Genomic DNA, 72,089 nt, shown 5'->3' with positions numbered 1-72,089 from the left:
GACCAAACAACTCCAGGCTTCTGCCATTGTCCCCTACAGAGGTTGTATTGTCAGTTGTGCTATTTCTTTGAGAATTGTACACTGATAAGATATCAATACTGTAAATTTTCCTCACCTCAGTATAAGATGAGCTCTCTTGTTTAAAAATAAATGTTAACTACAATTGTGTTTTGATTTTAAACTAAACAGTACAGGGGAAAAAAAAACAGACAAAATCACTGTTCAACACCAATCTGGAAAGTATCTGACTTATACTGGTAAACAATCACACTATGAATGAATGAGAATGAATAAAGATATATGCGTATATCCATTAGAGATGGGTTGGAGGCTTTGGAATAAGGCTGGGGAGAACAAAAGGTGCCTGATCCTAGATAAGAGCAGTGGATGGAAATGCATAGTGAAGGGCATCTTAACTCTCTTTCAGGTAAGCAGATTTATAACTACCTTCACCAGCAAGGAAGGCACACATTGTGCTCCCATTTAAGAAAAAGGGAAGAAGACCAGTGAGGGGAGCATAGAAGAAAGAAAGAGGAGGAGGAGAAGGAAGAGGAAGAAGAAGGAAAAGGAGGATGAGAAGAAGGAAGAGGAGGAGGAGGAGGAGGAGGAGGAGGAGGAGGAGGAGGAGGAGAAGAAGAAGAAGAAGAAGAAGAAGAAGAAGAAGAAGAAGAAGAAGAAGAAGAAGAAGAAGAAAGAATGATGTCTATACATACACTCTCACATACCTGTACTCATAATGTTATGAATGTTTAGTGACATGTGCTGATAATATACTTTAATCAATGATGCCTGAACAAAAACACTGCTCTGTAAACATTAGATGTAAACACACAGACACACACACAGACACACATTTTTACAAGGGAAAAAGACAATCAAAATAAATGTGCACAAATTCGCATAAGGGTAGAAGTGTTCATTTTCTGTTTTTAATTTTCAATTAGGTAATAATATGTTTAATGTTGGAAATACAATGGGGCAGAAACAATAGTGTGAAGGAACATGACTTAAACACTTCTTTGCTATTTTCTCTGAACTTTCTATTTTATGTATATACATGCATACACTCATGGAAAGAAACTATGATTTTTTTGAAACTTAAGGCTAAATTTGTACAAGTATGCTACATTTCTAGATTATAAACTGAGTTGGATAAATATCCCATGCTCTGTTCTGCTGTGAATTCCATTATCACACCTCTTCTCATAATATATGAGACTCGTGTGATTATTTAAAAGTTATTTCTATATCACCAATTAACCATATTTATAAACCATCTATGTATTAATTTATTTTCTGTCATCTATGTATGTGTGTCAATCATCTATTTACCAACACTGAAAAATCCATTAATAAACAGTTAATATAACCAATATACATTGAGAGGTGTTTTAGTTTTTAAATGGAAGTCATGTTAATGACTCAATGATCTTCTGTTATGGATTTTAAAAAGATGGGAAGTGCTCTGACAGTTTGTCAACAAAACATCAAGTACAGCAAGAAAGAAATTATGAATTAGCAATGCAGTGTCATTGAGTGTTAAGGATGAAGAGGTGTCAGAGATGTTCCGGTTAGAAGTGATGGGACTGAAGTCTGGGATGATTAGGTAGTTTGTTCAAGGTCACAGGACAAGTAAAATTTGGTATCTTCCCTTCCAGCTCCAGTTGCTTGTAGCAGTAGCATGGCTTTGCCAGATGCAGATAGTTTCGGCAATTGTGTGACGTTTGGAATTCTGGGGACTTTTCGGAGGTTATATAAATGCTAGGGTGGAAGGGTGGGTCGTTGATTCGTTGTTGGTTGGTGTTGGTCAAAATTTGTTAAGTAGTCATGCTCAAAGGAAAAAACAAGAGACAGAAATTAGATATTCTGAAGGTGAAGATCAAAATTGCTCCAAGGAACTTGATGGCCCTAACCAGAAGGAAATAGTCTAACAATAATGCTGTTCCCTTTCTGACCCCTGACTTTTATTTAGGGATCTTTTTCTTTTTCTCTATTATTTTCTCAATTTTTTCTTCTCTCATATATGGTGTTAGGAGTTAGAAACAGCTTGGAGAAGGGTGGAAGAAAGAAGACCCCACAATGTAGCAAAGGCTGGCTAGTCTTTGACAGATCACAGCGCTCTTCCGTGCATTAATTCTTTGAATATTTTCAGCACAGCAACAGATGGCCAAAACAAAACCAACTCAAATTTTGTTGCTGTTGTTGTTGCTGTGTCTTTTTTTTTTCCTCCGCGTGCTTTATCAGGGCATTTTGTTGGTTTATTTATTTATTTATTAATTATTTATTTTTATCCTATACCATACAGATCTTCAGCTCTATTGCTTACATATTACGGTTTAAAATTTTTTATGGGTTTTATGTGTTTGTAAATGTATTTGAATGTGTTTCTTGTGCTTTTTCTACAGCATTTTTTTCCTGTTTGTTCTGTCTTATTCTGGTTTGTTTGTTTTTGTTTATCTAAGATGATAATGATGATCTTAGATGCCTGTTTGTCTTCTAATCAGAGAGAGAGAGAGAGAGAGGGAGAGAGAGAGAGAGAGAGAGAGAGAGAGAGAGAGAGAGAGAGAGAGAGAGAGAGAGAGAGAGAAAGGCCATGGATTTAGTAGGTGAAAAAGTAGGGATAATCTGGAGGAACTAGGGAGGGGAAACTATAATCAGAATATACTATGTGGAAAAAAAATCAATAAAGACAAAACAAAAACAAAAATGTTCATTTTATAGAAGAGATAGTATATTTGAGTTATGGCTCTCAAAGATATGGGCTTCTAAAATTGGGTCTTTCTCTTTCAATATGCACATACATTATGAACTATGGCTATTTAACAGATATTTAAGGAAAAATAAGATCCATTTAAAGTATACTAAAATATTCTAGAGTTAGTAATAATATAAAATATGGTATTAGTTTATATCTAACTCCCAGTCATTATAAGGCATATTTAGTACCAAAAATATCCAACCTCAGCTCACTGTAGTCATACTCATGTATAGTGTCGACACTTGGCAACAGGAGGATTGTACATGAAAAGGCAGCCTGGACCACTGAGTGGAACCTCATCTCAACAAAACAGCAGAGAAAATTCAGAGATTTTGTATTTTAAAAAGTTATACTTTATTAATCTGAGAAATCAATTTTATTTTTCATTTACATTTCTATACACTTATTTTGGTTGAGAAGTAAAATGGCTGTTTATTTTACCATGTAAGAAGGTAATTTTTGTTACATATCAGATGTAGCAATCAAAATGGCTAATTTAAGGTAATCAGCAGATTTAAATTTATTGCCTTGGTAATTTTGAAAAATATTGTTTATAACTCTGGTCACTATGATAAAAATTAAATTTTGTGAGTTTGTTTACTTGATGCCTAGCTGAAGTACCGCATTCTTTAATCAATAGCTCCCCCTGCTCTTTCCCTTCATGTTTTGGTCACCAGATCTGAACTGTTTGTCTCAATGATTTTGACCTTTGGTCTGTATGGACATGCCCTATTTATCTTCCTGTTTCTGGATTATTTCACTTAGCATAATGTCCTCTAAGCTCACATCATTGCTTAAAATGAGAGGGTTTCTTTCTTTTTAGATTCTGAACTGTATCCCATTATTTTATGTACTATATTTTGTACGGCATATCTTTTATTGATGACACTTTGTTGGCTTATGTCTTTTGGCTATTGTTAATAATTCTATTGAGAGCAAGGAATGGAAATTGTAGTTGATACCATCCATGTGAATACATATCCAGTAGGGTGTTACTGAATCATAGGATAATGGTATTATTTGTTTTGGGGAAACTAAAATAAATATCTAAGAACTCATTTCTAGCATTTCTGTTGAGAGAATATTTCAGCTTATAATTTTGAGCATATCTGTCATTGACTTAGATCAGACTTCAACTGGATCCCATCACCTTCAAGCTCTTTAAGCTTATTTTTTAAAAATTGTTGTTTGTTTAACTAAGGAGTTAGCTGGTACCAAGTCTTACAATGGAAACAACCCCGGTATTTGTGCAAATCTTAAACCAGGCATGAGAAGAGATGGGCTCCACTATTGGCTTCTCCAGTAGTTCACAATGGAACTTTAGGCATGTGATTTATACCCAGGGATGCTACTATAAGTTCACAAAAGACATAATTACTTAATGGGAAATTGACTTGGTCAAGCACATAATTCAAATGGTAACATATTTTGGTTGAGGTATAGAGACTAAAATTAAGACTGTAAGTTAAAGTCTTGACTTTATCATACCACATTAACATTTACTACTCAGCTGAATGGCCTACTAAAAACACAGCAACTGGATTGGTAAACCTGTAATTCCTTAGCAATCCCGTACATATCATATAAATTACATATGTGATGCTAAGAACCATCAAGAGCCCATTAGATAACGTATTCATGTTTCAATGTTAATGCATTGCATACATTTTAAACTACCAAAATATGTTAGGTTCTTTTTCTTTTTTGGGGTGTGTGTGTGTGTGTGTGCATGTGTGATTCTGAGAACTGAGCACAGGGGCCTCACACATGCTAGCTGTCTACTTTACCACTGAGCTATATTCCCAGCCGTGATTTTCAATTTTAAAGGTCAATATGTGCAGCACACTTTTCTTATATCAAAAATGTTGAATAATTTCATATATTTTTCCTCTACTCAGTCATTTAAAATCTTTAGCAACAAGTTAACACAGAGACACATTTAATACATTGTAAAAAAAAAAAAACTTCTGGGGGCAGAGTGGCTGCTAAGTTTAAAGCAGAAAAATACAAAATGTTAATGGCATCTTATCTGCACATACTTTCTCAGAATCTATTTGTACCATGGAGAGCCAGCCGGGCTTCTTACTCAATGCTATCTAGTGCTTTCTCAGAAAAAGATGCCCAGCCAGTAGGTGCTGCTACAGCGACACTACAGTTCTTCAGTAGGCTGGGAATCCATTGTCAACTTTGTCTAAGAGCACTGAAAGAAATTGTAAACTTCAGAGGCTAGAAAGTGAAATCAGTTTCCCTGGCTGCAAAATAAAAAATTTAGCAGGGTTCTATCTTCTCTGCAGCGCCTTGAAGACCTCGTCCCTTTCCTTGGGTCCCCCAGCTTTCTGGTGGCTGCCAGCATTTCTTGCAACAATATTGTTTGAGTCTCTGATTCATTGTCACCTTGCCTCCTTACTCCTTTGTTTTATTTATCTTTATGCTTCTCCCTCATCAATGTAGTTATTTTTGGCATTCAGTGCCAACCTGGAGAGTCAAGGTTAGTCACTTCAACTCAAAACCCTTAACTTAGTTGCAAGTATAAAAATGAGCCAGTGTCATTCACAGGTGCCAGGAGGCAAGAGGGAGAGCTCTCCCGAAGATCCACTGTCCATCAGCTATTTCATTCTTCAGCACTTGAAGACTTAGTGTTGAATACGTTCTTAAACCACACACTGAGTAGAGAGACTTTACCATTACTTAATGGTCCATAAGCTGCTGTACCAAATTCAAACTTACATCCAACATCTGAATAGTGTACAGATAGGAGATAAGAGCTAAAGCACAGTTAACGTTTAAGACCATCAATTTAGCATAAAAAAATATAGAGCAGCTCAACCATTTTTAAAAACCAAATACTAAACACAATCTCCCTGGATCTAGCTGTGGCTTCTGCATGCTTTTACTCTTGCTGTCTCCAAGCCTTAGTGATACATTTATTTTTACACCTTTCGCCTTCTATGTTCCACCTCAAGTGCTACAGTAGGATAAAAAAAAGAAAGAATGAAAGAAAGAAAATACGAAGAAACAGAAAGAGGCTATAACTGTTAGACCTGTGTTTTTTGAATTGTCAAAACTAGAGGTTCAGCTTATTGCTTCCTCATCAAGCACCTTCAAAGTTTAGATGTTTTCTAGTCAGTTCCAATGTTAGAAGTGTGATCAGCATATGAGATTTCAAAGATCATTGGTGAGAAAAATAGAGCCAGTGAGATTAAAGATTATATCTTTTGGTGTTGCTTTAGAACTGTTCTGTAAATATGATTAACATCTACATTTGTTTGGCTTATTTGAGTAGAAGTACTTGCCCTTTGTGATGTGGGTGTTCTTTATTCCACCAGGCCAGCACTGTGAGAGCAAAACAGGAGACATGTTGAAAATGAAAAATATTCTTTCTCAAGAGTACTGCAAGATGCCCAAGGGGGTGACTCACACCTGTAAACTCAGAATGTGGGAGGCTGCGATTAGATTGCCACAAAACCAAGTTAGCCTGGGATGCAAAAAAGACCTTGTCTTTAAATAAAAACAAACAAACAAAACAAAACAAAACAAAACCAACACCCAACAAAGCAAAAAACACCCCCCAAGCATGAAAACAATGATAAAAACAAAACACTAAACAGAACAAAAGCTACAATGCAAAACACAGCTGTATAAATTATCAGCAAAATATTTCTTTCTCTCTCCACCATTCCCACCTCTTTTTTTCTCCATTTCCTTCTTGCTCCATCCCTAGTATCTTTCTGGTGGACTTAGGATTCATCTTTCCTCTTAGACTTAAGTCAGGGCAGGGTTGACATAACTCTGGTTGGCTTTGACAGTACAATCATTTCACCTCAGCTTCGTGTTGTTGTCACAGTCTTTAGACACCCTGACATCTGGTCTCTCATCATTTCAGCCTGTTTTGATTTCACAGTGACCAGATTCATCTCCTATAACCATTTTATTGGACTTCTCTTTTAAGTGAAATACTCAATATGTCTATTGATTATTTGAAAACAGTACCAATCGACAGCATACCACTCCCGGTGTCTTACCACCTGTCACCTCACCTTTCTCTAACGAGGACCACACCTTTATTTGCCCTTCTAATTGCCATTCAATCTCCAGGCATGTCCAGGTGGGGTCTAAGGCCGACTCTACACGATGACTCCCTTCTGTATCTCAGTGCTGCCAGGCAAACCTTGTTCCTGCGCAAGGCAGGTCTCCTTCCTCCTACATATCCACCGTTTCTATGTTACCCAGAAATTGCTACTAAACTTTGATATTAAAGCAGCTTGATTCGCATTTGCTTGTTCTTAACAATTACTGATAATTGATACTATATAAAAGTATACTATAGGAAGCACTCTATACAGTACCCTGAAGTTGATGACTTGGGCAATTGTGAACCTACAACTAGATGTAAACTTTAACAGCCTTCTACCCGTAGAGATTACACAGTCACCTCTCATTGCCGGTAATCCATTAAGATACTTTCAGCTGCCCTTTGGCTCTTTGTGCCACATAGATTTCCTTTTTTCACAGCCATTTTTAATTATTTTCTATCCCCCCTTCAAAGCCTATAAAATAATAATATGTCACATTTTAATAGTGCCGCAGAGGAAATGATTTTTAACATGTGAACATTTAACAAAATCAGACTTCCATGAATGTGTCTGACAGCAGAGGATGTTGTTAGCACTATTCTTTGAAGAACGTTCTTATTCCTTAAGAATATTCATTCCCAATCAGGTTACTCCTCAACTTTAATTTACCTTCATAGATTAATATTTTCAGATATCCATAGACTGTTCAGATTCTTAATCCCACAAAAAAAAAAAGCTACTTTAAGGGGGAGAAAAGCGTAACCTCCTGAGGCATCCAAGCTACAACATTTTTTTGTCAATCTAATATTTTGATTGATTATTTGGGAGTTTCACATCATTCACCCCATCACACACATCCTCCAGTCCTCCCAGATCCACTTTCCTCAACTCTTGGGATCTCCACCCACCCCAAAAGAAAATAAATAAACAAAGTCAAATTTGTGCTGCCTATATATTCACTGGAGCACGCTCAAACTCCCTGTAGCCATCAGCTTAAGGAGAACAGAGTCCTTTCCCTCCCCTATCAGAAGCCATCAACTGTGGACAGCTACATTTCAACATCCCTACCACAGTTGTTAAGAGCTTTCTTCAATGGCTTCCTGTCTAGCCTGTTTCTTTTTGGGAGTGTGGGAGAAGGCTGTCACAGAAGCCTTCTCGCTTTTTCATTCTCAACTCCAAGTCTGCAGTTATTAATACCGATGAAAAGAAGCTTCCCTGCCTTTGCAGTCAGTAACAGCATGGATCACGGACTTCAGCATGGTTTCTGGTGGCTTCATGGACCACTGATGTCCACATGGCCTCCCGTGGCAGCACAGACCACTGACCTCAGTATGATACAGACCATGGACATCAACATGGTCCTCAGCTGCAGCACAGACTGGAACCACCACGGTCCTTGTTAGAAGCACAGACCACATACATGAGTACCCCCAGCAGCCTTAGAAACAACCACAGACAACCAGAGGCATCCACATGGTCTTTGGTGGTAACCCTGATCACTATGGGGACACCAACATTGCCTACTGTTGATGTGACATCCACACTTATATCATAGCTCTTAAGGGTTGCTATGGAGAAACTGAGAGAAACAAAACAAGAACATTCCATGCTATCACTAGTTCATGAACACTGCACATTCCTGTGTCTGCTCTGCCATCCATCTGGAACTAAGAAGATGCCTGTTTGTGTAGTTACAATGTTAACACACAGACCAGCAAGGCTGGTATTGGTGTCTTCAATTTGCTTCTGATTTAGTTAGGGGCAGTACAGTTCAATACCTATGAAAATTCTTCATCATCAGAGTAAATGTTTTGCTTACTGAAAAATAATCAGGCATTTGGTCATGTAGAATCATTTTTGGATGTAAATAACTTTTACATATGCTTTATTACTAGTTCCTATAAAAATAAAATCATACATATTGCTAGGAATTTAATTGTAATTGTTCAAGTCTATTACCAGCTATCTCAAAACAGAAATATACCTATAGTATAAGAAGAAGGAGAAAAACAAAGCTATGATTTATGTAGATAGTGCAGTCTTCTACTTTTTTTTTTTCTTGAAAATTTTGGATGAGTAAATTTGGGTAGCTGCAGGAAGAAAGTTATGCTATATTAATAATATGAATAAGCATATACTATGTTTAACTATTTGCTATGCTAAATTGAATAATGAATAATATTTTTATTTTCATTTTTTTCCAAAAATTTGTTTCTTAAATTGCAAAATTGTGGTGTTGGAATCCACACTCCTACACTTTTTATGTGCCTTCCCTTTTAGTCTTTGTAACTTCCACATAGAGATAGATTTAGAATACTGTGATTGAATTCCTAGAGGGGATTTTTGTGAGACATAACAGTAGAATGTAGTTGACACTCGTTCAGTGTTTCCCTAGGGCTACAGTTTTGATCACAGGCTGAGTGGCTTCATTCCTGTCAGCAGAGTAAATTTTATACTCATGTCAGAGTTAAATTTTACATTTCCTTTGCCTTTTTCAAGTACAAGTAAAAGAAGAATAAATTCAACAGTGAAGCATTTCAACTACCGTACAAAGAAAATAATTGCAACAAGTAGAAACACAAGTCAAACCTGAACTGTTCAAGTCTAGCTACATGATTGTATATATTTAATATTTTATAATACTATCCTTGATATAGATCCAGGAATTCATCTTATTGAAAATACTACATTTTCATTAATTGAAAATCTGAACAAATGAGTTCTATAGTTGTCAACTCTTCTATAATATTGGTAAGAAGTGGGTTTTTTTTCTTAACTGTATAAATGCTGCAAGTCATTTTTTATCATCTTTTAACTTTAGAACACTTTAAATTCATGTTTCCTTTTACCCGGATATTAGGTGCCAGTGACAGTTGCTTTGAATTTCTTTAAAAAGTACATTCTTATTATAGGTTCCAACGAAGGTTAAATATAAATTAATCATAAAGCTAGTAAAAAAATAGGAAATGATTAGGCTGTGTGGTTATTTCTAAATTTACTGTGTTTTAACACTACTAGTGTTTAATTAGGGAGAAAGGGAGTCAATTTTATTTTATGTAATTATTTAAGACCTCAAAAATTAATGTTCTGCTCCCTCTGTAATGCTGTGGTTCTAAAGCAGTGCTGAGGACAACAAAGTCCTATTTGATAGTCCAGCCTTTCAGCCAAGAGCTCTTCTTCCTGGCTTTGATGTCGGAATGGTTTATTTAATCAATTATTAATCAAAGTTATGGCATTCTTCTTATATATTTAGGTAAAACTAAAAGATGACTTTCTCATGCTTTATTGCTTAAATAAAAGTTTAAATAGACGGAAAACATTCGACTTTGACATGGCAGTTACAGGGGTGATTTAAGTTTTAGAGAGCAACTGGTCTCAACTGGATACTTAGATGAAAAGGTGTGTGTGTGTGTGTGTGTGTGTGTGTGTGTGTGTGTGTGTGTGTGTATGTGTGTATGTGTAATGTGACTTTCCAGCAGTAGATGAGGACTCTGAACCAAAGTCCAGGACACTTTTGATAACCTTCCTTCTGATAACAAAAGCCACTACAGATAATTTGATTAGTATTTTCTTTGCACAGGTGTTAAAGTTGACAGGCAACAGCTGAAACACAAGCGCACAGTAGTGTAAGCTGGGCAGCTGGACACTTTGTGCATAGAGAATCTTGAGCAGTTGGTAACATTTGGCAGCTTTACATAGAAAAAAATGACTGCTAGCAAAAATCTCAACTGCTGCTAATTAGCAGCAATGAACTGTGGGTAGGACAGTGCGTTTTAATGTGAGATTTTTACACTAACCACCGTACTAAGGAGGAGAAATAGAATGAAATGCTCCCTAGCTGACCCTCGTGGCAATCCAAGCTGCATATTGCAATAATCCTGTAAATTACTATGCTTTCTTATACAGGAACTTGGAGTTAATTAGTAATTTAACATTCTTCTACACTATTAAATGTCTTTCTTGCGTTATATTATGTTGTTTCATGGGCTTACCTTAAACACTAATGGGGTTTTGTTATATTTTCTCAAAACACTAACAGTAAAATAAAACTGAGCTAGAAAATTAATTAGTTATCTTTTTACCTTTGATTTACCTGTTATTAACAACTAAGTGGGGGTACACATTTTTAAAGTGGTTTTCGACGCTATGTAGTGATGAGTAGACTTCCAGAATGTACTAGTGAGCAAATGTGAATAAAAATGAGTTAGTGGACATGCTTCAAGCCACTATGCCAGGGATGCAGAATGCAAAACAGACACAGTTCATGGCTCTGATCTAAGAGAGCAGAGGAACCATTGTCAGGAGACAGAGAAAAAAGAAAAGTAACCTATTTACTTGGGTCCCTCTAATTTCCACAGACTTTTAGAAAGAAAGCGTGTAATGTCATTTTTAGACATATGCCATAAAAATTTAACTTATTAGTCTGAGATTTTACGTGGAACCATATAGAGAAAAATGCGCATTTTTTTAGCTTTTTAGTTTGGAAGTAGCTGAGGGTTCTGCAGAGAGAGCGATAATCATAATTTTAGGTAATGTCAATTCATTTATGCTATAAATTTCTATGAAAATCCGACATGAGCAAGTATAGCAATGAAATTATTCTAGCGAATTAAAAGCAACAAAGGGGTTAAATTTATTAGCTTCGGCTTCCTTAACTAGCCACCTATGCTTTGAGTGAGCAGGCCAATTAAGCAATGCCAACTGCATGCACTTTAAAAAAATTGTTCCTATGCTGTGACATATTCCACGTATTAAAGATGAAAGAAATATTTTTATTTGTCATCTCAAGATCAGTGTGAACTTAAGAGTGGAACAATTTAGCAAAAGCATAGCTTCAGAAGAAAAGCTATGATGGCTGTTAGACAGGGTCTGCATTCACACAAACGTGTCCTAAAGATTCTGTCTCTTGGGGCTCCCTCTAATAGTATCTGCTACCATTTACAGCCCCCATCCTTTGCAGCTGGATTTGAACATTCCATAAAAAATTCATCCAGGCTTTAAGAGATTTCTGCTTTTCTGTCCTCTCCATTGTTAGACAAATTGAAGTGTGCACTCAGAAGGAGAGTGGCAGTGAACTGCGAATTTATTTACTCATTCGATTCTAATATTGAGAGAATCTACTCACTCCGTTCAAAGGGTACAGCAACAATGCAAGTGACATCAGGTCACCCGGCACTTCATAGCTACCTGTGAGATAGAATTGTTCTCCTTGCAGATAGGAAGTGGCTGAAACCTCTTTTCTCATCAATGTCTATTATGATTGATGGCTCTATGGTCACATTGAATATGCCCTTTTTAAATAATTCACAATGTCATCGCCATAGTACTAGTTTATAACTAGCCTGTTATTTTTACCTTTGTTCATTCACTATCGAAGGTTAGATAAATTAAGTGCTGTGGGTTTTGGTAGCATTATACTCAACCAAAGTGGTGTTTATAGCCCAACAGCAACAAAGGATCAGTTTTATCATATTTTTTTTCTCAGACCTCTGCGTGTTTCTCTCTTAATAAATCCTAAAAGGAAACACTGATCAAGCAAGAACATTTGTAACACTTAACATGAAAGCTTATAGAAACTAAGTCATCGTAAGATTTTTCCATAAGAAAAGCAGTCACACTGGATAGAGACAGAGGAAATGTTACACAAACCATGTGTATTTAAAAACAAATAGTTCATGTGTGTAATGTTTCCAAAATACTGAAGTTATAATTAATTTTAAATGTCTAATACATGACTTGCTTATCTAGCATGGATACAAATGATCAGGAAAGTAAGCAATTACAAACTCTTATGGAGTCCAGTCTATGAAAAAAATTATATTCTTTTATTTTCTAAATTGATTGGTGTAGCCAGTGTTTGCTACTTCGTGGGTTCCTCTTTCTCTCTTCTACTCTTCTCTGGCCTCATTAAACCCCTCTCACTAGATAGCATAGAAAGAAGGATAGAGGGAGTCAAGGGGGGCAAATTATTGTTAGACTACTTCCTGCTAAACAGGGGTATCAAGTGTCTTCTGGAAAGGTCAGACTTTACTGTCAGGATATCTAACTTCCTCTTCTCATTTATTTGCCTATGACTCCTTGACCAACCACAAGCAACAGCATGTCACCACCAACCAACATCCAACAAGCCTCTCTTGGTCTTAGCATTTGTATATCCTGCTAAAGTTCTCAGAATTCCAAATGGCATACACTTGAAGAAATTATCTGCAGCTAGCAAAACCATGGTCCTGCTGGAGCACATGGCAAATCATAGTCACCTGCCTCAAAGTAGCTTTACATCCCTACACCTGGTATTAAAATGAAAACATATCCGCATGATATTTCTGTAGTTTTTACAAAAGAAACCAGAATTACAAACTTCTCACTAAAGATTAGAAATCAGAAATTGGTATTAAAATCATTCAATGTAAGTTTTGCCCCTCAATAGCCCCTTAATTTATGCCACATTTAGAATGATTATATAGCTGGGCTAATATTTTTTTTACTGAAGTAATGGTAGCCAGTAGTAGTCATTAAACAAATAATTAAACCTCAAAATAATGTAAATTCTGTTGAGCTATGGATGTGATCCATATATAAAGATGAAAATGAGAATTTAGATTACTAAAGAAATTTATATTTTTAAATAGACTTTTTTTTAGTTAGTATTATTGCCCTTGTGCTTCATATTCATTCAAAGGATTTTGTGTGAGTGTGAGTGTGAGAGTGAGTGTGCAAATTTCCTCACTGAGTACAAATATTTCAAGTCTAGGGTTTAGGACATTTATATTCTTAAATTTTATTTCACTGTGCATGTTCAATCTATAATCCACAAATTTCTGGGGAAATTGTAGGTATTTCATCATTTAATAATCCATATCAATGTTTTTGACTTTAGGATTATATTTTGGGACTTAATTAGTTATTTTATTTATGATTATATGACAGAATTTTGTTCTTCAAGCTAACAATGTAAAGATGAAAATTGTTTGAATTTGAAGTTGTTGATACTTATAGGAGAGAAAAGGAGCAAGAGGCAAGATAAGAGATAACATCAGAAATACTGTAACTGAAAACACAGCACATTCACTTCCTCCATAAATAGTAATAGGGCACTAAGAAATGAAGACTTCAGTAATTTTTTTTGGTATGGAACATTTACTCTATTAAGAAAAACAGCCAACAAAAATATTTTAAAACAAAGAAACCTCAGCTGGTAACAAGTGCTCTGAAGAAAGAAACCACATGATGTGCTAGAGGACAAATGAGGCGAGCAGAAGACAAGGTACGTAGACTGGGGGACCTTGGAAAGTCTTCCTGTGTGGGTGACACGATGCTGAGGAAAACAGTGGGCAGACACCCGCTATGCTCAGATCTTGGACTAGATGAGTCTGTATCAGTATTGCCAAGGTTCTCTCTGTAGCAGACACAAACATGGCATTTCAAAATGACTGGAGTGATGCAGAAGGCTCATGAGATTAGGTCATAGGGAAGACCAGCACACAAGCGGATTGCAGGGAAGAGAGATTTGGATGTTATTCTTCATGAAATGGTAGACATTCAACATAAAAGAGACACCTTTTGTTTACATAGCCTGAAGTGTTCCTCATAAAGTTGAACAAAGGCTAGAAAGCTCTCTCTTAGCTGACTGACTGTTCCTTCATTTCTGGAGGCATCACGTACATTGACTCCAGAATGTGGTTTGAGGAAATAAAAAAGAAGTAAATAATAGTCTAAGCCGTCCTTTGACAAAAGTGAAAGTTCAATAAATTTAACAACTCTGCCTTTTATTTAATGTAAAGTATAAAAAGTACTGAGCACCAAGATTTATAAACCTTGCCATCACTGGTGGAAATTAATTCTTTTTGATATTATCTTAGTTTCTTTTTTTTACTTAGCATCAAATTAGCACAAGAAAATGATCAAAGATAGTTACCTGTTTCAAAAAAGATATAAGTATCTACAGGTATTAGTAAAATAAGTTGATGGAGGAGGCAAGTTTCAGACCAGGAAGAGCAATGAGCTAAAAAAAATAAATAAATAAATTAAGACTTAGAAATTCAAAACACATAATGGTCTATCCTAGTTGTAGCTAGATCAAATGGGCTTCTGAGACTTCTGTTCAGTACTTGTCTTTTCTTTAGCAAAATTTTGAATTCGTGGGTTAATACCCCCTTTATAGTCTTACACCTTAAGCGTTAACTTATAACAGATAGAATTTGGGGTATATAAGTTTCTTAAAAGATCAGACACATTTACTGAATTGAATTTTAGGCAGGCATAGGGGAAGACAGTGAAGAAATAGGAATGTATTTCCCAGGGCTGTCCTGGCCAAGACAGTTGCTGCTCAGCGCAGTCGGCTCTTGCTCTGCAGAGCAGACCCTTGTTCTTCTTGCCTGCTGAAACAGACACTGGCTGCATTTTCATGGTGGAATGTATGGATTCTCTGTCTATGAAATGAACTAGCTTAGAGTGTTGCTGCAGATAGGGCTAGAAGACTTCAAGCCCTCTACCATGTGCAAGGTACATTTTAACAAATGTGTAATATTATATATAATATGTAGTATATAATAAAGTAGTTATTTATTATGTAAATAAATATAACACAAATATATAAAATACTACATATAAATATATAATATTATATATGGTTTATATATAAGTTGATTTCTATCATAAAACAGCAGTGGATTACTATTCCATCTTTTAGAAGAACAGAGGAAAAGCCAAAGAGCCTACAGAAATTTCTAGGTAGCTATGAAGAGGTAAGGTATTAAGTAAGTTTTCTTTTCCTAAAGCTACTATCTTCAGATAATTTAGCATTTAGTTAGAGTACTTACACATTTGTGGTTTAATGTGAATAATGTGTTCTACAAAATTATCTTGCAATCGATTCATTCTTAAAAACCAGTTACCAGCATCACATCTTCCTAAAAATTAAAGTTTATGAGCAGGAAAGTTGACCCTGCCTCCTGCCTATGGCATCATTGGGTGTTCTAGCCAGAGCAGTGTTGAAGAGTTCATCACTGTAGTGTGGATAAGGAAGAACTCACTAGCACAGCTGCCACCCAGGTGCAGATGCAGGGCCCTGAGTTACACTGCCCCACAAATCTATATTATCTGCAGGGTCTCCATGATATAGGACAGTAACTGGATAACAGGGAAGAGTCTCTATGCAGATTCAATTGATAGTGTCATGGAAGTAAGAGATCTCAAACAAGACCAATGAGCATTTGCAAGTGAAGACATGTAGACAGAGGTATATACTGTGGAACACACAGTGATACTACTGTTACCGTGATGAGATGTGCTCTATGCTTTGGTTTTGTTGTTGGTGTTGGTGTTGGTGGTGGTGGTATGTGTGTGTGTGTGTGTGTGTGTGTGTGTGTGTGTGTGTGTGTTTTAGAAGGCAGATGCAAAGGCAAAGGCAGATGTGAGGGGACAGGGAAATGAGCAGAGCTGGGGTGCATGATGTGAAATCACAAAGAATCAATAAAAAGGTGTTTTTAAGCCAGACTTTAATAAGTGTACAACTTCTTTGAATCTGTGGATTGTAGCATGGTTCTCCTGTATCTTATGGCTAATATCCACTTAGAAGTGAGTACATACCATACATGTCTTTCTGGGTTTGGGTTACCTCACTCAGGATGTTATTTTCTACTTCCATCCAATTACCAGCATTTGCATGGTATCTTTGATTTTAATAGATACACAATGTACTCCAATAGTACACAATGTACTCCATTGTGTAAATGTACCACATTTTCTTTAACATGCATAAAGCATGATACTACTTAGTACTTACAATTGTATGTCAAATATACCACATTTTTCTTGTGAGGGACATCTAGGTTGTTTCCCGTTTCTAGCTATTATAAATAAACTGCTATGAACATAGTTGAGCAAGTGCCCTAGTGGTATGGTGGAGTGCCTTTTGGGTATATACACAGGACTGGTATAGCTGGTTCTTCAGTAGAGGTATTCGCAGTTTTCTGGGAAAGAGCCAGATTGATTTCCAAAGTGTTTGTATAAATTTGCATCCCACCAGCAATGGAGTAGTGTTCTCCTTTCTCCACATCCTCACCAACAACATGTGCTGTCACTTAAGATTTTGATCTTTGCCATTCTGAGGGGTGTACGATGGAACCTCAGAGATGTTTTGATTTGCATTTCTGTGATGACTAATGATATTAAGCACTTCTCTAAGTGTTTCTCAGCCATTAGAGATTCATCTGTTGAGAAGTCTCTGTTTAGCTCTGTGTGCCACTTTTTAGTTGGGTTATTCATTTTGTTGAAGTTTAATTTGGGAAATGAAATACATATATGAAGTAGATGAAGGGATGGATCTGAATGGGAGGAATGGTGTGGGAATGAGGTGTGGTAAGGGAGGGTGGGACCAGGAGAGAGGAAGGAAGTCAGCGGTAGGCATCTGTGGAAGAATGTGGAAGAAGGGGAGAAACTTGAGAATCTATGGGGATTACCCTAGTTGAGATTCCAAGCAGTGTGGAACATGGAGCCTGAGGTTGCCATCTCTTGTAGCCAGGGAGAATTCCCAGTGGAAGGAGAAGGATACCAACCCAACCATAAAACCTTTGACCCAAAATTTGTCTTGCCTACCAGAAGTGCAGGGATAAAGATGGAGAAAAAAATTGAGGGAGCCTAGCATAACTGCCTTCTGAGAGGCTTCATCTATCTGCTGATGGAAACAGGTACAGAGACCCACAGCCAAGCAATGGGCTGATCTCAGGGAATTTAATGGAAAAATAGGGAGAAGATTTGAAGGGGCCAGTGGGGTCAGGATGAAGCTTTGAGCAAGACAGTTACACTTGGCGAAATGGGGATAAGAGATTATCTAATGAAAAATCTTAGGAAGGTAAAGAAAAACTTCTAGAGATATGGACATAGGAAAAGCAAAGGCATGATGAAGTTTTTTAAAAGAAGTGTATAAAAACTGTGACTTGTTTCTTGAAGTATATTTTATGGCTGTGATGGGATAAATCCAAATGAATTGTACTTAAAATTGTTTACACTAAAAGTTCTGTAGGCTGGAAAGTTTCTTTTTAACTGGTACTCTGGTGTACCTTACCTTGTCTGTGCTTATTAATATTTTGCCTTAACCCTTTCCCTACTGATTGCTCTTAGTACATGTTCTGGGGCCTACAAGAGGATGATACATTGATGTAGTTCACAGAAGTGAGTGTTTCAAGTCTTAACACACAAAATTCTGAGGAGACTCAGAAGCGATTCTAGTGGGCTCTGAAGTAAAGCTGCAGGTGTTGATAGGATGCATGGTAGCAAGAATGAAGGAAGTTTGCTTGACACTCTAGAGTTTACCTTGCATCAGCTTTGCCTATAGCAAAGGCTGCAGCTAATGTGAATAAAAAGAAATATTTGCAAGCAGACTGGTCTAAGAACAAAATACCAACACCCTGAACAAATAGGTTTGTTGCACAAAATCCCTCCCCAAAGAAACAGAAGCATATATTTTCTTCTTTAGGATACTGTCTTAGAAAACGTACAGACTTTAAGGGAAGACATATTATGAGATGGCACCATTATTGCCCTCTACCATTTTTGGTATGAAAATCAGGAAAGTTTGAAGAGATCTATTCAAAAGTTTTGTGACTCCGGACATTTCTAGGAATGTAACCAACAAAACAAGGGAGCCTCGCCAAATTTATAGTTTCAATGGATGAGGAAACCCAAAGAATTCAAATGACTTTTATAACAGCTCTATCTCTCAAGCTCTCCAAGCTACCGAATGGAAACCAGAAGAACTCAAACTTTATGATTCTAGCCTACTAATATTTCTTGCCCTCTGATTCATACAAGGCAGCACAGATTTTGTTCTTTCAATTTATAATTCGTTGATAAATGATTTAGAAGTGGCATTTGTATGGAACATGTTACTTAGCTTATATTTACAAAATATGATTGTCCGTTGAAATTCTCTAATGGGGATATAAGCATGACTAGAATAACAGTTCTTTTTATTGTTCTTACAAAGTTAAGAGGAACTTGAAAGATGACTTCGTGGTCCACTGATGTCTCATAGAACAATGACACAAAATTGTTGCTTTGATTATGGGGTTAAATGTAGAGCAATTAAAACTGAGTTGGCTAATGAAAGCTTTCCAAATAAAGTCTCCAATTAAAAAATGTACAGTTTCTCATGTTACTGTATTCCAAATATACTTAAGCTTCAAGAGTTTTGAGAGCAAAGTTAAGTTAGTTAGCACTTCGATTTTGTTTTTATTTTCATTTTTATTTATTTCTAATTTATATATTTACTGTTCATCCTGAGAGTAGCCTCCTCCATCCTTTCCTCCTGGTCTCACTCTTCTACCCCCTTCCCCATTTTTCCCTTCCCTTCTCTTTAGACAGGGGAGCCCCACCAACTTACCCCAATACACCAAGTTACATCAGGACTTGATCTCCTCCTCATCCACTGAGGCCAGGCAGTGCATCCCTGTTAGGGCAAAATGACTGAAAACAGACAACAGAGTCCAGGCCAAAGACAGCACTCACTCAACTTACTAGGGGACCTACATGAAGATCAAACTGCTCATCGATTACATATGTGTAGATTTGCTTAGGTTGAGCCCGGGCATGCTCCCTGGTTGGTGCTTCTGTCTTTGTAAGCCCCCATGGGCCTAGGTTAGTTGACTATGTTGGTCTCTTTGTAGAGTTCTTGACCCTCTGAGTCCTATCCTTTTCTCCCACTCTTCCTCAGATGGGGAAACAGAATTGACAATGGAAGAGGAAGTAGAGAAAGACTGGATAGGAGAGGGTGTGGGAGGGAAGGAGGGCTAGGATCAGCTGTAGACAGAGTGAGGAGGGAAGGTTTGATAACCTTGAGAGAAAAGGGAAACCAAAGGCAGGTCATCATTGAGTCAAGCTGGAGACTGAAGACATATACAAGAAGTTAAACAAACCTGCTCTATGACAAAGTAAGTTAGTATCTAGTAGGATTTTTAGGTAACTAAATTCCAACTTTTATCCCTGATCTTCCTGAACAGATTATTAATAGTTTTTTTATAAGACATTACCTTTTTGAATGAGTGGCACATGAATAATACATTAAATAAACGTTGACCAAAATGATCTTAACATACAATATATAATATTTTGTCAACATATAACATACAATACATAAGGCAAAAATGAATAGCAATATACAATTTAAGTTCTTATCAATGTGAAGCAAAAATTGACCTGGGGCCTCCACCTGGACTATTGTTTTTCTAATCCACCCTCAAGGGGAGAAGGAGACTGTCCTTTGCACGTGACACAGACAGGCGGAGAGGAGAGAGCAGCAACAGGTTCAGACCGGGCTTGAGCGCACATGAATCAGTGAACAGGCTGGACCAACATGGAGACCAGAGACACCTAGGGACCTGTCCCATAGAACGAATACCAGAAGGTTCACTCTTTTTTCCCTTTAACCTTTTTTCCCTCTTGTGTAAGCTAGTTGGGTTGTATAATAAAGTTTAATTGTTAAGAAACAGAGCCTACTGGAGACCTGTAACAGGGTAGGCTACAGGGAATATATGGAAATGTCTCTAGCTGTACCTCTTAGTAGTGGGGGGCCTAAGACTGAGGCTGCCAGTGGTGAGAGGGGAGCACCAGTCAACCTCTATAACCTTCAAACCAAAATTTTCCATGCTTACAAGATGTGCAGAGATAGAGATAGATATTGAGAGAACGACCAACCAATGCCAGGCCCAACCTGAGACCCACCCTATTGCCAACCCATGACACCATTAAAGATACTCTGCTATGTTTATAGACAGGGCCTAACTCAACCTTTCTTTAAGAGGCTCCACTCAACAGCTGATCGAATCAGATGCAGAGACTCAAAGACAAGCATTAGAGGGAGGTCTAGGGTTCGGTGGCAGTACTTCAATTTTGCAAATTATTAAGTTATTATCTGTGACTTTGGATATCCAGTCACCCATAAAATACCTTCTCTAAATATTTCCTGCTGCCAAACTTGGTGTCATAAATTTGGTGGCACCAATTCTTGCCTAATGTATTGAGCTATTTTTTTTTAATCTTCTGATATTTTTCATACGCATCAGTTCCCCTACCATCAGAGTTCACTTCATTCTGCTGGCAACTGAAGTTTTCACCACAATACAACCAGCATTGCAACATGTGGCAGGTCTTGGTATTACCACATGCTTCTGGTGGCTTGACAGTTTCTTTTTTTCTTGTCCCAACTGATTCTTCTCAAAGTCAAATATGACTTTTTAACTATAGTCATGGTGTATATTTTTGTATGTATCTATCGTACTGTCTTAGAGTTGTCCCTTATGTAATACTGAATGAACTCTTACGTCACCAAGATCCAGCATTTTATTTTCTTGTAGTTCTATTCCATGTATCTGGGCATATCTCAAATAACTTATATTATACTACAGAATTTGATTCCTTTCTAAAGTCTAAAAAATCCTTTTAACTGATGACCTTTAGCCTCATTATATACTGTATTTAGAATTTAGGTTTCAGGAACTTTTAGAAATGAAGTATCAACAGAAAATAATAACTTTAATGCTAAAATTAAATATAAGCATCCTTAGCCACTTCTTGAAAATTTCTTCTAAATACCAAGATAAAGACCAAAAATATTAACACTTTGGAATCCACTTTAAATGATTTTTCTTCTTTCTGCCTAACTGATTTTTTGGTGGCTTATATATTTTAAATTTACTGGTGTGATGTTTACCTACTTGAAGCCACTGGTCTGGAAAATTTCAAATTAATTTCAGGCTATGGTTTCACAAAATACTTCTCTACTTGACGGCATAGAAAGAAGATAGGGTACTCTACCTCTATTTTACCTTATTTCATTGAGAGAGAAGAAAAATGTAAAGGCAATATTATAAATGTCTCATTTTTTAAAAAATATAAAAGCCAAAAAAACTACAAAGAGATAAAAGAAGACATGCTTTATCTTTGATGTTGACTAATGGCTGATGGTTGATCAGGGTTAAGTAAGATGCGCTCATCTACTAACTGAGAACTGACTAGGGTTATCCAAGAGTCCTCTAAATGTAGCTGGAGTGTGAGAATTCCATGTTGATTGCCTATATGTTTTAAAAATGAATTTTCCACAAAAACAAAATAGAAACAAATTACCTTTATCCATATGAAGCCCATTATAAGTAAGATTGGCTTTCCAAAATTCATGTTAGATGGGATTGTAGTGTCTGAATGGAAGTCTTTACTTTATGAAAATTATAATTATTTCAATTTTTGTCCACAATCAGCTTGAAATGTTGCAAAACTCTGCAGGTGATTGCTGTTATAACAAAACCATGGGAACAGATGGTGGAAGGTACAGGCCAGCTCAAGGGATTAAATGTGAGGCTTTTGAAATTTAAAATTAAAGCTGGGTGATCTTGGGAAAACCTGCTTGCCAAACATGCTTGCTTTAAAAATAAAAATAAAAAAGTTGTCCAAATTCTCTGGACAAGCTTATTTATATTCAAATGACTAGAAAATATTAAGTAGTTATAAAGTACACTTGGCGGGGTACAGGTCACCTGACCAAATTAAAATGTGAAATGCTCACTCCCATTATAGTGCTAAATCTTTGCATGCAGTGACTCCTCTTATGTTCAATTTCTAGTGGGAACCAATTTCTTTGGTCAAGAGGGTACTTTCCAGGTTATAAAATAAAGATGTCCTAACTGTCTTGTTTAAATGGACATAAGGATATGGTCCAGTTGAAGTACTGGTAATTAACAGGGGCTGCATTACTTTCTAGCTATAGAACAAATGACATAAGTTTCAAATTTTAACATGATCCATTATACTTCTTGATATTATCTAAATCAATGTGAAAATACTTTCAAAAGAGTTATTTATATATCACTCTTGTTATATTCATTTTGGCATCACTAGTCTACTTTATAATAATATAGCATCCCAACATTAGTTATTGGATTTAAACATGGATATATAACATCACATATAAACATCAACCTTAATTGTTTCCATTTTCTTGTAAGGCATATGCTATTTTTGTATTTGCAGTTATACAATCATATCACTTGCTAACAGGTAGTAATACTTGACTATAGGATGGTGAGTTTTTATTCTAACTATACTTTCATTTTCTACTTGCTAAATATATTTGTTAACTATCATTTGTGTCGTGGTACACATTTTATACATAAAAAGACAACACTTTTTAAAGAACCTAAGAATGTTAATATATTGCAACACTGAGAAATGGCTGTGTTGGTAGAACTCATGGCTTCTTAGGTATAGGTAGGCATTGTCTCAATTGACTGACTACTTTGGTCAAACATCCTGGCAGTGGCATCAGGCACTTAAAGGCATAGGTATATGCAAATTAGTATTTGTTTCTTCTCTACAAAATCTGTCACATAGCTTAATAACATTTTTTTCTCTTTTAGAGTATAATCTTATGATCATAGTATTAATTGTTCATATATTCTCTGCCCAGCCAAGGTGGTGAAACTGATCGTGTTAGATATATGGATAACATATTGGTCTATCCATTAGAAATAGTGGGTCAAGTAAATCATAGGCCTTGACTTTGGCATACTTGTAAGCTAAGTTATGCAGTATCTCTGACTATATTTTGAAGGAGTTCTATATTGAATGGATTTTTATCTCTGTGGAAGCAGTTAACTAAACATGGCCATTCCCATTTACCTATGAATAAAGAAAGGCTCTGGAATAGGCACTACTGTTACTTAAAGCCACAAAGCTGAAAGGTGCAGATGCTGTTACTCAGACAGTGGTACAATTGGCTAAAACCACTGTTATTCTACCACACAAAGAAAACGAAAGATTATACACAGTATAAAATGTGAAAAATGGGTAGAAATATTATAATTTCCATTTAAATTGAGTAATAAAACATTGTGTTTGGGAAGCTCTGTCATTAGAGGCAAACTTTAATTGAGTCTTGAAAGAAGACCCAATTAGATGTAAGCCACTAAGCTTGTGAGTCAGAGGAATCAAAAAACATGATAGTTCTTAGTCCAGGAAGGCATATGTGAGATGACTGGGGTGATTTAAATGTAAACTATCCCCCTGTCTCCCATAGATTCAAGCATTTAAAGCCAGAGCATGTCTCTGGTTGGTGTTGCTGCTTGGGAAGTCCAGAAGTGGCCTTGCTAAAAGAATGCATCACAGAATATCACACAGCATCCTAGTTCTGTGACAGTGCTTGTTGCTTGCTGCTATGCCTTTCCATTATGCACTCTCTTTTCTCTTAAACTGGAAGCCCAAATAAAACTCTTTCTCCCATAAGTTGTTCTTGCTCATGATGCTCATTAAAACAACAGAACAGTAACTAATACAATGACCCTGGAAAGCCTACAGGAAAAAAATGTAAATAAAATTATATATTTATGCATTTATGTTGGATAACTTTGAGGAGGAAGGGACTCAAGTTATTCAAGTTTTCCTAGTTATCTTGGACCTTAGTGGATGATTTCAGTCACTAATATAAAAGAGGGAAGTGAAGATGCTATGAAGGTCTTTCTCTGAATATAGCATCCCCCAAGTAACTAGTAAACACCTTCTCAATAAAATGTGTGCCATACTGAAGGCCTGAACATAACTATGAAAAAAAAGTGTGCTTTTATTTGTAACAATATGCTATTCTTAAATTTCTGGGATTTTTTCTATTATTGTTGTTGTTTTTGTTTTGTTTGTGTATGTGTTGTTGTCTTCTTAGGCATATTTCTAGTGTAAGGCCAGGAGCTCATTCATTAAAATGTACTCTGGTGATTCTAACAGATTTACACTATGTTTTGGTGTTGAGGGACACAAAATTACCATCAATGAAATCAATTATGTTTTACTTATCTTTGAGGAAGGTTTGTTCAGAGTAAAAACATAAAATTAATGTATTTATTGTTAATAGATAAATTTATTTAATATCATGGGTTTCAATATTTTAAGTTCTTTAAGAATTTTACAGAATGTATTTTAATCATATTCAAATTGCTGATAAAAACAAAGACAAAACTTTGACTCCCAACCCAGTGCCCAAAACTTTGGATGCCTCAGGAAGACAGATGAGATTTCTATTTATCAGCTTCCCATTTTCAGCAGGTCACTGAACAAGCACAGCTGCAGTGAGCTACACCAGACTCCCTCCATCTACCAGACATCACCTCTATGTCCTCTATGTGCATTTCCAGAGACCTATGGCTCCCAGGGACCACTAGGCCACAGGGCAAACATAGGAGCAGTATTAATCTACATCTGCCCACTGTACCTTCCATCTACTGGATCTCACAGAAGCCATAGGCCCCAGGGAACATCAGTCAACACCAGAGACAATCAGATGGTTAAAGGTCAATGCAAGGACATAAATAACAAGAGCCTGGGTGAAATGGCAACACTAGACCCCAAGTATCATAATACAACAAACACAGGGTATCTTATTATAGCTGAGGAAGGAGAAAAATTACCTTAAATCCAACCTCATGAAGAAGATAGAAGCCTGAAAAGAAAAAATGGATAAACCACTTAAAGAAATACAGGAAAACACACTTTAGCAGGTGAAGGAAATGAATAAAACTGTCCAAGACTTGAAGATGGAACTAGGAGCAATAACAAAAGCACAATTTGAAGGAATCCTGGAGATGGAATACCCAGGGAAGAAACCAGGAATAACAGATGCATACATCACCAACAGAATCCAAGAGGTGGACCGGAGAATCTCAGGCTTAGAAGATACAATAGAAGAAACCGATACATCAGTCAATGAAAATGTTAAAGCTAAAAAACTCCTGACACAAAACTGAGATACTATGAAGACCTAACCTGTGAATAATAGAAGTAAAAGAAGGTGAAGAGTCCCAACTCCAAGGACTAGAAAATATTCTCAACAAAGTCATAGAAGAAAATTTCCCCAGCCTAAAGAAAGAGATGCCTATAAATATACAAGAACCACACAGAAGACCAATTGGAGTGGACCAGAAAGGAAAATACTCCCATCATATAATAATCAAAACACTTAATCTACAGAACATAGAATAATACAAGCTTCAAGGAAAAAAGGCCAAGTGCCGTATAAAGGCAGACCTCTTAGAACTACACCTGACTTCTCATTGGAGACTTTAAAAGCCAGAAAGATCTTGGCAGATGTCTTGCATACCCTCAGAGATCACAGATGTCAGCCTACATTATTATAACCAGCAAAACTTTCCATTACGAGAAATGGAAAAAGCAAGATATTCCAAGACAAAACAAAATTTAAACAATATCAAGCCACAAATCCAGCCCTAGAGAAAATACTAGAAGGAAAAATGCATCCTAACAAGGGTTACTACATCCAAGAAAACAGAGAAAATAAATAATTCCACACCACAAAAACAGAAGAAGGGACACACACACACACACACACACACACACACACACACACACACACACACACACACACACACACCACCAACAGAAAAATAATAGGAATTAACAATCTTTGGTCATTAATATCTGTCAATATCAGTAGTCTCAATTAACCAATAAAAAGACACAGGCTAACCGAACCGAATGGTTGTAAAAACAGGATCCATCATTGTGCTCCATATAAGAAATACACCTCAGCAACAAAGATAAATATTACTTTATAGTAAAGGACTAGAAAAAGATTTTCTAAGCAAATAGACATAAGAAGCAAGCAGAGAATCTATTCTCACATCTCATAAAATAGCCTTTCAGCCAAAATTAATTAAAAAAAGATGGGGAAGGACACTTCATACTTAACAAAGGAAAAATCTACCAAGATGGCATTTCAAGTCTGAACATATATGCCCATAAATGCAAGGGCACCCACATTTTGAAAAGAAACATTACTAAACATATATTTGTTCACAAATATATTGAGCATGCCTCAACAGATGCAGGGAAATTGAAATAATCCCTTTTATCTTATCAGACCACCATGAACTAAAGCTGGATCTCAACAACAACAGAAATAACAAAAAGCCCACACATGCAATGAAACTGAACAACTTTATACTTAATAACAACTGGGTCAGGGAAGAAATAAAGAAAGAAATTAGTGACTTCCTAAAATTAAATGAAAATGAAGGCACAACCTACCCAAACCTATGGGACACACTGAAAGTAGTGCTAAGCGGAAAGTTCACAGAACTAAATGCCTTCATAAAAAAATTGAGAAATCTCATAGTAGCAATTTAAATGCAGACTTAAAAGTTCTCAAACAAAAAGAAGTAACCACACAAGAGGAATAGATGGAAGGAAATAAACTCAGGAATGAAATCAAAGAAGAAGATATAAAGAAGACAGTAAAACAATCAACAAAACCAAGTGCTGGTTTGTTTGTTTATTTGGTTTGGTTTATGTGTGTGTGTGTGTGTGTGTGTGTGTTTGTGTGTGTGTGTGTGTGTGTGTGTGTGTGTGTGTGTGTGTATGTGTGTGTGTGTGTGTTTGAGAAAACCAATAAGATAGACAAACCCCTTGCCAAACTAACTAAAAGGAAAAGGGAGAATATCAAAATTAACAAAATCAGAAATGAAATGGGGACATGATAACAGACACTGAGGAAATCCAAAAACATTTAGTTCTTATTTCAAAAGCCAGTACAGCACAAAATTTGAAAAACTAAATGAAATGGATTATTTTCTTGATTTATACCACTTACCAGTGTTAAATCAAGATCAAGTAAATAATTTAAATAGAACTATAACCTCCAAGGACATAGAAGTAGTCATTTAAATTCTCCCAACCAAACCAAACCAAAAGAAAAGAAAACAAAAAAAATTTAAATCAAATAAACAAACAAATCCAAAAAACAAAACAAAAATAATCCAAGAGTGTTTCAGTACAAAATCCTACCATACTTTCAAAGAAGTGCTAACACCAATACTCCTCAACCTATTCCACAAAATAGAAACAGAAGGAATATTGACAAACACATTCTCTGAAGCCATAGTCACCCTGATACCTAAACCACAAAAAGACCCAACAACAAAAAAGAATTTCACACCAATTTTCCTTATGAACACTGATACAAAAAATATTCATTAAAATACTAGCAAACCGGATCCAGGAACACACCAAAAATATAATTCACCATGATCAAGTAAGCTTCATTCCAGGGATGCAGGCATGTTTCAGCATATGAAAATCCATCAACCTAATGTGCCGTATAAACAAACAGAAAGAAAAAAAAAAGATCATCTCACTAGACACTGAAAAAGTCTTTGACAACATCCCTTCATGTTTAAAGTGTTGGAGAGATCATGGATTCTAAGCACACACATAAACACAATGATGGTGGTAGATAGCAAGCCAACAGCCAATATCAAGTTAAATGTAGAGAAACTTAAAGCAACTCCACTGAAATCAGAGACAAATAAGAACGCCTACTCTGTCCGTATATCTTCAATATAGTGCTTGAAGTCCTAGTTAGAGCAATAAGATAACTAAAGGAGATCAAGGGGAAAAAAATTGGAAGACAAAAAGTCAAAGTATGACTATTCACAGATGATATGATAGTGTACATAAGTGACTCCAAAAATTCTGCAAGGGAATGTCTATAGTTGATAAATAAATCCAGAAAAGTGCCTGGATACAAAATTAACTTTAAAAACTCAGTAGCACTCCTGTATATAAGCAGCATATGAGCTGAGAAAGATATTAGGGAAACTACATACTTTACAATAGCCATAAATAAAATAAATATCTTCATGTAACTCTAACAAAGCAAGTGAAAAAACCTGTTTGACAAGAACTTCGAGTCTCTGAAGAAAGAAATTGAAGAAAATATCAGAAGATGAAAAGATTTCTCATGATCATGGATCAGTACAATTAACAACAAAAAAATAATAAAATAAAATTTAAAAATAGCCATCTTAGCAAATGCAATCTACAAATTCAATGTAATTCCCATCAAAATACCAACAGAATTCCTTACAAAACTTGAAATAGCAATTCTCAACTTGATATGGAAAAATAAAAACAATCCAGATTAGTTAAAACTATCTTATACATTAACAAAGCTTCTGGTGGTATATTCATCTCTGATTTAAACTGCATGGTATTGGCAAAGACTGGTGGATCAGTGGATTAAAATTGAAGACCCAAAAATAAACCCACATACCTATGGACACTATTTTTGACAAAGAGGCCAAAACCATACAATGGAGAAATGATAACATCTTCAACAAACAGTATTAATCTAACTGGAAGTCTATGTGTAGAAGAATGCAAATAGATCCATATTTATCACTGCACAAAACACAAGGCCAAGTGAATCAAAAGCTCAACATAAAACTGGAAATACAAAATCTATTAAAGAGAAAGTGGGAAAGAGCCTTTAACTCAGTAGCACAGGACACCAATAGCTCAGACTCTAGATCAACAATTAGTAAATGGGACTTCATGAAACAGAAAAGCTTCTGTAAGGCAAAGGACAGTGTCAACAGAACAAAATGGCAGCCCATAGACTGTGAAAAGGTCTTCATCAACTCTACATTTGACAAAGTATTAATATCCAAAATATATAAATAATTCAAGAAATTAAACACCAACAAACAAAATTATCAAAGTAAAAATGGAGTGCAGAGATAAACAGAGAACTGTCAGTAGAGAGATATTGAATGGCCAAGAAACTCTTAAAGAAATGCTCAGCTTCATTAGTAATAAGGGAAATGCAAATCAAAACAACTCCGAGATTCCATCTTACAGCCCTCAGAATGGCTAAGAACAAAAACTCAGTTGACATCACATGCTCATGAAGATGTTGAGAAAGGAGAACACTCATCCATTGCCAGTTGGGGTGTAAACTTGTACAACCACCAATCAATCTGGAGGTATCTCAGGAAATAGCTCTATCTCAAGACCCAGCTATACCACTCCTGGCATTATACCAAAAATATTTTCCACTACCAACAACAACATTTGGGCAATTATGTTCATAGCATCTTTAACTGTAATAGCCAGAAACTGGAAATAACCCAGATGTCCTTCAACAGAAGAATACATAAAGAAAATGTGGTGCATTTACACAAGGGTAATGTGGTACACTTACTCAGCTATTAAAAATAAGGGATCATGAAATTTGCAAGAAAATGGATAGAACTACAAAAGACCATGCAGAATGAGGTAACAGGACCCAGGAAGGCACACATGGTATGTAGTCACCTATAAGCAGATGTTAACCATATAGTACAGGATAGTCATACAACAATTCACAGACCAAAAGGAGCTAAGTAACAAGGAGGGCCTAAGTGAGGATGCTTAGATCTCACTAGCTGAGACCCCCAGTAGCAGTGGTCAAGGAGACTCAAGAGGACACTGCCTAACCAGAGAGGACTCCAAGTGGTGGGAAGAGAACACCAACCCACCCACAAAAACTTCAACCCAAAATTTACCCTGCATACTACATATACAGGGATAAAGATAAAACAGAGATTGAAGGAATACCTAACCAATACCAAGCTACAGCAATGGGAGAGAGCGAACCCCTGACACTATTAATGACATTTTGCTATGCTTGCAGATGGAAGCCTATGATAGCTGTCCTCTGAGAGGGTCCATACAGTAGTTGATCTGAATAGATGCTGAGATTCACAGACAAACATTGGGAGGAGCTCAATGAGTCATGTGGAAAAGTGGGGCAAAGGATATAAGCATTCAGAGGTGACAGGAGCTCCGCAAGAAGACCAACAGAGCCAACTATCCTGTGCCCAGGGGAACATAGGTAGACTGAAGCTCTAAACAAGGACCATGTATGGACTGGACCTAGGCCCCCTATGCATATGTGTACCCAATGGGCATCTTGGTATTCATTCGGCTTTCCTATTAAGGGGAATGGGGGCTATCTCTGTTAAGACAACTCTGTGGCAAGCTTTTTGGTCATTTTCCCCTGGTGGGGCTGCCTTTCCAGGCTACTGTGGAAGAGGATGTACTCAGTTTTGATCCACTTTGATGTGCTGGGGTAGGTAGGTTGTGTGTGGGACTCCTCTTCTCTGAAGGAGAGGGGAGGGGGAAGGGGCAGAGGGAAAGAACATTGGACCAGGAGGAGATGAGGGAGGAGACTACAATTAGGATATAAAGTAAATAAATAAATAAATAAATCAATAAATCAATAAATTTGAGCTCTATTCCCTCTCTTCTCTCTATCTCTTCTACTCCCCCTTCTTCTCTCTCTCTCTCTCTCTCTCTCTCTCTCTCTCTCTCTCTCTCTCTCTCTCTCTCTGTCTCTGTCTCTCTCTCTCTGGGTAACCGCTTCCCCCTGTTCCTTCTCCCCCCATACTCATTTAATAAACTCCATATAACATTAAAAAATAAATAAATAAATTTGAGCCAAGTGTAGTGGCACACATCTTTAATCCCAACACTCTGGAGGAAGAGGCAGGTGGATGTCTGTTAGTTTGAGGCCAGCCTTGCCTACAAAGAGAGTTCCATGACAGCCAGAGCTATTACACAGAGCAACCCTGTCTCAAAACCAAAAGGAAAAAAAAAGTAATTAATTTAAACACAAAACAACAATAAAAACTTCTCTCAGTTCCAATCCCATACTAAAATTAGTGTCTACCTTTTTGTTTGTTTAATTTTATACATTTAGTCTAATTTGTGTCACCCATATACTTTTGGCTGTGTGAATTTCCATTGAAGCATGGTCAATCTACCTGTGTCCATGTCTTTATTTTTTATTAAAATATATTATATATATATATATATATATATATATATATATATATTACATCTCAATTGTTATCCCATACCTTGTATCCTCCCATTCCTCCCTCCATCCCACTTTTTCCCTACTCCCCTCCCCTATGACTGTGACTGAGGGGACCTTCTCCCCCTGTATATACTCATAGGTTATCAAGTCTCTTCTTAGTAGCCTGCTATTCCTCCTCTGAATGCCACCAAGCCTCCCCGTCCAGGGGACGTGGTCAAATATGGGGCAGCAGAGTTCGTGTGAAAGTCAGTCCACACTCTCCACTCAACTGTGAAGAACGTCCTGTCCATTGCCTACATCTGAGTAGCTAACTCTTCCTCCCCCAGCAGCTGTCAATTGCTAATACCTTCTTAACTAGGGTTGAGAGTTCCTGTCTACCTCTCCTCCCCTTGCTGTGGTTTTCCACGGGCTTGAGCTTTTGCAGATTTGAGCATGCTGACACAACAGCTGTGAATTTATATGTATACTTTCTGTATTCAGAAAACCTTATTTCTTTGTAGTTACCCACCACCTCTGGCTGTTAAAATCTTTATGTCCTCCCTTCTGCAATGACAGCTGAGCCTAGGAAATGTTCCTCATTTAGGGCTGAGAATTCTATAATCTCTTATTCTTTGAACCCCAACCACTGGGGATCTCCATGTTAATTTAGCATATACTGCAAAAAGAAGATTCCCTGGATCATGACTGAGATATGTATTAGTCTATGGCTATAAAGATAAGCTACCAGAATCCAATTTAATAACAAGTTAATTTAAGAGAATAATAATAGTATGTTATTTTCTAGAAGCCGTGATCTGAGCAGCCACCTATTTCTCAACTAATAGTAAGGCAAGTTATGACTTTCAATTATTGGAATAAGCATTAATCCTATCAGAAAATGGTTGTTTGCTCCTAAGACATTTGTGTCATTGTTGTGCCAATAGGCATGCCTTGAAGGAACTGTCATTATAGTACTTCACAGAATGCATAAGTATGTAAGATTTATGGTTATTCCTTTCTTCTAGTAGCACACGTGGCATCGTCCAGAACTATAAAACATATCTAGAAGAGAGCAAACTTCAGGTGAACACCAAATTTGTTTCCCTCAAGTTATATGAGATAAGCATGTGAGGCCTTTGGTACCAGTGTCTTACACTGATATTCAGGAGGACAACAAATGAAACTGGCAATAGTCTACAATGTTTGGGTCTTTGTGAGACTGCACTGGCTCACAGTTCCAAAAGAGGTTAACCATTTTAGCACTGTGTTTTTGTTTTGTTTTTCACTGTGGTATCTAGTAGGGACATGAAAGGTTGCAATCATTCTTTGAGATAGTCCAAGCCAACAAAGACAAAAATGTCACATATTTCCACTCACCTTTGGATGTTTGTTTCAAATTCTCATATATGTATGTTTTAATTGAAATACCTGTAGAAGTTAGAAATTAGTAATGGCTCAAGGCTGGTAGTTTAACAGAAATAGGATGATTAAATTGTGAAAGGGGGATAATAGACAACAGGGTTAAGTTGAGGTAGGGCATGGGAGGACAGGGTAATAGAAGGAATAATGCACATTTTTAGAAGCTATCAAAGGTCTTAAGATTGGGAAATGTGATAGAGGCTACATTTTCAGCAAGTAGGGAGATAGAACACATACTCATAATTACGCCCCTTTATTTTGCTTCAGTCTACATAGAGAAATATTTAAAGCATTCTTCAAATTTATAGCTATATTTTCATATGTCATACCAAGTTGAAAGGTACTGTATCTTTGGTTATTTTACAATTAAATATGAGAAAAGCAGCAAAAATTATTGCAATTAGAGAAACAAAACTATATCATAAAATACAGCATGATCTACTTTAAATCATCATTTTATATCTAAAGTAAAATTTCCTGATATTTGCATGCTGGCAACTTCAACTCTTCATATCTTTATAAGGAGAAGACTCAAAATATTCTATATTCATTGCAATCACAAAATACAACCTTTCAAGCACTTTCCAAAATTTGGACTCAATGAGTGAGACAAAAGCTTAGTTCATATTCTATATTTATTAGTAAATATAACATATAACATAACATGTGACACTCACACATATAAAACAACAGCAATATATCGGAGAATGTTGGAGACAAGTTTTCAGGTATTGTAAAATGGCACAAGGCCACAACTAATCACAGTTTTTTTTTTTATTAAAATAAGAGACTATGGATTTAAACAGAGTGTGGGTAAGGTTACACGGGAAGGTGTGGAGGGCAAAAGGGGAAAGGACAATTGCATAGAATTATCTCAAAAATAAAAAATTTTAAAAGAATATCTATGCCCAATTAAAAAGGCTTCTAGTCTACCTCTCATCCTGCCATGAGGTTAATAACTACTTATTAACAATGGAACAGAGAATAACAATTCTTTCAAACTTGAAACATCCTGACAATTCAATAGTGCTATATTGGTTGTGTCCTTCTTGTTAATGTGTTAGAGAACACATCTATCGCGATTTCTTATTCACAGACAGTCTATTCCTTGAGCATAATATAATCATTTATCATGGTTCCTTCATTCACTTTCCTAGGCTTGCTTTCTCTAAGAGTTGCTATTTATTAAGCCTGTTAGAAATAGAGAGACTCTGGGAGGCACTATAAATTCTTTGTACAGTTGAACTTAAGATCTTAGAAAGGATGTGTTTGGGCTCAAGTAAGCCATCAGCTGATCTGAGAGTACCTGGTGCCAAAGGCCTAGGAGGACATGACAGTGGCAAGGAAAGTAGGTTGATGAGGTTTTGTGCCACTGAAAGCCAATTTGGTCATGACAATGGACTGGCTTTTCTCTCTCCTTTCATGTAGCTGACCTATCTTGTCTAAGTAAAGGTTTTCTGGTCTTTAATTAGGTAGCATGGTTGGAGAGATGGCACAGAACAAAAGTCTGCCAGATCAGACCAAGCTTTCTACTTTTTACATGAGACATTTCATTGGGATGTTCTATTTGGCAGGAACAGGCTGGCAAGCAAAACTATCGAAATTAACTAGAAGGGATAAAAGTAGCTTCCAAAGGAAATCTAAATTTTAAAAAGGACTTTACAGTGAAGGCCTTTGTCTGTCTCCCTGTACTGCATCATTGAAGCACACACTACTCTTTATGTGACTCTGCCCTGTGTCATAGCCAGTGTTTATTAGAGCCTAAACTTAGAAACAATAGAACCCACTGAATCCAACTATAATCATTCTATTGAGATGGTGTGATAAATGTTACAGCTTTTAGAATAGTTTTCTTTCTAAATTTGCTTTCTATTTGCTTTCTCTAGAAAGGAGATTTTCTATTTGTCAGGAAGATAACATGTCATCCAGGCTTTATTACTCCCCCAAAGAAGAACCAATACACTTAAAACATTTATTAGTCCAAAAATATCATTATTGCCATAACCAAGTAAAATGTTTCTAATAGGAATATATTATGGTGCATCAGAATTATGTTTTCTGGCATTCTGAAACATGACAATAATTTGATGCAAAAGCTGTTTCAAGCCCTATAATGTTTTTCACTTAAAATCATCCATTTTTCAATTTAGAAAGAGTGTGATTCAGTTATATCCTATTTATGATGTCTTAGGATTTAAAACTATTCCTATTTTGAAATATAATTTGGAGGGGGAGACCTGGTGGCACTCAGAGAAAGGACAGCAGGTTACCTAAAAGAGACTTGATACCCTATGAGCATATACAGGGGGGAGGAAATCCCCCTCAGGAACAGTCATAGGGGAGGGAGGTAAGGGGAAGATGGGAGGGAGGGAAGAATGGGAGGATACAAAGGATGGGATAACCATTGAGATGTAACAAAAATAAATTAATTAAAAAAAGAAAAAAAGAAATATAATTTAGCATACATTGGTAGAAAGGAATGGATTATGGGCCAATGTCTAATAGCTAAGCCATATGGTTCTAATGCAAATTGAAGTATTCTTTTAGTGGAAATAATTGGATTTACTCAGAGCAATGGAGACATATTAGCTTTAGAGCTTCTAAGAAACTGAAAAACTATATCATATTAGTTGAAGAAAGAGTTTGAGTCATCTTCTCATTTCTATTAATAAAAGACAGCAATTATGGCACCAATTGCAAAAGAAAAAAACATATTCCCTCAGTTATTTAGAATACATGTTTAAATTATGGAGAACATACACAGAATAATTATAGGGAGGACAAAGTTCATGCTTCAGAATTGAGTTTTTTTACTTCTTTGTAGTTCTAAAATAACATCTTTTTAAATCATGGGAAACTTGGAATTTTTCTTTTTTTTTTTCCTTTATTAATTTATTCTTGTTACGTCTCGATGGTTATCCCATCCCTTGTATCCTCCCATTCTTTGGAATTTTTCTTTAGCTCACTATTCTGATAGAAGATTCAAGTTACTTTTCCCCTAAGCATCTAAACATTCACTTTAAAATCAGGCCATCAGAAAGAATTGAAGAGTACCCTTAATGTTTCTTTTTGATATATTTTGTGTATATATTTGCACAACTTATGTCTTTTATGATACAATCTTACAATTTTATTTCAATCCAAAATGCTGATTTCTTATAAATTATTAGAATTAGGCAATAGAAATAATTGTCTTACAGTATTTACAGAGTCAAAATATTAAACACAGTGTTAAGATGCTAAGGCTGAAATCTTTCTTTTATTTGACTAACAGTCGCCTGGCTTATGGGTTTCCTTGGCTATTTTGGTCTCAGGGTTGTCTTGTCCTCCAATGCATACCTCCAACTGCTATTACCAGGAAATTACACTATTAGAACTAAGTTCTAATTATAAAGTAACATATGTAAACAATTTAAAGCCAACTATATATTTTAAGTCATTAATATAAGGTATTTCCTCTAGAAAATTTTAAAAAGCAAAATTCACTTCTTATGGGTAAGCAGGAGATATATTGAAAACTAATCATCCAACATATGAAAAATTTCTTCAAGATATTAAGGGTGAGAGAAAATTAGTGATTAAATAGCACCATGTAATAAAGCAGAGTTACTATAAAAGTGTGGGCCATACAAAAGGTGATATTAAGGCAGCTAGCCAGTGTATGTGCTGGTACCAGTAGTCAGCACAGATCCAAAGGCTGGAATATCAAGATAAGTTTCTGCCTTTAAAAAATTTCTATTACTATGATACAATAATGACCAAAAACAATTTGTGGAGGAAATAGCTTATGTGATTAGTATCTCTTACAGTACATGATGAAGGGAAACCAGGGCAGGAAATCAAAGTAGAAAGCTGGAAGCAGAAACCATTGGAGAGTGCTACATACTGCCATGCTTTCTATAGCTTATTCATTTTGCTTTGTGATACAACCTGGGATATCAATGGCAATAGTGGTTTCCATCCTTCTGCATCAATCATCAATGAAGAATATGACCCATAGATTTACAGGCAATCTAATGGGGCCAATCCCCCAACAGATGGTCATTCTTCCTCAGTAACTCTTGCTTCTGTCAAGTAGATGAATTTCTCTCCAGCATAGGGAATGATGTTTCCTCAAGCATGGAAGTGCAGTGAGTTTAAAAAAAAAAAACAAAAAACAAAAAACAAACAAACAAACAAACAAACAAACAAAAAACCCCAACAACTCAAATGGTAGAAGGGTAGAATAAAAAGCAATCTCAAGGTGGTAGTAGAGGTGAAAGTGGAGGAAGTGTGTCACAGTGAAGCCAGGATCCAAAACAGCACTAAAGAGTCTTTTGTCTCTGAAAAATATTACCCAGATCAACCAGCATTCCCAGAAGCCTGCTGCTTTCAGGGACTACCAGGTGAGCCCCTTACCCTCCAATTGCCTGCAAGCTGGTTCCTCCAACCCTGCCTCTGGTAAACTCAGCAGGAGTGAGCTCTGCCCTGTCCCCTGTGCAGTCCAATCTCTGTCCCACAGCTCTGTCAGCATATCCAGAGGCCTGATGCCACCCCAGAAGGCCAGGTGAGACCTCTATAACCCAATTCCCTACTATCTGGGTCATTTGGCAAGCCAAGCAGTGGTAAGCTTCAACCTATCCCCATGTGCAATCCAATCCTGGCCCATACCTCTCCTGCATTCCCTGAGGACTTTTGTCACCAAGAATTACCAGATGAGACCCCTCTTATCCAATTCCCTGTCTGCCAGGTCCTCTCCTGGAAAGCCCAGAAGTAGTAGACACTGGTATGTCTTCTATGCCCTCCATTTCCCAGACCATATTTTACTTGCATTCCCACAGTCCTGATCCCACTAGGACACACCATGTGAAACTCCTTTCATCATTTCCCTTCCATTCAACCCCCCTGAAGCATCCCAACAGTGGTAAACCTCACCTATTCCCTTATGCTCTATTTTCTGGCCCACAACTCTGCCTGCATGACCAGAGGCCTGCCAATACCAGGGACAACCAGATAGCTAAAGGCCAACATAAGAACAAAATCAAGAGGAGCCAGAGCCAAATGGCACCACTGGATCCCAGCTATCTGGATGTCCTAACACAGATAAAGCACAATAAAATCACCGTATGAAAATCCAATCTTATGAAGATGATGAAAGCCTTTGAATAGAAAATGAATAAATCCCTTAAAGAAATACAAAAATGTAAAATCAAACAGGTAAAGGATGTGAAAACTTAGGAGAATATAAGAGAAGGGGAAAAAAATCTCAAACATAGAAGAAACAATAGAATAAATTAATACGTTGGTCAAAGAAAATGTCAAATCTAAAAAGGTTCTAACACAAAAAATCTAGGAGATTTGGTGTACTATAAAAAGACCAAACCTAAGAATAATAAGAATATAGAAAGGAGAAGATTCCAAGCTTAAAGGTCCAGAGAATATTTTTTACAAAGCATAGAAGAAAATTGTCCTAATCTAAAGAAAGAGAAGCCTATAAACTTACAGAACACCAAATATAAAATTCTCCTGTCACACAATAATTGAAACATTAATTAACTATAATCACAACAAAGACAGAATAAAATCCAGAAGGGAAAAAGGTCAAGCAACATATAAAAGCAGACCTATGAGAACCATAGCTGACTCCTCAACAGAAACTCAAAGAGACAGAAAGGCCCTGGCAGGTGTTTTGCAGTCTCTAAAAGACCACAGATGTCAGCCTAGAGTAATATACCCAGCAAAACTTGTAGTCACCATAGATGGATAAAGTAAGATATTCCATGGCAAAATGAAATTTAAACAATATCTTTCCACAAATTCAGCCTAACAGAAGATACTAGAAGGAAAACCTAAACTCAAGAAAGCTAACTGCACCCGAGGAAGCACAGGAAAGAAATACTTTCACACTAGTAAAACCAGAAAAGGGAAAACACGCGCGCGCGCACACACACACACACACACACACACACACACACACCAACATCAAAATAACAAGAATAAAAACCATTGGTCATTTGTATCTCTCAACATCAATGAACTCAGTTCTCCAATAGGAAACACCGGCTAACAGAATGGATGTGAGACAGGATCCATCATTCTGATGCATACATGATACACACCTCAGCAAAAGATAGACATTATATCAGAATAAAGGGCTGGGAAAAAAAAAAAAGATTGTCCAAGCAAATGGACCCAAGAAAGAAGCTGGATTGCTCCTTGGTAAGTGGTATCTATTTAAAAAAGCATACATTACATTTAAATGTTTGAATTTTGTGGCATACAGATTTTTTAATAACACATTTTATTGAAAAATAAAATAATTCATATTACATCTCATTTTCTATCCCATCCCATGCATCCTCCCATTCCTCCCTCCCTCCCACTTTCACCCCAATCCCCCTTCCCTATGACTGTGGCTGTGGGGGACCTCCTCCCCCTGAATATGGTGCTAGGGTATCAAGTCTCTTCTTGGAAGTCTGTTATCCTTCCTCCGAGTGCCACTGGGCCTCCCCAACAAAGCAACATGGCCAAATATGGGGCACCAGAGATCCCGTGAGAGTCAGTCCCCAGTTTCCACTTAACTGTGGAGAATGTTCTGTCCCTTGGCTATATCTGGGTAGGGGTTTGATGATGACTGCACGTTTTGTCCTTGGTTGGGTGGCATACAGATTTTTGAAGTAAGACCTAATGATTCTTTGGATTTCCTAAGTGTTTGTTGTTATGTCCTCCTTTTCATTTCTGATTTTGGTAATTTGGATATTGCCTGTTAGTTAGATTAGATAAGGGTTTGTCTATCTTTCTGATTTTCTAATAGAAGCAGCATTTGATTTCATTGCTTCTTTGAATTGTTCTCTTTGGTTATAATTTATTGATTTTAGCCCTGAGTCTAATTATTTCTTTCTATATATTTGTTTTTGTTTTTCAAATAGTGTTTCTCTGTGTGTCCCTACCTGTGCTGGAACACTCTGTAGACCAGGTTAGTCTTGAACTCACAAAGATCACCCTGCCTCCTGCTTCCTGAGTGCTGGGATTAAAGGCGTGTGTGCCACCACCGCCCTGCTGAGTTTAATTATTTCTCACAGTATAGTCCTATTGAGTGTGTTTGTTTCTTTTGTTAAAGAGATCTCAGTTGTCTTGATGTTAGTATGGGACTTTCCCCAGTTCTTTATGAAGGCATTTTCCTGTAGATTCTCGGTGTGGAGAGTTTCCATCTCTCCACTTATTCTTAGGGCAAGACTGTGTCATTCCCCACCCCCTCCCCCATCCCATCGTGGAACGTAGAGGCTTCCATTAGTTTCTCTGAGACTTGATTTCACCTGCTGACCTGGTTGAGTTCAGCCACCATCTACTGATGGGCGGAAACCAGACTTACCTTGCACCAAGTTAAGGCAACCCACAGAGCTATCTCAGGTGTGGAGTTTCTGCGGGAAGCAAAGGAATCTCTACTATCTGATGGTCATTCTGCTGCTTCTTTACCGTGCCTGATTCCATCTCCCTCACTCCGCTGTGACGCTGCTTCCAAGATCACACTTTATTCTGTTTGCTGTCTCTGTTGTATAACAGTCCAATTAGACACTAAAACCACACCCTTCTTTCAGAAACAAACAGCAATATCCACTGTTCTGGAATAGGATGGAACATGTTCTCATTGAACATATCTTTCATTGGTTCTTGAAAATATTGCTCTGACCATAGACAATGGACAGAACATTCTCCATAGTAGAGTGGAGAGTGGGATATGACTTTCTCACATACTCTGGTGCCTCACCTTTGACCATGTCCCCTGGAGGGGGAGACCTGGTGGCACTCAGAGGAAGGACAGCAGGTTACCAAGAAGAGACTTGATACCTTATGAACATATACAGGGGGAGGTAATCCCCCTCAGGAACAGTCATAGGGGAGGGGAATAAGGGGAAAATGGGAGGGAGGGAAGAATGGGAGGATACAAGGGATGGGATAACCGTTGAGATGTAACAAGAATAAATTAATAAAGGAGAAAAAAAAGAAAATATTGCTGCATTGACCTCAGAGACAGTAGTTGTTTTTTGTTTGTTTGTTTTTTGTTTGTTTGTTTGTTTTTCTTGTTTTTTCCATGTGGCTTCTCTGGTCTTTTAAAAAAATTTTTATTAATATTTTTACATTTACATTTATATTATTACACATATATACAATAAATTACTTACAGTAAGAATAGCCATGAAACAATCAGGAATTATGCAAATGTGACATTCTTAGTGTTTTGGCTATTTGTATTTGGCAGCCTTGAAGAAAACATTTTTTCCTATCTTGGTACATGTAAAATTCTGAATGTAAATCAGCATCTATCATATCTCATCATTATAAATTTAAAACTTATTTCTAGACCTAAAAACATCTTAACACCTAAACAACTAAGCTTAATTGTAAAACTAAACTATCTGGTCTTCAACCCCAGCAGAGATTTGAGAAGGAATAAAATGAATTATCTGAGTAAACAGGCAGTGCAGGTTAGCAGCTTCCAAAATGAGAACATAACAGAGTGGTACCACACTGTGCTTGTGTCTATTCAAAAAGTTGAAATGTGTCTCAAAATTTCATTGTGCCTTGACTCCCAGGAGAGTGGTATAGAGAGGCAATGCAATGTCTATAGGTAAAAGCTAGTAGAAGAGTTGTCTCTGGGATTACGCAAATCATACCATCTTCACTTCTATCTCTTTCTCCTCCTGTTCTCTCTCCCTCTGCCCCGACCCCTCCAACTCATTAGGTGAATGGGTTTCTCTGCCACAAACTTCATTTCTGATAAACTCTCACAGTAACAATTTATTGGAATCTAGTAACTATATAATAAAATCTGCAGAACTGAAAGGCGATATTATAACGCCCTTTCTGTGACTTATCAATGGAATTTGTTACTGTATAGCTTGTGCACTTACTACTTTTGCACAAATAAACTGGAACAGAAATTATAAAACAAAATGCAATGGGATACAGGGGTAATAGTAAAAACAAGTTGAAATATTTTGCAAAGGGCCACTTCTTATAAATGTTGCCCAAGTCTCTAGTCTATGCAAAGTAATGCTGGGGAAGATGGTAGGTCATTGAATAAATAGTAAGAACAGAAACATTGGGAAAAATCCCATTTTCTAAACTGTATGCTTACTTGGTAGACAATTTTTGGGCCTCATCCTATGAAGACCCATAATCTTAAGGAAAACAAATTGTGTAAGATTTACCCTGTAGCCCACACATAAGCTCTTGCATTAAGCTTTCTCTTGCATGTGCGCCTTATTAGTTCCTTACTTCTAAATGCTCATAGATTGTGCAGTCTTCTCTATGGGCATCTAAAACACTTATCTCAGTGTATTGCATAAAAATTCACTTAATTTTCAGGCTTTTTTGAGAAAATGTTTTCTAGCCTTATCAATTTTAATGATAATTCTTATTTTTTCATTATTAACACACTGTGAAAGCAAATTAGCTCTGTAGTTGCTCCTCTTCGTGCTGAAGTCACACATGGAGACGGGCACACTCATGCCACCAGCTACATGTCTAAAACAAATATACATTGTGCTCTCCTACCTCTTCCTTCTGGGAGACAAAGGATCGCAGATTACTGTTTATTCCCCCTTTCTAGAACTCCTCATTTTATTCAAGTTTCAAGTCATTTGGCTTCACCGTTTAATTTTTCCCTTGTTGTCTTTTTCAACATCCTCCATATCCTGAGCATTAACTTGGTAGATGATACACACATTATTGCAACATGGCTCACTTCAGAGAAAGAGAAGGCAGGGGATGGAGTCTATTTTTGATTCTTTATTTTCTAAATGTTCTGTTTGATTGTTTTAATTGATTGTATTCCTTCCAGATATGCACTGTACATTCATAATACATTTATATACACATTCGTTTTATAAGTCATGGGTAGTGCTTTCCTACCCAAAACATGTGGTAAAAAAGTACTTCTATTTTTTAGGTAAAGGAAGCTTGCTGTAGTAGAAGCTTACTGCCTGCCCGGGAAAGAAATAACTGTTTGTCATAATTTTCTTCTTGCATATTGAGTAAGTTTTTAGACTTCTGTAAGTCATAGATTTTCATCATTAATGGTCTGATAAATAGAGCCTGGTAGTTGTATGGACAGAACACAGCCTTAGATGTCAGCAAACAGGTTCTTTGTCCATCTTCTCTTATTTGCATCACGGTGTAGAAATTACTTATTTCTTCTTTTTTGTTTTTTGCTTTTTGCTTTGTTTTGCTATTTGAGACAAGGTTTCTCTGTGTCATCTTGGCTGTCCTAGACTCACTTTTGTAGACCAGGATGGCCTTGAACTCACAGTGATCTGCCTGCCTCTGCCTTCCCTAGTGCTGCATTACAGGCATGTGCCGCAGCTTGAGTGCCTATTGTGGAACATGAACCACCCCAGTATTCAGGATGGTTCACTGGGATAAAAAGGAGAGTTGATATATAATCAAAGCTTATATCGTTATAAGGAAATCATCAAATTTGTAGGCAAATGGGTGGAACTAGAAAAGATCATCGGGAATGAGGTAACCCAGACCCAGAATGACATGAATAATATATATTCACTTATAAGTGGATATTAACCCAACATAGATGTCTGTTGAAAGACTCCATCCAGAGGAGGATCCAGACAAATGCCAGGACTCACAGCCAGACACTAGCCAGAGCACTGAGAGTCCTAAGAAAGAGTAAGGGGATAGAAGACCAGAAGGAGTCAGGAGCCTCATAAGGAGACCATGAAGGGCAGAGGATCTGGACCCAGGGGCCTTGCACAACTGATGCACCAACTAAGGACATAGCAATGAGAAAGCCCCTGCTCAGACAGATGTAGCTGATTGACAGCTCATTCTCCGTGTACAGCTGGGGATGAGGGATGGGAAGCAGGGACTACATCTGACATGAACTCTGATGCCAGCAATTTGACCACTTCCCCTTGCTAAGGTGGGTTTGCAGCACGCAGAGGAACGGGATCCAGGCTATCCTAATGAGACCTGGTAGGCTGTGGTCACATTTGGGGAAGAAGGGACCCCTGTCAGAGAACTAGGGGAGGTGAAAAGGGCAGAAGAGGAAGAGAGTGTAGGAACAGTAAGATACAAGGGAGGGAGTAGCAATTGGGTTGCAATGTGAATAACTTATAAAAAAATTATAAAAAGAAAAATAGTACCAATTTGAAGTCAGAAGTAAGTGTATTTTAATTTAGTCACAATGGCAATAGACCATTATTAAGGCGTAGAGTTAAAATAGTACGATTAACATGACTGTCAACTCACTTTTCAGTAAACTCCAGAAGCACAAGCTAAAATGCTCAAAGTTCTAGCATATAAGTAAAGTATAACTAAAATTACCTCATGATGTAATTTACTTTTCTTGTATGTTAAATATTTTAAAATCTGTAATCCTATTAAATTATTGTATAAAGTATATGAAAATACATATGTATACATATTTTCTAGTATAAAAATGACTATACGATTTTACCAACATGAAAGGTTTGGTTGCTCTTTTAAAAAGCATACATAATTTTTATCCATGTCCTCTCAAGCCATATTCCAAGATCATTATTGGTAATACAAGTATGTATTTAAAAATATTACCAATAATTTTACGTGAATCTCTTGAAGTTATTAATGATCTTCCAAAGCTTCATTATTCACCAAACATGGAGCAGTTAACATTTAAGCTTTAACAATGGTTTCCAGGTTGCTGTACATGTTTTATTCAATAGGAAGAATTGGATTGTGTATAACCCCATGAAAAGATACCGTAATTAATTGGAAAATTGCTATGACATTGGTAAGTATATTAAACCTTAATTATTTTTTTCTTTTGCTTTCTGCCTCAAATGATCAGAAAAATCTGGCATGTTCACTTTAAAAAGTAGTGTATTTAGTTGGGGAACCAAAATGCTAATATTGAAGTGTTTTTTTTTTTTCAGACATTCAAAACCTAAATTGTCTTGTTCTTTGTAAGTTTTAAATTAATAGCTAGGGAAAAAAAAAAAAAAGAAAGGGAGGGGGAGGCTTAATTTGAGAGAAAAAAATCTCAGTGCAAGGAACTTATTCTTTTAAGCTCCAGAGAAATGCAGTGCATTTATCAGCTTTGAGTGGATATCATTGTGTTTATAACAGAGTGGAGGCACCATGCAATTTTGCTCCTGAAATTGGTTTATATAGATGACTGGTTGCTGTGAAGTGTGTGTCAGAGTTCCATGCCGCTGTTATGAAGTGGTACAATTGTCATCGCTTCTTACGTGGTTGTTGAGAAGAGCTTGAGAGCCCAGCTCAGTCAGCTGTTGAATAGATAACCCAACACAGTTAACGTGGCATACATTGTAAAGAATTACATGCCTGCTACAATGAGCTTTGGGCCTTTGGTATAGATAATAATCCTGGTGGGTGTCCCACGTGCAGTGGCTGTCTGATCACTCAGATATGTCTGACGAAACATAAAGGAAAATGTCAGTCGACGGAAAGAAAAATGCAGTTGTAAGTTTTTGTTTAGGGCTCACGTAAATGGTTATGTGTAGTTTTTAACCCCAAGTCTCCCAAAAGCTTGATTGCCAAACTCAAGGTCTAACACAAGATACAAGATCTGGAGATAGAAACATATTTAGGCTGCATTTAACTCTATTAGTGTGTACGTAAGCACTTATTATCTCCTGCTTTGGTTACCAAGATCAGGTCTTTCATTTCCTAAAACATGAAAGATTATTTAAAGATCAGCTTATATGTACAATGTTTAAATAAAATGTAGAATAAGCATTGATAATTTTGGGGTGATAGCGGTTTTGAATTTTAATTACTGAAAGCAGTAAGATAGCAATGTAGACATCTGGGGTGATTTTTAATTAAAATGAAAGGAAAACACAGGAGAAAATATGACTATTTGCCACTTAAGCATAGACACAAACACTGGGATAATTAGCATGCCATCTTAATGTCCATGAAGCCCAACGGATGGAGGAACCATCGATGTTACGGGATTTCTAGCTGAAAGCATCTATTTTCCCCTATCTTCTAACTTGTGCTCTGGACTTGTCGCAGCCCATATGGCATGTCACAAACATGGCCTGGAGCAGGACTGCTCTGATTCCTATACCCATTGGAAGGCTTTATGGATGCAGCATCTGCTTAAGTGGAGGGAATTTTTGTCATGTAATTTATGTCTTCTAAGATAATCCTTTCATCTCCATTGCCTCCATGAATAATAGCTTATTACTCCACATAATGTACATAAAAGATAAGAGTCCTTGTTCTAGTGACCCATGTGACAGAGAAGAGTTTTCATAACTGAGCAATTTTTAAAATATTTACAATTGGATTTTACAAATATGTATTTAGCATTTACCTTTAAAAAGACACGTTAATGAGAAAAAATTTAAATGTTAATTGTATACGCTAGAACCAAGAAATTCAGTCAGCTCTCTTAATCTTACATTCTTAGAGTAAGAAATAACTTTATTTATACTTTATCTGACTGTATTACAAATACTGAATTAACTTTAAACTTAGAGATTCATTTTTACAATGGTTGCAATAGACTCAATTATCTGAGAAACTTGATAAATGAGATATCATTTATCAGTTAAAATGTTTATTTTAACTCATTTGTATTATTTATAATTCTTGAGGCTGTACTTTGATAGATAAGTTTCTTATCAGTTTTTCTTAAATTTAGCTCAGGTGACCGAAAAGATTTTTTAAGGTCTGATATAATTAACTGCATCATTTACCAAGGTGTCAATATAAATATAAAAACTCCCTTTATATATCATTTATTGATCAGTTTTTGGTGCTGATGATTTCTTTTTCCCCCTTAGGAAATATACATGAATTTTATCTAAATTATAAAAGAAGAATGGAGTTGAATAAAATTATAAATGAGAATGAAGACATTACATCTGATCACATAGAAACACAAAGGATGATAAAAGACTACTATGGACAATTACATCTACCAAATCGGATAATCTAGAAAAATGTAGAAATTCAAAGAAACATGCAGCCTGCCAAGAGTGAGTCCTGAAGTCACAGACAATATGAAAAGCACAATCATGCACAAGAATGCTGCATCAATAATGTGGACCATTTCTATAAAGACAAGCCCAGGATATGTTAGCTTCATGGTTGCAGTCAACTAAATTTTTTATTAAATATTTTTTAATTTTTACATACAAATTTATATTATTACACATATATACAATAAACTACCTACAGCAAGAATGATGAAACAATCAGGAATTATATAAATGTTACATTCTTAGTGTTTTGGCTATTTGTATTTGGCAGCCTTTAAGAAAACATCTTTCCTATCTTGGTACGTGTAAAATTCTGAATATAAATCAATATCTATCTTATCTGATCATTATCAACTTGAAACATCCATCTAGGCCTAAAACATCTTAACCCCTAAATAACTAAGCTTATTTGTAAAACTAAACTATCTGATCTTCAATCCCATCAGAGATTTGAGAAGGAATAGAATTAATTACCTGAGTATACAGGGGCCGCATGTTAGCAGCTTCCCAAATGAGAAGATGACAGAGACGGGATGCTACCTGATTAGTCACCCAAAACTCTCTATAGCATTGAAGCATCATCTTCAGCCTTCTGGCCCAAATGTCTCACAAACATATTTGTGAGGCAGGACCTACTGAGGACTTGCTTACCCTATCTTGGCAGAGTTTGGCCATCAACTCTGCTTGCATCCAAGCTTGCCCATTTTTAGGCAAAATCCTGTTTGTGGTAAAAACAAGGACATTTTCCCCAGTGGCTTGTTTCCCACATTTGACGCCATCACCATAAGGAAGTGCTTCGATGCTCATCATCTTCTTTGAAGTAGGCTTGGTGTTGTCAAGAGTTAACCTGTCTCATTTTAGATGAATGTTTAAAATAAGAAAAACATTTTAATGTCATATTCTGTATATTTCTGAGATTTTGAAGACTTTATTGAACTATTTTACCTTATTTTAATATACAATCATATCCATCTGTTGCACCTATGATATATATGCTTGTGATAAAAATAGAGTAGTAATTGATATGACCATATTTGTTCAACTAACAATTAATTTGTATAACTTATTTATCCTAAATAGTCTCCAATAGCACTTTCAAAATATTGGAAGTAAACCTTGTATTATAATTGAGTTATACAATTCCACATATTAGACAATAATAACTTGTAACCAACTCCCATTGAAAATAACCATCTATAGCCCATAAAAGCAACAAAAAAACCTACCCAACCACCCTTAAAGGAAATGAGGCATTATTCTCTTAAGGCTTCTTCTGGCTGATTTGGGACAAATAATACCTTTGTAGTGGACTAAATAAAATTGGAGAAATGGTTAAACACGCTAAGGATAGGATCTTAATGTTTCTAAATGTTGGGGGATTCCAGTGTTAATTAGAGTCCTGTGTGGGTCAATCTGAAATGCTGGACCACTTGGGATTGAAAGCTTTCTTCAAAGGTGTCCTGGGAGTTTTCTTGTTCTGATGAGGAACATCAACTGAAGCACTTGGTGCTGGAACATGAAGGATGCAGGATGTCAGTGTCCAGCATGCTGAGAGGAATGAATCCTGTCAGGTCTGATCCAATGTCACTGTCCAGTTATTTTGTTCTGAAAATGTACAGCTTCTCACATGCCTTAACCAGTCCTAAAATTATAAATGTATAATATGTGCTTGATGCACAGAACAATTAAGGCTGGTTCTCTGATCCTCATATTAGCAGGGAAAAAAAGACATCTGTAAATCTTCATTCATGCCATATGAGGAATGGCATCTAATAATAAATGATAGTGATTCTGTCGCCAGCAAGAAGCATTGTCTATGCTTAGACATTCATGTCTCAGCCAGTCTCAGAGCTATCCCCATATAATGGGATTAGCACTATAAGTCACCTGCTTGTTCTGCAGTCTAAATTCTTCACATCCCTGTTGTATCCCCATCCCAATCCCCATCTCTCCCTCCCTCAGAAAAGGGAGACCTCTGAAGGAGAGAAACCTGTTTTTTAGGATCCCAAGTGCGGGATCGGAATGGTCTTGTGAGAGAACAGGTGAGGTTAATAATCCACTAGAAGAGCAACCACCTGGTGCAGGAGCTTAATTGTTGCCAGCTGAAAAGATCCCGTGAACAGACTCTGGGAGGAGATATATAAATGAGCCCAGAACTGGGGGGTGGGTGCTTTTTGGAGACTTGGGATAGATTTGGCTGTTCATTGCTGCACTTCAAGACACTCCTAGAGAGAACCGCTGGAGGGAAGGCTTCGGGGCTCCAGCTTCCGCTGAGTTTCTGGGTTCTGGTTACCCCAGGGTCCAGCAGAAGAAATCCTGCAGCTCACGCCCGGAGAATCATTCCTCAGAACCGATATCCTTAAGGTTTTGTTATTGTGTCCATTAATCCTCATTTCCTATTGTTTTGGTTGGTCGGGTTATAAGGGACGTATGCTCGGTCACTAAGTTATTAATAAAATATATTGGTTAAGAAAATTGAGCCTACAGACCTCCTCCCCTAACATCTGACCTCAGCCTGTCAAGTCTGATCTGTACTACCTGCAACTTCATCCTCTGTAGCCTGGCAAGGCTGTCCTGCCAGGGAAAAGTGATCAAACTTCATGGCCAGAGTCCATGTCTGAAGTAGTCCTTACTCTCCACATTGTGGGACCAACAAGGAGACTATGCTACTAAAACTGAGTCAGGGTCTAGGTCCACATCATACATAGGACTTGTTTGATGTAGCAGTCTCTGTGTTGTAGTCTAGTTATCCTGTATTATGTGGCTTATATCCATTTATGAATGAGTATTACCATGAGTGTCTTTTTGGGTCTGGGTAAGCTCCCTTAGGATCTTTTCTAGTTCTATCCATTTGTCTGCAAATTTCAAGATTTCCTTGTTTTTAGTAGTTGAATAGTATTCCATTGTATCAATGTACCACAGTTTCTTTATTCATTTTTTTCAGTTGAGGGACATCTACGTTGTTTCCAGTGTCTCAAATAAAGCTGCTATGAACATAGTTGAGTAAATGTCCTTGTTGTATGGTAGAATATCTTTCAGGCATATTCCCAGAAGTGGTATGGTAGGTCTCAAGGTAGAATTATCCCTAATTTCCTGAGAAAGCATCAGATTGATTTCCAAAGTGATTGTACAAGTTTGCACTCCCACCAGCAATGGAGGAGTGTTCCCCTTTCTCCACATCCTCTCCAGCATGTGCTATCACCTGAGTTTTTTTTATCTTAGTCATTCGGATAGATGTAAGATGGAATCTCAGGGTCATTTTGGGTTGGATTTCCCTGATAACTATGGATTTTGAGCATTTCTTTAAGTGTTTCTCAGCCATTCGATATTCCTCTGTTGAGAATTCTCTGTTTAGTTCTGTACCCTTTTAAAAATTGGTTTATTTGGTTTGGTGGTGTTTAATTTCTTGAGTTCTTTATATATTTTGTATATTAGTCCTTTGTCAGATGTAGGGATGGTGAAGATCTTTTCCAAGTCTGTCGGCTATCATTTTTTTCTGTTGACAGTGTCTTTCACTTTTTAGAAGCTTTTCAGTTTCATAAGGTTGGTCTTAGAGCCTGAGCTGTTGGTGTTCTCTTCAGGAAGTTGTGTCCTGTGCCAATCAGCTCAAGGCTCTTGCCCACATTTTCTTCTAACAGATTTAGTATGTCTGTTTTTATGTTGAGGTCTTAAGCCATTTGGACTTTAGTTTTGTATATGGTGGTAAATATGGGTCTATTTGCCTTTTTCTACATGTAGCCATCTAGTTAGACCAGCACCATTTGTTGAAGAAGTTATCTTTTTTCCACGGTATGGATTTGGCTTCTTTGCTGAAAATCAAGTTTGCATGGTATGTGGGTTTGTTTCTGGGTCTTCAGTTTGATTCAGTTGATTAACCAGCCTATTTCTATGCCAGGAACATGCTGTTTTTATTACTGCTGCTTTTTTTTATTATTATTACAGCTTGAGATCAGAGATCAGAGATGGAGATTCCTCCAGAATATCTTTTATTGTACAGGATTATTTTAGCTATTCTGGGTTTTTTGTTTCTCCATATGAAGTTGAGAATTGATCGTTGAAGTTTGGCAAAAAAAAATTGTTTAGGTATTTTGGTAGGAATTGCATTGAATCTGTAGATTGCCTTTGGTAAGACGGCTTTTTGTTTTTGTTTTTGTTTTTGTTTTTCGAGACGGGTTTCTCTGTGCAGCCTTGGCTGTCCTGGATTTACTTTGTAGACCAGGTTGGCCTTGAACTCAGTGTTCCACCTGCCTCTGCCTCCTGAGTGCTGGGATTAGAAGCATGCACCACCACACCCAACCAAGATGGCCATTTTTACTATGTTGATATTCCTGATGCATGAGCTTGGGAGATCTTCCCATCTTCTGAAATCTTCTTCAGGTTCTTTCTTTAGAGATTTGAAGGTTTTTTTTAGTACTAGTATTTCACTTTCTTAGTTGAGTTACACCAGGATACTTTATACTATTTGTGGCTATTGTGAAAGGTATAGTTTCCCTAACTTCTTTCTCACCCTGTTTGTCTTTTGTATACAGGAGGGCTACTGATTTTTTAAAAAATTGATTTTGTATGTAGCCACTTTTTGGGAGGTGTTTTCAGCTGTAAGAGTTCCTTGATAGAATTTTTGGGGGTCACTTGTGTATACTATCATATCATCTGCAAATAGTGATCATTTGACTTCTTTCTTTCCAATTTTTAATCCCCTTGATCTCCTTTAGTTGTCTTATTGCTCTAGCTAGGACTTTAAGTAATATATTGAAGAAATACAGAGAGAGTGGACAGCCTTGTCTTATCACTGATTTCAGTGGAATTGATTTAAGTTTGGCTTCATTTAGTTTGATGTTAACTATTGGCTTGCTGTATATTGACTTTATCAGGTTGAAATATGTGCCTTGTATCCCTGACCTCTTGAGGACTTTTAACATTATCAGGTGTTGGATTTTGTCAAATGCTTTTTTGTCATATATGGAGATGATCATGTGGTTATTTTTCTCTTTCAGTTTGTTTATATGATGGATTGCATTGATGGATTTCTGTTTGTTGAACCACCTCTGCATTCTTGGGATGTGCCTAGTTGGTCATGCTGAATGATAGTTTTGATGTGCTTTGAATTCAGTTTGGGAGTATTTTCTTGAGTATATTTGCATCAATGTTCATAAGAGAAATTGGTCTGAAATTCTCTTTCTTTGTTGAGTCTTTCTGTGGTTTAGGTATCAAGGCAACTGTGGCCTCATAGAATGAGTTTGGTAATGTTCCTTCTGATTCTATTTTTTAGAATAATTTGAAGAGAATTGGTATTATCTCTTCTCTGAAGGTCTGGTAGAATTCTGCGCCGAATCCATCTGGTCCTGGGCTTTTTGCTGTTTTTGTTGTTCTTGGGAGATTTATGATAACTGCCTCTATTTCCTTAGGTGTTATAGGACTGTTCAATTTGTTTACCTGATATTGATTCAATTTTGGTAGTTGGTAGCCATCAAGAAAATTGATCATATCATTAGGTTTTAAAATTCTGTGGCACATAGTCTTTTCAAGTAAGACATGATGGCATCCCTGATTAGCAGGACAACAAAGATTGCACAACAACCTAAAGACCAAAGTGACATCTACAAAACACAAGTGCTGTTGGTTCCCAGGTGATGATAATTTCAAAAATGTATATTTTATCATTAGGGCTATCCAAAGATGAGTAATCAGCATGTAATTCCTTTACAAGGCTAAATAGTGTCTTTGTGGTTTAATCATCCTACGAAAAGTATTCTCTTCCTCATAGTTTGGGTCTGCTCTTGCTCTGGCAAGACTACTCCAGTTTGTATGACACCTAAGCTGCCTTCATCCAGGAGTTATATTGGATAGACACTGCCAGTGCCCTTATCTGGTCAAATGTACCAGCAGATTCATAAGTGAGGACATCAGAAGCACCCAGCAATGATGATGCCTTAGGTGACGTCCTTATGAGCAACATCAGACTGAAGCTAAATAACCATCAGCCCAGCTGAGCTAGCCCAACAGCCAGGGCATAAACGCATAAGGGGTTATTGTTTTAAGCCACTAGTGTTTGATGTGTTTGGCCACATGCAGTAGATAACTGAAACAGATGGTGAATATTCTGATGATTTCTTTCAGAAATATTTTCACAAAATAACACCACAATAATAGCAGTTTTCTGCCTCAAGATATGAACTTGTATTTTAATAGCTTTCATTCTAAACATAAGAACGTGTGTACACATTTGTGGTTGAAGAAACAGAAGCCCGAACATCTGTCTCTATATTATCAAACGTGCCATCTGAATAATGAAAATTGGGTTGAAACATATTTGTTTTTGTTTTTGTTTTGTCTAAATTAAAGTATACTTAACTTTCCCCCATCTTGATTAACTTTTGACATCTGTTGGCTGTGTTTGATTGTTTAAGAAAAGAAAGCCTATCACCCTCTGATGTTAACGGGATTATTCAGTTGCTCAACACTGGCCCCAAGAGAAATCATATGCCTCAGGCAGAACAGCACAACATTTTAAGAAACACATTTTCATTTTAAGTACCTGTGTTGGTGGTGTGGCTTGGCTGACCTTGAAACTAGTTAAAGCGTGCTGCTTGTTGCTAAACTCACAAACTTTTGACAGTGACTTTTACAGAGATATTTCTCATGTTCAAACCTGGCTTTTTCTGAAAAGAGTTGGTTGCATTACTTTCTGTCTTGTTGGGCATTTATAAGTGAGAAGTACTTGCTGACCAGCCCCTCTCCACCATCTCATACATTTTTTTGTAAAGACAGAGGCATATTAACTGAAGCTCTCCTTTTCACAAGCCAGCCTGAAATCATGACTTGAACTTACTTTCACTGGAAAATATTAGCAGGTAGTGTTCACAATATACTTTGTTGATAAGTGTCCAGCCTGTATTTGGAGTCCTTAACTTGATATCATTGTTTCATGTTAGCTCATTTGTCACAAAAGGATCCAATATAGAGACAATTTTGGGAAATGTGAGAAAAACTATAATAAAATACAATAACAAATGAAATAGAAGAGCTATAGCTGTCTTTTGTAAAAAGTAAATAAAATGTATTTGTAGAAAAATGGATATGATCATTTCAAGGTGTGAAAATTTTATGTGTTGTGAATCATATTTCTATCAGTACAGTTAGGTTTAAGATTACACTCGAAGTATAGGTTTCTTCTCTAGATTTATTGGTACAATTGAAAAAATTGTTAATTACTTATATTTTGCAATATGGAAATTCTGAAATACACACATAGCACAATACTCTTATGCTTAAGAAACAAGACGGATCTTGCCTGAGAGTAAAATCTAGAGAGTCTGGTTGCTAGGCTTAGCATTAAGCCACTGTAGAAATCATTTATAATTCAGGGGGGTATGTGTTAAAACTTAAAATTAGAACAAACCACAAGTTAGATATAGAAGATTATTACCTACCGGATCAATTTCCAAACACCAGTTAATTTCAAAGCCCTCATTTGTTGGTATGAGACCTACAGCCTCCTCACTTCAAAGAGGATACTGCTGTGCTCCCAGCAGGAAGCCCAAGTTCAGAGCTCTCAAGCTTTGAAGGAGCTGGGGCTCCTTTATCTGTAAAATGGTGTTTCTGAAAAGAAGAGATGGTTGTAATAGATGTGCACATTGTATTGAGCTTTCTTGTGAAACATTATATGTACCATTCAAAGTTCTTTCCTATCCAATTATGGTGAAAATATGGATAGCATTAATTGTTTTAAGTCAGTTCTGGATTCATATTTTAACTAAATTTTAAAACTCTTTCTATGGATGCAGAATATATGGCAGAATATTTCAGTAAGTCATATTGCTGGTTCATTTGTAGTATTGTTTATCATTAAGTTATAGATATATCCACTTATTGTTAGTCAACAAAAATATATTCAACAATTATTAGGGCCTTTTCTCCCTTCAATACTAAGAACCTAAGAGTGAACAAAACACAGTCCTGCACTCTTGAAGCTTGTATTCAAGTATTGGATAAGGAACTAAAAAGATAAAAAGCAAATAAGGATATGTGCACATCCACACATATGCTACAGAGACCAATGATGAGGGTTCATTTTCTTCCAGACCTCAACAGAGGAAGTGACTTTCCAGCTAGTGGTCTTGAGGAAGAGTTGGTAGAAACTACTAGACAGGTGGAAAAGATAAATGTGCAATTACATAATTTTTTTTTAACCTGTGCTTGATTTCATTCACAAATTTCCCAATCACCTTAAAGGAAATTTCTGCTTGCGTTATAGTAACTGTGTCCTAATTTTCTATGTTTTCACTCAGTTGTGTGATATTCTCTTCTGTCAGTCATCTCTTCCATATGATCCTTGACATCACAGTTAGGGTAGAGACAGCTAATCTATTTCATATAGACATTCATGTGTGTGCTTCACTGCTTCATGGCTTCTTCACAGTGTCCATTGGAGCTGGAAAACTACCACAGCCGTCAGCCTTTGTTCTGCCAGTTTGAGCATTTCCACTGCAATTTGTATATTTTTCCATTGCCCTCTGGACACATAACCATGGGAATTCCCTTGTTGATCTCACTTCTGTCTCTCCATTTATAGCTTTTTTTTTTTTTAAGCAAGTGACAGTTTGAATTCTGCCCCTTTCCTTAAAGGTTCTGGGTCCCTGCTCTGAAGACTCTTGTTATTGTTGGCCTCTCTTTAGTCATATGAATTGACAAAATGCTAACACTGCCTGCCTGGCTTCTCAGGGTTGACAACAATCTCTTGAAACCTCCCCCTTTTTTTGCATTTTATTTATTTTTAATTTTTAAAAATTTTTTTATTAATTTATTCTTGTTACATCTCAATGTTTATCCCATCCCTTGTATCCTCCCATTCTTCCCTCCCTCCCATTTTCCCCTTATTCCCCTAGCCTATGACTGTTCCTGAGGGGGATTACCTCCCCCTGTATATGCTCAGGGAGAATGGCAAAGTAGAAGGATCCAGAGGGTCCTAGAAACCTACAAGTAGAACATTATGATAGGCAGATTTGGGCCCAGGGGTCCCACTCAAACTAAGGCACCAGCCAAGGACAATACAGGCGGTAGACCTTAAACCCCTACCCAGATCTAGCCAATGGACAGAACACTCTCCACAATAGAGTGGAGAGTGGGATATTACTTTCTCACATACTCTGGTGCCTCATATTTGACCATGTACCCTGGAGGGGGAGACCTGGTGGCACTCAGAGGAAGGACAGCAGGTCACCAAGAAGAGACTTGAAATCTCCCTTTTGACACCAGCCATCCCTCCACTCCCCACTGAAACAACCTTGTTCCTTCATGAGTAGTGAGTAGTGAGCAGGTGCATACCCTTACAGTCCCCAGAATCTGCCTAGAGTTTGTTAGAAATGTGGAATTTGGGAGCCAGCACTGACTGACTGAAACAGAATCTGAATGTCTCCATCATTTCTAGAGGATTTACCCTCCTGTCACATTTTAAGGCAAACTGGAGCTTATTTCCTCACAGCTGAATTATTCCTAATTATAAAGATCTTTAATAATGGCCTCCAGGTTGTCAGAATGTGAGGTACTCTTCTGAGATGAGAGATGTGCGCTCAGCCGGAACTACACTTGTACTGGTTTTTTTGTTTCTCCATATGAAGTGGAGAATTGGTCTTTCAAGGTTGGTAAAGAATTGTGTGGATGTTTTGATGGGAATTGCATTGAATCTGTTTTTCTCCACTTAGTTTGATGTCGCCTATAGGCTTACTATATATTGTCTTTATTATGTTTAGGTATGTGCCTTGTATCCCTGCTCTCTCCAGGACTTTCATTTCCAAATTAATTCTTCAACATTTGGAACATGAAGCCATGTTATTCAGATCCTTGCTTCAGAGATGTACAACTAATAGTCCTTAAATGATACCCATTGTTTTAGTATATTAAAAAAAAAACAGATAGCTAGTTAGGGCCCCGAGGGGCCTGCTGAGACTGAAGCACCAACCAAGGACAATGCATGGACTAAACCTAGGCCCTTTACAAAGATGTAGCTGAGAGCAAGGTCAGGCTTCATGTGGGTTCCCTAGTAAGGGGAGGGGGGATCTGTGTCTGACATGGACTCACTTGCCAGCTTTTCAATCACTTCCCCCTGGCAGGACTGCATTTCCAGGGCACAGGCCAAGAGGCAGCATTCAGTTCTGATAGGAAGTGATGAGCCCAGGGGTGGGACTGGGGTGGGGGGAAGAGGCTGCCCCTCTTGTGAGGAATAAGGGGGGAAGGCAGGAAGAAGAAGGCATTGGGGCCTGGGAGGTGAGCAGGGTAGTGTTACAAACCAGGATGTAAAGTGAATAAATAAATAAGTTTTTTAAGAAAGCAGATGGTATATATTTAATATAATATATACATGCTTAAATATTTGAAAATATGTGGATGTATTTATAATTTTTAAGAAAGTATGTAAGTCTTCACTACTTTATGAGTGGTTAAAAATAGTTTTTTTTTTCTTACAGAAAAATTGTTTGTTATAAATACCAAAAGTGTAGCATCTAGAAACTAAGCAACAAGATAATTTACATGACCCCAGGTGATTGTTACTTTACATTTTTGCTGGTAAATAATTTCAGATTTGTAATTTTTAGACATGCCACTAAAAATCTGATTATTGATTTAGATATTTTCATTGTATTAGCAATAGTCAATCATTTATGAAAACAAATCTACATATCACCCCTTATTGTTTTAGTGATCAGTTCTGAGTTCTTGTATAAGCAGTGTAGGCCAATTTTTTAAGTCTTCATTTCACACAAGTAAAAAAAATTTCCCTGGTAACCAGAAGATACAGCTTACACGGAACTAGGCTGTTGATACAATTTCCTTTTTTTCTCAGCTATCATATAAAACGATGAATGACTAAACTTATCTTAGAATGCATTCACAGCACGGTCACATACTGATACAAGACCCGTTGGTGGTTAGGAGCAGATCTAATTTCTGTCCAGAATTTAGAAATGTTTTGACTTGGAAAAATAAGCCACTACTTAAAGAAATTTATGTTGCATGTGGTTTGAGTTATTAGTAAGATATTCCTTAAAAAGGATTTTAAATGATTATGACTTTTGAAGTAATATTTCCATATGAAGTCATATTTCCCTCTTGTTCCATTTCAAATTAAGTCCAGATGAGATTTTTGTTTGCTTGTTTGTTTGTTTGTTTAAGTTAAACAAATGAAATTACTCCAGAAATGTGTTCATATTTATATAGAAAGAGAAATTGTATAGCACGGACATGTGGTAGACTGCTTGATACATTTTTAGATATATATAAACAGTTAAGAAAAGCTGCATTATCAATATTTCAAGCCACTCTTGCAGAAGTATAGAAAATTAGAATTCCGAAGCAGGGCGTGGTGGCGCAAGCCTTTAATCCCAGCACTCGGGAGGCAGAGGCAGGCGGATCGATGTGAGTTCGAGGCCAGCCTGGTCTACAAAAGTGAGTCCAGGACAGCCTAGGATACATAGAGAAACCCTGTCTCGAAAAACAAAAAACAAAAAACAAAAAACAAAAAAAAAAAAAAAAAGAAGAAAATTAGAATTCTATATAATGCTGAGAAAGGAATGAATGTTGACAAACTTAGAATACTAAGTATCACATACTAAAAGATTATGTCAAAAGCAGATAAAATGGCAACAGTTTTTAATTTAAAAGTCTTCAAACATAAATAAAACAAAAATTAATATTTTTTACCTTTTTGAAGGGACTCTGAGTTAAAATCATCTGGAATATTATTAAAGAGATGAAATATCTGAATACATGTTTGTATGTTTAAAACTGCCTTCTGCAAAGATGTAACCAAGAACTCAGAAAATATTGGCCACAGGTTTCAAAGGAAAAGTGTGCACTAAAGTTTAATTTTTCTTGAAAATGTTGAATGTTTATCTCTGTTTCTGTAGCTCTTGTCCATAATCATGTAGAGATATCACCCGTCAGTAACAGTTAGTGACCACCACCTTGTGCTTTTTTCTTTTATTTACTTCTCTATTGATTATTTTATTCTAGTAAATAAACTTCTTCCTTAAATACCATAAAAAGTCATAAGTGATACAGGGGGATGGTATCTCAATATGCAGTTTGTTAGGTAAGCTGCTCACCAAACGATTGGCTAGAGGGTTGCAACTAAGAATCGGTTCTGATTTATTATACTGACAGCCGACATTTGGCCTGATATGACCCTTCTAATTGCCTAATAATTGATTTTATATCCCCATGGCTTTTAAAAAAACATTTTTATACTTTTAAGCCCTTTGAAAAAATGGTAGGCTTTGTAATTTTGCCATTTAAATTAGGGTATATCTGAAAAAGTAAATTGGCTGTGTACTAAAGAAAAAAAATCTATCTCATTTATTCTTTTAAGCCATTGCAGACTTTTCAGAAATATTGTATTCCAAGCAGGGTTCACACTTAGATGGTGTTATTCTCAATACTTAGTGTTTTCTTGAAAAGAAATACTGATAATTACAGAATTTAGATTCAGGGTCTTTTAAAGCCCTCTAATTTCTTTAACTCTTCTGAGTTCTAACTCTATAAAGCCTCCATGTCTGTGATGTGGCCTCTTCAACTGTACTGTCATTGCCTAGTTTTTGAATTAAGTGGTACATATTATATAGAGCCTCGTTCAAGGTAGAGGCAAGAGATGGAGGTTAATCAGGAGAAGAAATACAGAGGCAACAAAGGGAAGGTGGAGGCTGAATGCAGAGGAGATTACCGAGTGAGTCAAGATGGTGCTGTCACCATGGAATTTTGCTGAGGTAGAGTTGAGAGCACAGCAGAAAAATATTACCTACACTGTACGTGTTTAGTTATTTTTTTAAAGCTTTTATATTTATCCAAACTAAGTATTTCATTGGATGATTGCCTAGACACAAAGACTGAGCTATCATATTTTGAAATTGTATTTTGTATTGAAGGTTTAACCCATGAATTCATTTAATATCTAAAGTCACCTTATAAAATGGATGCTGTTGTCATCAACTCTATTTTACTCAGGAATCTGCAGGTAATTAATGTGTTGTATTCATTTTATTCCTCTATGATTAGTATGTTTTAGGGAAAGATTATGAACTCAGCGAAGCTGGCTTTTGAATCCTGGATCTGAGACATTCTCCCAGGAAACACCTTCGTTCCAGTTCTCTATAACCTGCCTTCAGACCACTGTAAGCTTTAGCTCCAGTGAACATGTGTTTTGACTACCTGGTCACTGCACAATCCACTGGGTAAGAGGAGGCAGCAGAATGACTGAATCTATTCATGTCCAGGTCAGGAGTAGTATTAGTTTGTAAGTCTTCCTAAAACACTTCCAATTTTTTTTTAATTAATAACACATTTTTATTGAAAATTAAAATAATTCATATTACATCTCATTTTCTATCCTATCCCATGCCTCCTCCCATTCCTCCCTCCCTCCCACTTTCACCCCAATCCCCCTTCCAATTTTAAGGGAGATGCCTGATGAGAACATAAAAATTAACACTGACTCCATAGACTACTTGATTGTGAAAACCCAGTTAATGAAGTAACTTAAAAGCATGCAAGGGAAATATTTTCAAGCAGGAATAGTTGTCCATTAAATAAAACATTTGCCAAACAACTCCTGGTACTTCTGTGCAGCAAACTTAATTCTTTATTTTCCAACTCATTTTTTAAAAACAATTTCACAGTATTGCTTTCTCTTTACTCTTCTCAAGTGTGTAGGTTATGTAGCTCTCACATAAATATGGAGAACAAAAGGAAAATACAGTCACTTGATGATTCATAAGGACTGTAAAGGGAAATAACAGCAATAGGACAGTGGGAAATAATTGATTGAATTCTGATGATGTCTGTAATATTCAACTTCTTATATGAATATTATTTTAGAACCACTATATACAATAGCAAATTAGACTAAGTGTGTTTGTTTTCGTTGAAATCATCTTCAACATAAAATAAAATATACCAAGTAATCTGTTAACAAATACAAATTAATAATTCATATCTTATTAAATTACCTGACATTCTGGATGACACCATGTTACATCCTGAAATATTTTAACTTTAGCCCCCCCCTTTCACTTCCATATATGTTGTCCTTTGATGTACTTAAACATAAACACTCAAGCCTAGTTTACTTAAATGTAAGTAATATAAGCTGGAAATACTTAAATAATACCGTTGACAGAGTCTAGAGAGGATCCATCTGCGGGAAAATCTGTTTAAAAATTATCTCGTGAAAGGTCTTTTTATTCTCTTTAAAGCTCTTGGCAAAGGCTTCAATAAGTTTTAGCAATACCAACTTTACATAAATTTACCTAACAAGAATGATAGAAGCTTGATTAATGGAAAACCATTATACCCATTTGCTTAATTCTAGAGATTGCATGTCACCTTCCCTTCTGTTTTGCCCCAGTGTAGAGCAGGCCAGCACTGAGGAAGTTCTTCAGAGTGTGAAATTGCCCCACGGTGTTGTCAAGCAGTCAAGAATAGTTTATGGATGTGGTCGTTTATCCTGACTGTCTGCTTGATCTGATAGAATCTTCAAATTAGAAAAGAAAAATCACCATCATTTTGTGACACTATTTGATCTAGTGGATTTAAGAAGTAGGTGCCAATCTCTTTCATTTCAAGCAAGACACTAAATTTAAGTGAAAAAAATATCAAAAATTAATTTTAAGAATCATAATTTTTGTTATGTGAACATTGTAGCATAAATTCTTTTTATAAGACCAGTTTTACCAGCATGCCTTCCCTTGTGTGGAAAACAAGTACCAGTACAACCCATCTTGGCTCTTTTGTTTCTAAAATTCAAAGGAATTGCATCATTGATTTAGGAGTCCCCTGAAATGTGTAATTGCAAAAACATTTTGGAAATTAAAATGCTATATTCTTTTACTCATCCATTACTACTGAGGTGTTAAAATAATTTATTCCATTATATATTAACAATTGCTTGATGCATTGAAAGATAATTTGCCATGTAATTTTGTTAAACCTAAAACCTAGCATATTTTCTTGATAATATCATTAATATATCAAGAGTAAATAAAATGTTTAGTGGTAGGCACATTAATTATCGCCTTCATCTATCGGTGTTTAAAACTTAGAAATAATTAAATGTGCTTTAATAAGATATGGTTCTGAGGAAGCAAGATCGTTTATGAATTGCTAGAGGTGCGTGGAACTGCGTTTCCCCTGAGAGACGAAATTTATGCCTAACACCCCGCTGATTGTTCAGAAGGTAAAGAACCAATAGCTGCATGTACAGAGGTTTAATTTAAAGTGTGTTTCTCACTAGGCTGCTCACAACACTTAATTAAACTCTGCTGTTTTGGCAATGACAAATGCTGTAGTGCTGAAGGAGCCCGAGTCACGGTGACTGAGACGCTGTCGTAATTTCTTTCATGTGAACTGGTGGGCAGATCCAGGTCAGAAAGAAAGAGAGAATAAAAGAAGATGTATTTAAGGCATTTGGACAAAGTTGCTAGTTTTAAGAATCTATTCCAGGCTTAAAACATTGCTTAATTTAAAGAATGTTTAAGTTCTGTGGTATTTGTGCAAAATATGCCACATGACTGGGGACATCTATTTACAACATATTTTAAGTCATTATGCATTGTGGAAATATTTTTCTTTTTAATCAGCTATTAGAAAACATGAAATAATTTAAATTTAGCTAGATACACCGAGATTTACTTCTAGGCACATGTTCATACTATCTTCTGTATGTAGTTTATACTATGGATATGTTTATTTCTAAAAAAAAACATTCAAAATGGAGGAAGTCTATTATGTATTTAAAAGTTTTAAAAGATCTCAAATTTTCTGTTTATGCAGAGTAAAGTAGAAATATAAATGATTTTTCTTTAACAGTCGTTAGTAAAGAAACAATTAGTTCGAAAGCTGTCCATATGATTCCTTTGCATAATACTCTCAATTTTTGTTTTCAAGGTTCATATGGAGATCCCCACTGTAAATGAGATGGGATGTGTTTTCATATTTTTCTTACTTCACAGTAATACCAAAGCGAGAACCAACAAACTATAGAAAACTACTACAAATTCAGGAGTCATTTGTGCTGGTGGATACCTACAGCTCACTTAGTTCCCAAGACAATGTGTGCGTTCATTACTTACAATGTGTACTCTGAATAGTGGAAAACTGACAGAGAAATTAGGACATGTGTGAGAATCACACTTTGAAGACCTCAGGGTTCCGATTTGTGTGGCCTGTCTTCAGAACTTTATCCAGTGCAGTTGAATAACATCTTGACCGGTTGAAATAACACAGTGAAACCCCCCAAAATCAAACCAAAGGCCAAGTGAAGCACACACCGTAGTGGTTTTCTTTCTCATTATAAAGGCCTTTACTCTTAGTTAAAGATTTATATTGATGCACTGAACTTAGAAATCTTCAAATTCCTGTTAGGTACAGAAGTCACAGGCTGGCAAAGTCAAGGAAATGCATAATAAGGAAGAGCAGATGAATGATAGCTTTAGAAGCAAAGCAAAGCACACTGTATCCAGGACCTGGATCTAAGTTTCTCAGCATCCAAGATTTTGTTTTTGTTGTTGTTGTTGTTGCTTGATTGCCACCACATCTCTCAAAAGCTAACATGTGACAGCTCCAACAACAGAAGGTGAGGTTCTCCACCATTGCACTCATCCTAAGTATGAACATGTTAAAAAATCACGACAGATGACGGACTCAATACTGTGGGTTAAAAGTTTATATTGAAAATAGTTTTATCTGCCCTACATATTTGGCTAAACTCATTTTCTTTTCTTACTGCTGCCATAATTTAAAATGCATTGAACTTAGACTATAGGATAATACAAAAATTTAAGAGCATCAAGATTGTAATTGGGGAGGGTGTATCTCAGTTGTAGAGTGCTTGCCTGTCTCTTAGGATGTCTTGTACTTAAACCCTGGTACAAATAAATGAATAAATATAAATAAATAATAAGAAAAGCAAAGAATAAAATCTTCATTATGTGATGGGTGTCCACTCATTTCTTACTTGAAGCTCTATATAGTAGAAAATGTCAACCTTGCAAGAATTTTTGTTTGTTTGTTTTTACCTTATTTTGCCTGTGGAATCCTCCACGTATGTTAGTGCTCAGGTTTTGATGTTATAATAACATTAAATATTCTACAAGAGAATACAATAAAAAGTAAAAATATAACTAATCCATTTGGGGTCTGGATTAGGATCATTCTGGAATAAGGTGCCTTTAAAACTCCATAATAGATGCATTAAATCAAATTTGATACTAGAATTTTAATGTAAACAGGAAAAAAATAATTGATTTCTATAACAATGACTAACCTTGTCTTTGATCTTAAGTAATAAATACAAATTTTGTTCAAGGGAATGACTCACAGTTCTCATTCTTTGTGGAATAAGTTACATAGTCGACCAAAAGAATTCTCCAAAATAATATGTTAAAAGGACTTGTGTGAAATATCTAGACTAAAACTAAAACAAAAACATTCACACCCAAAATAAAGTTTAGTCCTGTTCACCAGCAGAAAAGAACTTACTTTATTTATTTTTGTTTTATTAGTTTAGCCCTCTGTCAGATGTAGGGTTGGTGAAGATCTTTTCCTAATCTCTAGGCTGTGGTTTTGTTATGTTGACAGTGTCTGCTTCACAGAAGCTTTTCAGTTTCATAAAGTCCATTTATTAATGGTTGATCTTAGGGCCTGGGATGTTGGAATTCTATTCAGGAAGTTGTTTCCCGTGCCAATGAGCTCAAGGCTCCTCCTCCCTTTTTTTTTCTAACAGATTTGGGGTATCTGGTTTTATGTTGAGATCTTGAATTCACTTGGACTTTAGTTTTGTGCAGGGTGATAAATATGGATCTATAGGCATTTTTTACATGTAGCCATCCAGTTAGACCAGCACCATTTGTTGAAGATGCTATCTTTTTTCCATTGTATGGATTTGCCTTCTTTGTCAAAAATCAAGTGTCCATAGGTGTGTGGGTTTATTTCTGGGTCTTCAATTTGATTCCCTTGATCCACCTGTCTGTTTCTTTGCCAGGACCATGCCATTTTTTTTAAAAGATTTTTTTATTTATAACTTATACAATATTCTGCCTGAATTTGCACCTGCACACCAGAAGAGGGCACCAGATCTCAGTGTAGATGGTTGTGAGCCACCATGTGGTTGCTGGGAATTGAACTCAGGACCTTTGGATGAACAGCCAGTGCCCTTAACCTCTGAGCCATCTCCCCAGGCCTACCATGCCATTTTTATTACTGTTGCCATACACTACATCTTGATATCAGGGATGGAAATACCACCAGAAGATCTTTTATTCTACAGGATCATCTTAGCTATTTGAGGTTTCTTTTTCTTTTTCTTTCTTTCTTTTTTTTTTTTACGAATGAAGTTGGGAATTGTTCTTTCAAGGTCTGTAAAGAAACGAGGTATGAGCAAGACCACATCACATTCATATCTGACAGAATTTAGACCTCCTTTTGTAGTGTCTAAGTGAAGTTGATCAAATGACCTCAGTTTCTCTGACTTCTCAAAAGTTTTCTTTCATATTTATGCAATTTTTAGTATTTGAAAATAACTTATCCTCACACTGAAACGTCTTTTCCTCACGGCAGAGGCTATATTCATTACTAAGATAAGAATATTTCATTTTGACCTAAATGCCACCTTGCTACAGATGGGCTATTTGATGAGCCCATCAGAATGAAGCTGTCCACCTTCTTCATTTCAGAGCTGAGTTATCTTCACAGCACAAACTCTGAGAGGTCGATTTTTTTCCTGTATATTTATTTGTTTCCTGTCTTAAGTTAAAACTCTTTGGCTGTGATTAAAATATCCTTTGTTCCCCACACCAAGCCTTCCACACTGATAACAATGGTTGGCATTTAAATTGTTTGGTAAGGTTTTCCTGAAAGAAGGAGCTAATGAGTAAATGGAGTAAAATGTTCAATCTACCTCAATGTTGATTTTTGCTACCACTGTGGAAGGAAGGGTCTTCGACAATTGTTACCATGTTTGTCCTCCATAGCATTGACATCCTCTCCGCTCTCCACTGGAGAGAAACCCATTTTAAAACAGCAAATTTCCATATCTGAGATCACCAACCATAATCTTCTTGGAGTTTAAGAAACATTCCCCTATAAGAAGAAACACAGAGTAGAGACGTAATATTTCTCTTTAGTATTCCATTATTATTTACTTTTGTGAGAATGCCTCAGTAGGTGTGGGGCAGGGGACCTGCACATGACCCCCTGCATATGTGTAGTAGGTCTGAGGACAAAGTGCAGAAGTTAAGTTTTTCCTTCCTCCTTATGAGTCCCTGCAATTAAACTCAAGTTGCCAGACACTTATATCACTGAGACCATCTTATTACTGGTCCCAAGACAATGTTTTTTTTTAATTTTTATATTTCCTTTTATTGAAAATAGATTCTTCTCTCATACAATGTATCCTGAGTATAGTTTCTCCTTTTCTCCTTTCTTCCCAACTCCTCCCCACCTCTGCTCCCTTCTGTATCCATTTTCTTTCTGTCTCCCATTAGAAAGATCAGGCTTCCAAGACAACCAAACATGGGAGAGTAAAATGTAATAAGATGATGCAAAACCTGCCATATTGGAAATTTACATGGCAATGCAACAGGAGAAAAATATTCCGAAAAGCAAACACAAGTGCTTGAACTCACTTGTTTCCTCACAGTCATGAGATCCATAAAACCACAAAGCTAATAGCTATAATATATACCTAGAGGACCTGGTGAAGACCCAGGTAGGCGCTGAGCTTGCTGCTTACACATCTATAAATAATATCAATAAATGACTCCCAAGGGCAATTTGCTATACTCATAGATGAGTGCCCTATCCAGTCATCTTCAGAGAAGCATCTTCCAGCAGCAGGTGGGAACACATGCAGAGACCCACAGGCAGACATTACACTGAGAAAGAGTCTAAATGGGAATTCTCCATCAAATCCCTCCCCTTAGACCTCAGGGAATCCCGTGTAAGAGAAGGTGGAAAGACTGTAAGAGCCAGACCAGATTTGATCACTTTCCCTTGGTGGGGAGACCCTGTGAGCACACAGAAGAAAGGGAAGCAAGCTATCTGGATGAGACGATAGGGTGTGGTCATATGGTGGGGGAGGAGGTTCCCTTCTGTCAGAGGTCTAGGGAAGGGGAATAGGATGGAAGAGGGAGGGACAGTGGGAACAAATGGGAAGATACATTCTGGATGTAATGTGAATAAATTAGAATAATAATAAAAAAAAAAGAACTGGAGGGGGTGGAGGACACCAAGATGACAAGGCTTTCTCAATCAACTAAGCTCATATGAGGTCTAAGATAGTAACTTATGTGACAGAATACCAATGTCCTCATGTTTATTTTAATAAGTATCCACTGTTATTACAGATGATAAGCACTGTTAGACAGTCTAACACCTCAGAGGCTGCAATAACATTAAAGAATAACATATAAATTGAGTAGGATATAATAATTTCATACAGTAAGAATTCTTTGGTTTGTTTTAGTTGTATTTGACTTCAACAATAGTCACTTACACTTGTTCAAATTCCTCCTGAACCATTCATTCTATCTTCGCTATAGCATGCTTGAGCACATAGAAGGAACAATTTGTAATAAAGAAATTCGTGGGCTGGAGAGATGGCTCAGCGGTTAAGAGCACTGACTGCTCTTCTAGAGGTCATGAGTTCAATTCTCAGCAACCACATGGTGGCTTACAACCATCTACAATGTGATCTGATACCCTCCTCTGGCCTGCAGGTGTACATGTAGGCAGAGCTCTGTACACATAATAATAAATAAATAAATACTTTTTAAAAAAGAGAAATTTGTAGTGAAGAAGTTGTAGTTACAGGTCATTATTCCTATCAGTCACTAAAGGACCCTTTGTCTATAGCTTTTCCATATTTACATTCCCCTAGAACTTCCAGAAAGCTAAACAGCTTTTAGAACTCAAACCACTTCTCCCTCCTATATCTCCTGCCATGCACAAAATAAGCTTAAACAGCAAAGCGATCTTAGCCGGAATCAGCTGTCTGGACACTCAAGTCTCTGTGCTCACAGCCCGTCACTTTACACGCAATGGCCACACAGCACACTTGAGTGATGGAGGCTAAACTTCATGTCCCCAACATTTAAAGAAGCAATTCAAAGCAGATAGTGAGCAATTCAGCCAGGGCCTATTTACCCTTATCATTTTATTTTAAACCGGTAACTTTAAAACCAGACAATTTTAAATGGTAGATAAAAGGCAGTGAAATTGATGAATGCCTTTTGGCAAGTACAGTAGAGTTTCCATGGGGGCTTTATACATTATTGACACTGTCAGTGATTTTGATGATTGTGGCTACAGCTGGGATGTTATTATTACCATGTTGCTGTACTTCTGTTGGGCGGCTATTCCGTGGTCACAGCTGGAAGTGTTAGTGGCATTTGATGTTCATGACCTGCAGTAATTGTACCATTTTATAAGAGGAGTTCAAGAAATCCATAGTCAAGAATTAAGCTGCACCAGACCAAGTGACTTACACTGGTAGGAAATGGAATGAGCTGGAGTGGCCTCAGTCAGAATTCAATAGTTGCCACGAGAGACTGAGCAGGTTGTTATGAGGGTAATGTTATTGTACAATGGCACCGATCTGCACAGGAGTCTGGGGTTGCTGTGTTGGCACTGATACATTTCCTTCAAGGCTGTCCTTGGGCAGGGAATTTTGTATGCCTTTAAGGCCAAGTGAATTCTACTCCACAGATGTATTGTGTGGTGAATAACCCTTGTACTTTCCCTAAATTTGTTTTTCAGATTATTATAAAAGTAATACATGTTCATTATGGATAATGTGCACAACACAACAAAGGATAGAAAATAAATTTAAAACCACACTTAATCTTAGTGCTCAGAGGTAAGCAATTTAATATTTCCTTGGATAGCTTTCCAAAACATATACATATTCTATATTTTGTATATATATGTATACATATGAATAAAACTGAATTAATTATATGAAAATTTTATTTTCTAATTCTACCTTTTTATACTTAAGAGTAGATATTAAGTAATGAATTTCATTATAGATAACCTTTAGTTATCTAAATTCAGCCAGACAGATCAAAATTTTATAAACCAGAAACTATATGTACACAAATTTTTCATTGAAAAGCATGCAGTGTTAATGGTGTAGGGCAATTACCAACATGTCCTGGCTTGCCAATATTCGTTTTTTTCAGCTTTTCTCTGGAAAAAAAAAAAGAACCTAAAATTAAAGGAAAGATGGGAAGTTTTTAGTGAAGAAAATGAACAATGTGGTTGATGAACACAATTTTCATTTATCAATGGACAAGGATGGGTCACCACAGTAACGAAAAAAAATCGAGATATTCACATGTGTGTCCCGTGCCACCTTGTGAGCATGCCAAATAGTCATTTCGTCTCACCACCACTGAGTAAAAGGAATGTAGCCCTCCTAGTTGCAAGATATTAGTTACCTTTTAAACATTTAGCAGCAGGGCTAAGGAGCCTGAAAATGCCACCTCCTGTAGCAAGGTGCGACTGACAATGGAGGGAGGGGGCACCAACCCACCTATAAAACCTTCGACAAAAAAAAATTTGTCTTACCTACAAGAAGTGTAGGAGTAATGATGGAGTAGAGATCGCGAGAATGACAAACCAATGACTGGCCCAGTTCAAGATTCACCCCATGGGAAAGAGCCAACTCCTGTCACTATTAGTACTCTGCTATGTCTGCAGACAGGAGCCTAGCATAACTGTCTTCTGAGAGGCTTCATCCAGCAGCTGATGGAAATAGATGCAGAGACGCACAGCCAGACAATGGGCTGAGCTTAGGGAATTTTGTGGAAGAGTGGGAGGAAGGATTGAGGGAATTAGAGCGGTAAGGGACACCACAAGAAGAACTACAGAGTAAACTAACCTGGTCGCAGGGGGACTCACAGAGACTGAACCGCTATCCAAAGAGCATGTAAGGGCTGGATCTAGACCAGGTCATACACATATGTAGCAGATGTGCAGCTTGGTCAGCATGTGGGTCTCTTCACAATGGGAGTAAGGCTGTCTATCTGTGACTCTGTTGCCTGCTTTTGGATCGCTTTTCCCCGGCTTGGCTGCCTTGTCTGGCGTCACTGGGAGAGCATACATTTAGTCCTGTTGAGACTTAACATGCCAGGTAGTTTGGTACACATGGGGTGCTTCCTCTTCTATGAGAAAAAGGGGGGGGGGAAGGAGTCAGGGGAGTGGGCATGAGGGTAGAATTAGGAGGAGGAGAGGGAGGGCGCTGGGATCAGATTGTAAAGTGATTGAATAAATACATAAATAAGTAAATAAACATTGTTGCCAACCCTCTTCTGTTTCTACGTATTATGAAGAATTTGTTTTACCTAAGTTCTTAGCAAGCAATGACACGTTCTATAACACACATACCTTGTGTCCTGGTCCATGACAGTAACCTAACCTCCTCATTAATCTCTCTGCTTCTTTCTTTTAATTTCTAAAAAAAAAAAAAAGTCTTTTGTTCTGACAATTGCACGCGTGTATTTTCACTTCTTATTATACTCTTTATCTATACTATTTTCCCTAATGAAACTGTCCTGCCCAGCAAATCTTCATCTAACCATCATGTTGTTTGTGAATGTGCGACCTGCCGAGCTCAGTTAGACTTGCTTGTATGAGCATGGGTGGGAAGGTATTCACTTGACCATGGACAACTCATGAGTGGATGCACTGCTAAAGAGACAGCCCCTCCCTCATCCACTGTTAACTATCTGTCATCCTTTGGGGAGTTATGAAGCCTCATGAATCCTTCCTCCTTCCATGATAAAACGTATGTGGGCCCACTCTTATGTGGGGCCTTGTGAGAGTAATCACATACTACATCTATGTCATGTCCAGAAAACATGTTTATGCAACTATCTCCCCCTCCTCCACCTATAATATTTTTTTTCTTCTGCTCCCTCTGCCAGGATGTTTCTTGGACCATGAAAAGTGTTATGTAACAGACCGGCTGTAGGCTGAATACTCCACTACCTCATATTATTGTGAGTCTCTGCATTAGCCACTACCACCTTCTATAGAATCTTCTTTGACAAACGGCTGAGGGCGGCACAGTACTAGGCTTGTAAACAGTTCTCAATCCAATCAGGAAGTGGTTGGTTACCTTCCACCATGTTTACCACCGTTTCGCCAATGTGCATAGATTATTAGGATGGTTATTACCGCAGTTCACAGAGTTAATAGCTGGGTAAGACTCTTGAAAACTTTTCCACCTCAGCAGACTTCATAGAGTAACTGGAGCAGTTTTGGTCCTGTTTCTGTTTTATCTCCTTTTGTATCTGTTATATCTTAAAATTGTTTCCATTGGCCTATGCTGGTCATATGACTTAATCTAAATCAGCAAAGTGTCCCCCAAAACTCACGAGTAATCTGTGAAAAGCACAAATTGTGTAAGGCCAAGGTGGGAATTAGAGAACTTCACCAGGCTCTGGGATGGCTAGTTAGTTAGATATGATGGTGGATGTCTCTATTTAATACCTCCTGAAAAGATTAACAGTTGAAGAGGAAGGGAGGGGGGAAACGGAGAATACAAGTGAGGGGAGAACAGTTGAAATGTAATCTGAATAAATTAATTAAATAAAAAAGAAAAGATTAAGGATTGAATGGATAGACAATAAGTTGATGACCTTCTTTAATGTGAATGACCTTCCTCTCATCAGTTGAAGGCTTACACTAGGCTGACCATCCTTAGTTAAGAGACCAGGAACATAACCCTGTCCATGTGGTGAGACAATGGTCTTTTCCTATCTCTGTACTTGCATTTAATAATTTGTTCTTCCTGGGTTTTGGGATTCCTAGCTTCAGCTTGGAAACTCGACCGTTAGTTCAGTTTTTTTTTTTTCCAAACTTTTTAGCTTGAATATTGACTTTAGCACTGGCTTTTCTTGATCTTCAGCTTGCCACCTGTAGATCTTGAAATTTGTCAATATCGACATTTGTGTGAGCACATGTTTTAAGAATATATTTCCTTATCAATTTATACCTATCACCTCTTTGTTCTGTTTCTTTGGATAACTTTAAAGTAAAGTTTCCCTGAGGGAGCTAAGGTTTGAAACCACAAACAAATAAAAGCATTTTTTTTTTTTACAACAGCAAATGAATGCAGCCAGTCT

Source organism: Acomys minous, assembly GCF_964271855.1.
Source record: "Acomys minous genome assembly, chromosome: 10".
In the NCBI taxonomy this organism is placed as follows: Eukaryota; Metazoa; Chordata; class Mammalia; order Rodentia; family Muridae; genus Acomys; species Acomys minous.
The sequence above is the reverse complement of the archived record's forward strand: the minus strand, read 5'-3'. Positions refer to the sequence as shown.